The sequence below is a fragment of the Struthio camelus genome, chromosome 9 (genome assembly GCF_040807025.1).
Source record: "Struthio camelus isolate bStrCam1 chromosome 9, bStrCam1.hap1, whole genome shotgun sequence".
In the NCBI taxonomy this organism is placed as follows: Eukaryota; Metazoa; Chordata; class Aves; order Struthioniformes; family Struthionidae; genus Struthio; species Struthio camelus.
Genome location: NC_090950.1, coordinates 33,143,931 through 33,215,856, shown reverse-complemented (window position 1 = coordinate 33,215,856; position 71,926 = coordinate 33,143,931). Strand labels below are relative to the sequence as shown.

The 71,926-nt window shown below is 45.2% G+C and overlaps 1 protein-coding gene and 1 long non-coding RNA gene across 2 annotated transcripts; one reads left to right on the top strand and one right to left on the bottom strand.

The window, feature by feature from the left end:
• Window positions 1–18,993: 18,993 nt before the first annotated feature.
• On the bottom strand, window positions 18,994–44,083 carry LOC104145052 (uncharacterized). Its single transcript, XR_694230.2, has 3 exons — window positions 42,945–44,083; window positions 20,975–21,135; window positions 18,994–19,465 (listed from the first exon to the last, which is right to left on the bottom strand). It is a non-coding gene; the product is annotated as an uncharacterized lncRNA (long non-coding RNA).
• A 299-nt stretch (window positions 44,084–44,382) lies between these two features.
• On the top strand, window positions 44,383–46,418 carry RAP2B (RAP2B, member of RAS oncogene family). Its single transcript, XM_068955191.1, has one exon. It carries the CDS (start codon window positions 44,607–44,609, stop codon window positions 45,156–45,158), a length of 552 nt encoding a protein of 183 aa, XP_068811292.1. The 5' UTR covers window positions 44,383–44,606; the 3' UTR covers window positions 45,159–46,418.
• Window positions 46,419–71,926: the final 25,508 nt, after the last annotated feature.

Below are 71,926 nucleotides of genomic sequence, written 5' to 3'. Positions count from 1 at the left end.
CCTAGCGTTGCTACGGCCAGCTTCAGCTGTGCTTCTTCATCAGCGCACTGAGCAGCACCAGGCCCATCAACAGGCTACTAAAAAATAGCAGTTGCACGCTAACCAATGAATTACCACCTCCCAGTTAACAGCTATGTAACCAGTTGCTCTCAAATGTTGGCCATCGATGCGCATAAGGAAGTGAGACCGAATTTGGGGTTCTGCAACAGCACCCTGCGCCCAGCCCCCGGTGCAGGGGAAGCGTCCGTGGACGAAGCCGCCCTTCCAGCCTCTCTTCCTCACCCCCGGCATGCCAGGACGGTGCCTGGACGAGCACAAACCATTGCATTTATTTCCCCTGTTGCAACTGCTTTGCATGGAAAGCAGCCCGGGGTGGCGGGTGTGCGAGCAGGGCCCGGCCGCGCCATGGAGACTGCAGCCGGCCGGTCTTCGCCAGCTGGTTTCATCCGTGATTTTGCTCATTTAATCTCTTCTGCAACTGATACCGGCAGGGATGACTCAGCCCTAACTATAGCTATCTGCGTCCAAAATAGCGCCCAGCCGCGCTGCAGGCTGCCCGGCTCATGTCGTGTGCATCAGCCCTTTCGCCGCTCCCGAACCCGAAATAGCAGGAGGTGCCGTGCAGAGGAGCCGTCGGCGGCTGCGGGCCCCCCCGGGCGGCCGACGGACAGCTCGGCTGCTCCACGGCTTCGGGAAAACTTCCCGGCCGTCCTGGATGGGGCTTGGAGGTAAAGCACCAGGAGGGCAGAAAAATGCCCCTCCGGAGTGAATTCTCAGTTGCCTTCCGCAATTGTATGCCTGCTTTATATTTTATAGAAACAAACGCTTTCAATTCCTGCTCTTATTAATCTGTTCATACCGACCAGTGAGCTTATGAGTAGGATCAATTTACACTGCAGCTAAAAATATACTAAACACATGCACACACACACACACACACACACACACGCGCGCGTATATGTATGGATGTATAGATATATAAAAAATATGCATATATATATATATATACATATGTGCATGCGTATAAAATGCAAAGATCAGACTGTGCTTTATATTCTTTTTCTCCACTTTAAATGGCACATCAGGAACTGCTCACTGCAGTACTAAGCCTCGGAGGGAGATAAGTTTTACAGCTTCTGTCTGAACTGGTTCCTACCACAGACATTTGAAAGGGGTTGAAGAAATCCGGTGACTATATACTAACAACACGCTGCCACAAAACCCAGCGCAACGCCTGGGACTTGGCGATGGCGTCTCCGAGCAAGGCCGGCTAGCCTGAGCGCGTGCATAAGCCGGTACAGCGCAGTCTGCAGACCAGCCCTGGCTTTTCAAAGGGTTTGGTCTTCCAACTAAGCCATTATTTGCTTTAATATTGCATCCTTGCAGCAGCTATCATAAGCCTTTTAGGATTTCAAAGTTAGAAATGCCTGGTTTACTTTGCTAGTTATGAAGGGTGGGGAGGCAGAAAACATACTGCATTAACAATATGCAAATGTTTCCCAATTTTCCCAGCGCTCCATGAAGGCCTTTCCCGCCAGGAAGACTCAGGAACAGATCTAGAAACACCAGTTAGTTTGCAGTGACGTAAAGCATGCAGAAGGGAAACCAGGGGCCGGTGCTCGAACTTTCGACTTGTCCTCATCACGAGCCTGGGAAACGAGGAGCTGCCTTCCACGGCCTTTATTTTGTCTCTTAGGTTAAACTGTCTAAAATATTAAACAGTATTGTATCTTAGACTAAGATAAACTTAAAAGAGGTGAAGCTAATTACGTGTCAGTGGCGTTTACCCCAGGGAACCGCAGAAATTAGTTTGTGCATGGTGAGCCGCTCCTGCAGGTCATCAGCGACACGGGGCGCCTACCGGCGCGGAGAGGAGCTGGAGGTGCCCTTCCCTGCTCCCGTGGCTTTGGTATGCTTAATGACAGCCACTGAACACAAAGCTTAGGCTTAATTACTGCACTATGACTAATCATGCTGTCATCACTACCTTTAATAAAGTACTAGGCCTAATATTTAAAGTTACTGAAGCTCCCAGAAGAACCAGTCCAGTGGCAGCGCAAGAAGGGCAGCAGCCGTGGGCAAACGTGCAGAGGAGCGGCGGCTGGAGACGTGTTAAGGAGCTGGAGGCCGGGAATGAGCCCCGCATGGGGCTGCCCTGTCGTCAGCATCTGCGTCCTCCTCCCTCAGGCACCATGTCCACCCTGACACCTCCAGCCTGCGCTGACGAGGGACAGACCCAGGCTGATACAGGAGGGAAGATGATTTGCTGGGTAGAAGCTGGGTGGCCTTAGCCTACGTGAAGATAATTACGTGAAGATTAATTTTGCCATGACACAGTCCAGGGAATTGCTGATTTTACAGTTTTCTCTATCTTCTGGGAGAGAGAGCAGCAATCTGAGGTAGGTCCTCACCCCTCCAGCTGCTAGAGCCCTTCTTCCCCAAACGGGGGGACAAATCCTGAAAGAATCATGCTTGACCAACCTGATAGCCTTCTATGATGGGATGACTGGCTGGGTAGATGAGGGGAGAGCAGCGGACATTGTCTACCTTGACTTCCGCAAGGCTTTTGACACCATCTCCCATCACATCCTCACAGGCAAGCTCAGGAAGCGTGGGCTGGATGAGCGGACAGTGAGGTGGCTTGAGAACTGGCTGGATGACAGAGCTCAGAGGGTTGTGGTCAGTGGTGCGGAGTCAAGGTGGAGGCCTGTAGTTAGTGGTGTCCCCCAGGGGTCAGTCCCGGGTCCAGTCTTGTTCAACTTAGTCATCAGTGACCTGGAGGAAGGGACAGAGTGCACCCGCAGCAAGTTTGCTGACGATACTAAACTGGGAGGAGAGGCTGACACACCAGAAGGCTGTGCTGCCAGTCAGAGGGACCTGGACAGGCTGGAGAGACGGGCGGAGAGGAACCTCATGGAGTTCAACAAAGGCAAGTGCAGGGCCCTGCACCTAGGCAGGAATAATCCCACGCACCAGTATAGGCTGGGGGTTGACCTGCTGCAAAGCAGCTCTGCCGAGAAGGACCTGGGAGTGCTGGTGGACAACAAGTTAAACATGAGCCAGCAGTGTGCCCTTGTGGCCAAGAAGGCCAATGGTGTCCTGAGCTGCTGGGCTGCATTAGGAAGAGTGTTGCCAGCAGGTGGAGGGAGGTGATCCTGCCCCTCTACTCAGCCCTGAGGAGGCCTCACCTGGAGCACTGTGTCCAGTTCTGGGCTCCCCAGTACGAGAGAGGCATGGAGCTCCTGGAGAGAGTCCAGCAAAGGGCTACTAAGACAATGAAGGGACTGGAGCATCTCTCCTCTGAGGAAAGGCTGCGAGAGCTGGGCCTGGTCAGCCTGGAGAAGAGAAGACTGAGGGGGGATCTGACCAATGTGCACAAGTCTCTGAAGGGGGTGGGGGAGTGTCGAGAGGATGGGGCCAGACTCTTCTCACTGGTGCCCAGCGACAGGACAAGAGACAACAGGCACAAACTGAAACACAGGAAGGTCCATCTGAACATAAGGAAAAACTTGACTGTGAGGGTGACGGAGCACTGGCACAGGTTGCCCAGAGAGGTGGTGGAGTCTCCTTCGCTGGAGATATTCAAAAGCTATCTGGACACAGTCCTGGGCAATGTGCTCTAGAGGACCCTGCTGGAGCAGGGGGGTTGGACTAGATGATCTCCAGAGGTTCCCTCCACCCTCAGCTTTCTGTGATTGTGAGGACTTTCAGGCCTCAGAAGAGCACCTGAGGCCCTTTAGCAGGGCGGTGGAAAGACAGCAGGGGCCTCACCGTGGTTGCTGGGCAAGACAGAGCTTTTGGGCATGCTGGGGCTCCCAGGGGGACCAGAGCACACCTTCAGAGATCTCGGACTGAGAGTCAGCGTGTGCACCAGGCCAGCGCTCAGCAAGGAGCTCTGCTACTCTTTTCTGATAATGCTTTTATGGGTATAAATATGAATATGAGATCACACAAAATGAGTCACATTTTTAGTGTCAAATTATTCGTTCTATTATATGATAATATATTTGCCAGCTCATAGTGTAAACAGACTTACTTTATATAACACACCTCTCTGTATGTCAGGCTGCTGGTGGTTTTCAAAACCGCTGCTTTGCAGGTGGCTCGTGACACGTGGTCTCCTAGACTCTGAGCCTGCAAAGCTGTTTACATCGCTCCCATCAGTACAACGAGCCGCGGCGCAGACGCGGCTGGCACGAAGCCTCCGCAGTCGCGCTGCGCGTGAAGGCACCGCTTCCCACCCGCCGCGCCCCGCGCCTCCGCCAGCGCCGCAGGAAGGGCCCGAGCAGCGCGAGGCGGGAAGGCGCCGGCAGGAGCCGCGCTGCGCCGAGCCCCGGGGCGCCCGCCAGCCCCCGGCCCCCCGCTTCGGCGCCCGCCGGGACCCCGTCCCCCACGGCGCCGTCCTCCGGGCGCGCCTCTGCCCAGCCTCAGCCGCCTCCAGCCCCCGGCCTGCATGAGAAAACACGCGTTTCTTGGAAGAAGGTTTTTTTTAAAAGGTTCCTAAAATTTGGAGACCGCTTCTGAGAAACAGGCAGGAGTTTGGGCGCGAGCCGGCCGACGGCCCTCCAGCAGCGCCTGCCCGGCCGGGCTGCTCCGAGCGCTGCGAAGCTCTTCTGAGCTGCTGCCTGTCGTGTTCATTATGTTATACTTCATTTATAGGGAGCGCTAAGGGGCTGCGGCGTGTCTGCGCAGGGGGAGGCCAGAGCTGCAGTTGCAGAGCTGCCGTTGCAGGTCCCAGCGCGGGTGTGAAGAAAACACCGGTTAGAGGAGAGGAACAGGTTTTGCCGAGGAAGGCCGACGGGCTGCGTTGCGTTTCCTCGGCACGCCACGGGGAACGCCAAACGGCAAAGCCGGGCCCGGCGCAGGGACGGGAGGGGTCGCACCCGGGAGCCGAGTGACATGACACGGGCAGTAATCACACGAGTGCACCGATACCGGCAAGTCACAGAGGGATATTAATTAATTACTGAGCAAATTTCCTCAGCTATTTTAACACTTAGCCCCGGCCCGGTGCTCAACGGGCGTAAGGCAAACTCGTTAGTACCCGGAGGGGGGGTCCCCCCGCAGCGCAGAGCAGCCGCCCCTCAGCCTGGTGTCCTGCGCGCTGCCTCTCACGCACGTCTTTGGAAAGTGTATGCATATCCCGGCATAAGCTCGGTGCCCGGTTTCAGGGTCCTCTGAACGGCTACAGCTTCTGCAAAAGCCTGAATGTATTTCTCTGGCAAGGACTTTACTGAAGCAAAGATGATTAAGTGCAGTCCGCTGCATCTCCAACTGCTCTATTAGAAACAGGACACTAGGAAATTATCCTGTCACCTCCTCTCGGTAAAAAGGTTTTCAATGCAAACGCTTAACATGTCTACAGTGCATGAAAATATGAGCCGGTTATAATTACTATTGGCCTCACCTCATCAGCAGTATTTAATTGATGTCAGGGTCTTCGTCTGCCTGCGCAAATCAGTCGGCATCTGCAGTCCTCCAGAGACCACGTCTGGAAACCTCCCGAGGGTACCGAAATCTCTGGGTCTACTCCCTTTCTTTCCTGCAACACGCACCGTCGGAGGCGGTCGCGCTCCCGGCTGTGCCCAGGGCGCTCCCTGCCCCTGCTTGGAAAACGAAACGCGGGAAGAGCAGTTCAGGGCAGCGTCCTGCCACCTCTGCGCGGCCCCGGGCTCGGCCGCGGCCCGGGCCGCGCGTCCGCCGCACGCGCCAACGCAGGGCTTCACAAGTACGCCCCGAGGTGGATGCGCACAGGCACGGCACGCTTAGCGCCACGTCTTATCTCCCCGAGAGGCTGCATTGGCTCCCTGGGGGTGTTCAGCTGCATTGCGGGCGTACGTATTCTTATGTGTTTTTCAAATATCAGATTTTTTTTTTTTTTTACCCTAATAGCCACTGAGTATTTGAGTGCCCTGTATAATGGGTTTTAAAAGCAAATCATCACATACTTTCGAAACAGTGATGAGAGAGGGAGTTATGCCGGGCCCGAAGCACGGCAAAGCTGGCAGGGGCCAACGCGCGTCACGGCTGGAGTGAAACGGGTAACCTGACGACACGGGAATCTGACAGGACCACAGCCCGGAAACACCTCCTTTTGCTCCGCTGTGCCTTTACCGCAAAAATCAGTTAAAAACCTAAACTTTGCTTCTAGGCCTTGAGCACCAAGCGTAGTTCTGATTATCCAATACCTCCAAGTTAGAAACCCTTGAAATTCGGTGGTAAGAGTATCCAAAAATCCAAGCACAGGCCGTAACGCAGAAATTTTCCTTTGCCCCGCGGTGCATTTTGGCGATAGTTCCTGCGGCTTTGCTGGCCTGCCCTGGGCGTCTGTGCAGCACCAGGGACGAGCTACCAGCAGCAGTTGGTAGCCGAGAAAGGGGAGCCCTGCGCCGCTCCGCCGACCGCCAGCCGAGTGCAGGGCTGGGGGCTGCGGGGCGAAGCGCGGCGGTGGGAACCCCGTCCCGGCCAGCGTCTCGCGCTCCTCCCTTTGTAAGAGAAGCTGCAAGGCTACCTGCTCTGCAAGTCATTTTTTTTTCCCATACGGCTAGAATAAAGCTGTAAATGAGAAAAGTCAAACACAGTGAAGTGAGATTTCACCCTAAGGGTTTGGACAGGAAGCTCATGCAAAAGGCTTGTTCCTGGCAGGACGAGGGCTCGTAAATCTTTATATATGAGAGTACGGCAAAAAATGGCAGCTTGAAATTAAAAGGAGCTGGCATTTTTCTGGGTGTTAGCTGAGCTGAGATTCCTCCTCGCTGTCACAAGGCCGGGTGCAAGCCCGCCCCGAAGGCCCATCGCCGCACAGGAAACGTTCTTGATTTGGGGAGGAGGGGGCGGCTTTTTCCCTATCATTCCCACACAGGTGGGGTTTTCGGCCAGACATATGGAAAGTGAGCGAGATATCTTCTCTGCCTTGAGACAGCAATTACGGCTGCGTGCCAATTTTCATCACAGCGTGATTGTGCAGGATTTTCGAAGTGCTCTGCCCTTTCTGGAGGACGGTCTGGCTGCAAAATGAATTTGTATGACTTCACACGGGCAAGCAACGGGGCGAGCGTTCGGCACGGGCACTCGGAGAGCGGGGAGAGGTGACGTGCCGGCGTCACAGGGGAGCCGCTGCCACATCAGCGGAGGCCAGAGCGGGAGAGCCGCGCACATGCTGGGCCTAGCGTGATGCGGCCAGAAAGGGAAGAGGCAGAAGAGAGGAGATCCTGAGCCACGGAGGGCACTCGGGTCCTCGTCTCCGGGCGAGACCGCGGCTTCGCCGTCCCGGGAGACACAGCCAGCAGAGCAATTCTGCCTGGGAACAAAACCCCGTGGGTGGAAGCAGGTTAAGAAGGGAATCGTGATGTTTTGGCAAAACGTAAATCGGCGTTCTAGCAACACGCTCAACAGGCAGCGATCTCGATGCTGTAAGCAAACATATTGCAAAGGAACCAACAAGGTAAATGGAAAAGCCATCTAATAACCTGCAAGAGGTCAGAGGAGGCATTGCTCTCTACTCAGACGTCTCAGTAAAAAGAGGTTGCATTCAAATCATGAAGTGTTTTATTTTTGGAAAGACGATGCCTTTCTCCTCTGGAGCTTAATAGCGTCCTAATCCCGCTAAGAGAAAGATGGTGCTATAATGTGAGCTCCTAAATAATGTACTGACTGACAAGGTTGACTGGCAAGGACGCTGGAGAGCATCAGTTAGGGCTGAAGGGTTTTTATTCCCTTTTGGTACAGTAATGCACTAGCTGGATCTCAGCACAGGCAGATGCTGGTTGGCATGAACTGGGGTTTTTGGTTTAAAACAGACCTATTGCAATGCAAAGCTTTCTGAGTTATCCCCTTTTAATGTGTGGTTTTGGGGACTAACATATACATTTTGCAAATGCCACTTTTTACTTTTGTTCTTTAAGAAAACTTTGGAAATAGGATGGGCAAACGCATTGGGCAGCTTAAGAAAGTATGATCTCTCACTGTGACAAGGACGGACGGGAGAACAGCGCCGGCGGCACGCGCTGGAGGCACTCCTCTGTGTTCAGGGCTGCCGTGGCCCCGGCTCGCACCGCGGGGCTCAGCGCCGCAGCAGCCGGCCTCTGCGCCCCTGCCCTCCGCTGCCGACCGCCAGCGCGGGTTCGGGGGCCGCGGCGCTGCGCAGCCGGGCCCGGCCCCCGGGTAGACCCGCCGAGCGCCTCGGCCGCCCTCCCGCGGGCGAAGGGCAGGGGCTGGCGCGTTGGGAGGCGCCGGCTGGACGCTTGTCGGCCGTTTCCACCCGAAAAGCAGCCCGGGCTGCGCGGGCGGCGGGGACGGCGTTACCCCGAGGCCGGCGCCGGCGGACCACCCTCGGGGGCCCGCACCGGAGCCAAGGCGGGCACAAGCGCAAGCCAGTTTGCTTTTCTAAAAAGCAGCCTTTCCCCTCGCCGGGGCTACGTGCAGGGGCGCTGGCGCTGCCCGGGACGGCGCAGCCCGGCCGGCTCGCAGCACCTCGGCGTTCATTTACGCCCGTTTTTAGGCCGATCTTGTCCCTGCGCTAGCTCAATATCTCTGTCTCGTGCCAGGCGGTGGTGGCTGCCCCAGGAGCCCCCGCCACGAGGGCTGACACCCCGGGACCGCGACGGGTGCCGGCCCCGTGCAGCAGCAGCGTTTCTCCAGCGGGGCGGCCCCGGCGCTCCGGCAGCGACGCGTGCCGGGAACGCGCGCGGCCGGGCCGACGTGCACGCATGCTCTTCCGCAGCGCCGGGCCCCTCTCTGCGTCACCGTTGCAAACCAGGCTCGTCTACGCGGGCAGAAGGTGCTGCATGGATTTGGTAGCGCGAGGGAAATTCCTGACACTGAGCCATTTTCCACCAAAAAAGAGGACAGGCGACAACCTGGAAGAAATGTGAAGAAAAGAGAAACGGAGACAATTCCACAGATTTCTCGCACTCACCAGCTGTTTGAAGTGCAGCGCATTGCACTGGCTTGCACTGCCTGGATACACACGGGTATGCTAGGTTCACGCAGGAATATTTTAAACGCCTTAAAGCAGAAATTTTTAAAAAGAGTTTGGGAAATACACGAAGCCAAAGTCGCACCCGTAAGGGACTGGGCAGAAGTGGTCTGAGCACATGGCGCTGCAGCTCCTCGGGCACCAGCCTGGAAGCAAAGGCCTTGCTCTTGTTTGCTTGCTTCCCTTTTGCATCAAAGGCATTTTATTTTTTGATTTATCCTGCAGTCCCTGCCGGTGGCTCTGTGCCTCGCCTTCCTCCCCCTGCTCCCGGCCCCCTCGCCGTCCCTGCGGCCGGGGACGGCCGCCGCGGCGAGCGTCGCTGCACAGCACGGGCGGCTGCGGCCCCAGGCGCTGGCACCTCTGTGCTTTTGGGAGGCGGCGTTCGCTCCCCGCCAGGCCGGCCGGGGCTCGGCGCGGAGAGGCCGGCGGGCGGTGGCTGCTGCGGCGGCAGCGCCCGCAGCCTCAGAGCCGCCGCCGTCAACGCGCTGCAGCGCCCGCTGCGGCCGGGGGCCCCGCGCTGATCCCCGTCGTCGTAGCAGTGCGGGGGGGGGGGGACACAAAATATAGTGCCTTTCCCCTTGCTAGCTGGCAGACGTTTATTATGAAATTTTCAGGATGAAAGAATAAATGGGGTCAGTTTGCCTTTCTTGAAAAAAAGAGAGGAAGACACTTCTGAAACTTCCCTGCGGCAGAGGTGCTTCTCACGGCTGCTGCCAGCAGCACGAGGCGAAGGCATCGCCTTCCCGGGCAGCTCCCTGCGCCCTTGCGGGCAGGGGCAGTGCCTGCATCCCCGGCTGCTCAAAAGCCTGCGAAACCCTCCCGCGGACCCAGACTGTCAGCTTTGCTCCCTCTTCTCTACTCTGAGCAGGGAGCCGAGACAACAGGTACGTAAAAATATAAATACAGCTGGGGAATCATGTTGCCTCCAGCACTTTGAGGACTAAAAAGCGTGCTTATTTTGCTGCCACGCTGCACCGTCGCAGCAGGCTGCCGGGGTCGCGCCATCCTCCTCCTCCTGCTGCTGCTGCTGCTCCGGGGAAACGCGTCCCGCCCCGGCCGAAGCCTCCCCGCCGCCTGGCCCGCTCCCCGCTCCCCTCGCCCAGCCGAACCCTCGACCCACCCTTGGCTGCGCAAACGGCACCCTTCACCCCTCTGCCTGATTCTTCTCCCGCAGGCACGCGACGAGCTCCGTGCGGGCCCCGCCGCTGCAGAGCGCTGCCCCGAGCGCGACCCGCGCCCGCGGCCGAGCGGCCGGCCGCCTCCGCAGCGCAGCGCGTGGCCGAAGCCCCCGCGCCACGCCGCGCCACGCCACGCCACGCCGCGCCACGCCGCGCCGGGGACCCCGGCCGCCCCGGCACCCGGCCGGCTTCCAGCAGCGCTAGATGGCGCCCGCGCTGCCCGCGCGCTTCCCTCTCCGCCAAACCGTGAAACGCGGGGAAGCGGAGGAGAAAGCCTGGGGGAGGCGTGGGACGGGCGGAGAGGCCCACCATCTCCAGGAGGCTCTGCAGCCACCTCTCCTGTCCCGTCCCGTCCCATCCTATCTTGTCCCATCCCATCCCGTCCCGTCCCGTCCTGTCCCATCCCATCCCATCCTGTCCCATCCCGTTCTGTCCCGTCCCATCCCATCCCGTCGCGACCCGTCCCATCCCATCCCATCCCATCCTGTCCATCCCATCCCGTCCCATTCCCATCCCATCCTGCCCCATCTCATCCCATCCTGTCCTCTCCCATCCCATTCCATCCCATCACATTCCCATCCCATCCTGTTCCCATCCCATCCCATCCTGTCCTGTCCTGTCCCATCCGAGGTGCGCCAGCCACCAAGCTTCAGCCCAGCCCTAGCTCCTGCTCTGATCATCGTCCCACTTGCCCTCATTTCCCAGAACTGCAGGCTGATGGCGCCATCACCACATATCCTGACACTACGTGACGATCTGCGATTTTGGGAAGTGGAGCCTGGGCAGAGGGGCTCAGGAACGGGGCAGGTGCCCCCAGGATGCAGCAGTGGCTGGGCTTGCTCCAAGATGCAAAGCAAGGACCAATCTCTTAGTTCAAGGAAGCATCCACTCAGAGGGTCCAGTAACATAGTCCCCTTTAGCAGGAGCTTTGGGCAGCCTCTCAAGAGAGCATGTGTATGAATCAGGCAAGGGGAGATGTCGGTGTCCTCCATACCTGGGCGCCAGGCACGCTCACCCAGCCTGGACGGGCGCTGCTGGTGTTGGAGGGTGGCTGCAGGGCTCCGCACACCTCAAGGCACCTCCGCACGAGCAGCTGACACAGAACAACACAGGCCCTGGGCTGCAGGCGATGCAAGCAAATTTAGGCCTGGTATTTCAAAATCTCCTCAGAGCCTGGACACCAAAGCCAGACGCTGGAACCCTTCCCAGACCCCAGTGCACGGCAGCTCTGGTGCACCTGGCTGGTGGGGCCCATGCACCAGGACAGGCCGGGGCCCACCAGCTGGAGACCAGCTCTGCGGAGAGGGGCCTGGTGGACACCAACGTGAACGTGGGCACTACCGAGGCCACCCCTGGAGGCTGGGTCCAGCACTGGGCTCCCAGCACAGGAGGGACATGGACAGACTGGAGCGAGTCCAGCAAAGGGCCACCAAGGTGCTCAAGGGACTGCAGCATCTCTCATGCAAGCAGAGGCTGTGAGAGCTGGGACTGCTCAGCCTGGAGAAGAGCAGGCTCCAGAGGATCTTACCAGGGCATATAAACACCTGATGGGAGGGGATAAAGAGGACGGGGCCAGACTCTTTTCAGTGCTGCCCAACAAAAGGACAAGAGGCAATGGGCACAAACTCAAACACAGGAAGCTCCATCAGAACAAAAGTAAAGACTTTCTTGCTGTGAGGGTGACTGAGCAACTGGCACGGGCTGCTCAGAGAGGTTATGGAGCCTCCTTCCTCGAGATAATCAACACCAACCGGACATGGCCCTGACCAACCTGCTCTAGGTGACCCTGCTGGAGCAGAAGATTGGACAGGACAATCTCCAGAGGCCCCTGCCAGCCCTATTTGTGCTGTGAGTCTGTGAACAGCACCGAGGTGCGCGGCACAGGCCAAGGCATCCTCACACTTGGTATGTGAGGGAACGACTCAGGGAGATGTCCCCAAGGGTGATAGGTTGTGGTGCGATGGACCTGGTCCTCCTGGGGCTGGAGCCACCCTGCTGAGCCCAGGCAGCAGGACCTTTGTCACCCATCCCCATGCAAAGGTCTGCCCCACCGTACTTCCCCTTTGCACCTCACTATCGGCACCGGGTGAGGGCTGCCCTGGAAATAGTGTGTCTGTAACATGAACTGCACCACTCGTGGGGCCCTGGGGATCGGGGAGGGAGGCAGCCATGATGAGACACTCCAGCTAATTTACTGCGTTTCTGAAGCTGCACTTGAATAGCGTGCATGGGAGTTACGGGGGTTCAAGTTAATTATGGGGACAACAACATTGCTGCCTTTTGGGCAGTCTGGGATGGAGCACGTCCGTAACCGTTGTTGGCAACAGGGCACTCATTACCCAAGGGAAAGTCCTACCCTCTGCAAAATACTGCTTTGGGGGAAGGAAAATGGTACAGAAGACCTGGGAGAAATCTGAGGAACTGAGGTAGGTCCTGCTGGGACACGGCTAGCAGGGAGCGATGATTTGCGGGGATGCTGGGAAATGCTGAGGCGTACTGCTGAGGTGGCAGGTGGCTTGAGCTGCTGGGAGACGTCCTTTCCCATCACCAGCTGTAACCCCCTCAGATGGCTGCCTGAGAGCAGCAGAAGAATGATACTGAAGGGTACCTCATTTCAAGGTATTTTGTGGCATTTCTGAGGCCTGCGATGATAGTGCGTGGGGGATATTGCGTCCTCAAACTGTGTGACAAATAGAAGGTAAGACTGGAAAAATATTAAAGGTGAATCAGTCCATTACGAGAGTGACTTGCTGCCTAGCTATGGTCATTATTTTGTCCCTGAGGTTTATTTAGATTTAATAGATATTTTGAGGTAGAGGAGTTTAGGAGATAACCTGATTTAGACATTGACAGTTTAAGCAGCAAGAAAACTGTTGCATCATCTCTGTCATGGTGATTATGTGTGACGCCGTTTCACCTCATTCACAGAATTTGAAAAATCTTGGTGCAGTGATCGCTCAATACCATGAAGATTTGTTGTGAATTCAAACTGCTTTTACTCTCTGGTGATGGTAAAACATCTTCCTGTTCAAGAACAAGTTTTATTACTTCTTAGACAAAATTGAGCAACGTTGGTCTAAGCCACCTGCTTCCACATAAGGTGCAAGTTCAGAGGTGTTTTTTCTCTACAACAGTATCTGACACTCCAAAATGTTCAGTAGTTCAGTACCTGCTTTCTTTTTCCTACGATATCTCAGGTATTCTCCTTTACATCTCACAGGCTTCGTCTTCACTAGACTCGTAGACTCCAAAGCCGGGAGGAATCCCCGTAATTCTCCGCGATGCCCTCCCGCGAAGGCAGAGGTAGCACTTCCCAAACGCACCCCTGCCTAGCTGCAGCATCTCTTGCAGAAAAAATTATCTCGGTCTAAAAAAACACTAAGGGTAGGAGGTCCATTCTCGTTTTCAGGAAACCGTTCCAAAACGTGTTTCTCCCGGCTGGTAACGTTTGCCCTGTTGTGACATTACAGAGCCTCAGCGTGCAGTCCCTGCGTGTTCAGGTACGTTTGTCTGGCAGTCTAGAGACCTCGAACGATCAAATTTTTGTGCCCTCTATTGGTGTTTATCAGCTGTAATCAAATGATCGTAACTATCTTTCTGTTAAACCTAACAAATCTAGCTCTTTAGTACAGAGAGTGTTGAATACTGTTTGAAACAGGACCTTAATCTTTGATTCACCATCTTCCAGAGCTGAATGAAAAGAAGCTCCTGGTTTTGTTGCTTTTCATTTTTTTACTATGACTGAACCTTAAAACTACTTCACAGCCAGCTGAATTTGTGATAGGCACATACGTATCAAATAAATATAAATACAGTCATGGTACTGCAGTCTGAAGATATTCAGCAGGCTAAATGTAAGCTGTCAATGTTGGCCCAACACATGGCACCCTGTCAGTTATCAGAATCGGAGGAGAGTCCATGCAAGCAAGGTTGCTGAATATTACGCCTCATCGTGTGCTATGCACTGTTGCCTTGGAGATGTTTTACTTACAATTGCATGCACAAGGTTTCCTTTGTGCCTGGCTAGTCGATTAAAAGCGGTGTATTTTTCTTCACAGTTTCCCATTTACAAGGTTTTGACCACTTCAGCATATACACCTTAAGCAGCACGGGCCATCGGCGGGGGAAAACGGGCTGGTGTCCCCCGGGAGAGGCTCCCCGGAGCTTCCCTGGGTACCGGGGCGAGCCGGGCGGGATGCGGACGGGGGATCAGTCTGGCAGAAAGGCTGATGCATAAAGGCTGTGCAAAAACAAGCTGCTAGTCCCATCCTGCTTGATATTTTTCCTTTTTTGCAAATCCTCCCTTTAGGAGTTGTGTGGTATTTTTAGGTGAGAAATAGAAAAGACCTGCAGTGAAGCATGTGGTTACGATTATTGTTCTTCCAAGTGCAAATAAGCACATTATTCTTCATGTAGCACCATTTCATAGCCCAAAGAATACAATGCCATTTCCAGCAGCACGGAGTTTGTGCCGCGGAGCAAACAGGTCGCTTCTCAGGAGCCGCGTAAGGAGCAGCAGGGTGGCAGCCCCGCTCTGGGCGCAGAGGTCTCCCCGCAGCTGCGCAGGGGCTGGCGGCGGCGGCGCGGAGCGGAGCGTGCCGTCGGGGCCGCGCGCGGGGACGAAAGCCGAGCGGGCGCCTGACCCACTTGGCTCCGGGCCCGCTCCCTCCGGCCGCTGCTCCCTCTGACTCGGCAGCGCCCCGTCCCCGGAGCCGCCGCGCGGCCGTGCCCGCAGCCCGCCACTTCGGCCTCCCCCGGCAGGGCGAGGAGGAGGAGGAGGAGAAGGAGGAGGAGGAAGAGGATTTGAACCCTCCTATCTCCTTAGGCAGTTAAGAGATTTCAGCCAGGGTCTCCCCCTTCCCCGGCGGCAGCGCTGATCTCCAGGCTGTTAAATGGAAAGCTGCTCCTGCTGTGCCTTACAAGAGAAGCGTGAGCGCGTCAGCTCTTTCCAGGGGGAAAAAAGGGGGAAAAAAAGACGCTGCGGCTTGGCGGGCTCCGGCAGCGGCGTGCTGCGGCTCGATGCCGCCCCGTGCTCCGGCCGGGGGCGAGCTGCGCCCGGGCCCACTGCCCTTGGCTCTCCAGAGGCCGCGCGGCTCGTGGCTTCACCAGCGCTGGCCCTCTGCGCGATCAAGACAGTAACTCATCGCAATCCAGCGGAAAATGCAGGGATCAGTATTTCTGGGATTCTCTTTTTTCTGTGGCTGTCTGCACTCTGCCTCAAACCCTGGCCACGCGCTTGCCTCCCACGCACACAACAAACCGCTCTCCCTAACGTGCAGCGGCTCCGCGTGCCGGGTTTAAACCCAGTTAGCGCAGCCGCCTGGCGAGCCTTTACCAGCCTGCGAAGCAGCCAGGGAGCGCTTGTGAACCCTCTGCGGCGGCTGGCACTGGCCCGCCTGTCTCCTCCTTTATCTCCAGCTTTGATGTTAAGCCCAGGTTGCAGAGCGCATCCCTGATGGGCAACAGCGCGTCGGGCTTGGTGGGCGGCTGTGCCGGGTCACTACGTTCCCACGGCGAGTCCCCGGCCGAGGCCTCGGCAGAATGCATAGCATGGACCCAGGTGCAGGCAGTGTGTCCGAGTGTTTAACACGGGATATACAATTATTACAGAATTTGTATTTTGTGATTTTATACTATTTGGCCTACTGGCTCAGCAAAGCGCGCAGTGCTGTATCCTGCCCCCAGCAACAGCCTACAGCTGATTCCCTGCACTCAAACTAGCTGCAAATCCTCTTTCCTACACTTACGCAGCTCCTCCCGCTAACAGCTCGAGTTAAAAATTTAGATGGCAGTTATGACCAGTAGCTACACACGTTAAGAGAGACGTTCCAGTTTAAGAGATGTTGGAGATAGAGGTTCCCAGCTTGCCCAGTGCAAATGTCACAAAGAAAAAGAGTCATTTTTAAAGCTGGCGATTGCTCACTTACTTTAAAAGGAGTTTCAGTCCAACACTGCAAGTGAGACCAAATGGGTATCTGTTATTGGATATTTAAAAATAAAACAGCAACAGACCTATCAATAAGGTGGCATTAGGCCATAACTGTTAGAGGTTAAAATTCTCCTGGGACCTAGTTTCAACTCCTTCAAACTGCTGTAACTCAGTGGAAGTCGGTGGAATTACAACTTTCCACCAGCTGCTGGTCAAGGCCTTGAATCCTGTTTGCTTTGTCCTCACTGTTGGGGTATTATTGGACCTGGGCCAAAATGATCAATTCTTGTTAAACTCACTGCTTTTTATAGCACAGACCAAATCATGCATGAAAAACAGCTGTGGTGTCCACGTGAAGCGATACAAAGCTGAACTTCACCATGTCACCCTCCTTCCATGAGCATTTACTTGCATTGCAGGAGCCTGCTGAGTGCACCAACCTCGGCTACCTCCAGCCTCTGGCTGGGTGATCTGCTGCTTGGGTCCCTTGCGTAACTCCAGCTACTCCCAACCTTGATCTTGCCACAGCAGTTGGGAAGTTTAATGAAAGTACCTATAAATACACTGTTTATTAAGGTAAACAGATAGGGGTTCCCCTCTTTGGATGTTCTCCAGGTTGAATGTTTAACGTCTTACTTTTTGTTTGACAAACTGTTTACATATCCCTACCAGAAGACTAATCCTATTAGTTAATCTGATTCCTTTTGTCACCTTGTTTGGCTAAGCGAACTGATTTTAAAACAGACAAGACTGTAAATAACAGTAGCAAATGGTGCTCGAGACCTTCCTGGTAGGTTGTCTGGAGCCTCCGTGTTCCCGGCACTCTCGGCTCCGGGGAAGCGGACAGCGTTGGGTTACATCTGCATGTGCCAGACAGGACTCGGAGCTGCTCAGCTTCAACCCCTCCACCCAGCAGAGCCTTTTGTTTAAAATGGAGAACCTCAGGCTGCATTTGGCCATCCTATTCCTTTTACTAGATAAGCATGTTTAGGGTAATTTGCTTAACTTTGTTCTGCAGATCTCAGCAGTTGTGCATAGGGAGGGATCCTTAGTGGATTAGTGTTAACACAGAGCCTTTGTGATACACCTTCAAACCAAATACCCATACGGAGTGTGGCTTAAGAATAACAAGCCACTAAAGTGACCCATACATTTGAATAAAATGTTTATAACATTTTAAATATTAACATACCATTAATATTCTGCATGAGTGACTCTCATTTCCAATGCATTATGGAACAGTTGTGTGAAAAAACAAGCCAAAAGGACTTCCCAAGAGGTGAATGCAGCTGGGTCAATATGCAATAAGCAAGAACAGCTATTACATCCACCTCAGAAATTCTTCTTTCCAGTTCCATGTCAATCTGGATCCAGAGGAAAAAGGCTGCACATACAGGGGAAATCACTATCGATTCAGACTGCTGTCTGACAGGAGTGAATGATTATTTCATGATTATTTCAAGAAGATTTCAAGGAACTTTGCCAGGCACAAGGAATTTTACATCATCCTCAGGACGAGCTCTCAATTGCCCTTTCGAGAGACTGAGTTGATTTCTGCTAAAAATCATCGGGCCGAGCTGTGTATGGACTTGCTGGGTAATCCATTAAGCATTTGTGACTGAACAGGAGCTAATCAGCACAGAGTCTGCCCCAGTGCAAGAAAACAAAAATAAACCTAGGCTGGATTTTTAAACCATTCACTAAAGTTAATGAGAGTCTTTTTCCAGCAAAATAAAATTTAGCTCCACATGATTGAGCAATCCCAGAAATGCAAAGACAAGACAGCACAAAAACAAACACTTCTCAAGGGCAGATTGCTAATGTGCTGATTGCAGTACTAAAGCTAGAAAAATAAAATTAAGTATAGTCTGTGACCTTATCTATATCTCTGGCTTATTCCCATGTGCAAACCAAAGACTGAAACTTATTGTCACTCGGCCTTTTGTAGGCGGAGGTTAAGGCCACCCTGGTGATTCCAGCTCATACAGCTCACAGCAAGCACGCTCTTCAAGCACTTGTCCCCAAGCAAACCCCTTCTTCCTCCCCTGGATGCGTGAAGTGTGTGAGAGCATTCCTCTGCCTTTTCCCATCTCTGGAGATTGGCATTGGAGCTGGAAGGTTTCTAAATGATTTAAACGATTGCTTTTCTAATTATCTTCTCCACGGGAGATGAAGGATACCGGCTAGGGACATTGCCCCAGTTTCGCTGGGATGGCTGTTTATGGAAGGGGAGAGAGAAATAACCTTCCTTTCTCTCTTTTCCTCTTCCTGAGCACATCTACCAGACCAGCGCCGTTATCGGCAGGGTGATGGGACATTTCCATCTGAGTTTTCCGGTGGGATAAGCAGTCAGGGAAAAGCTGCCAGGTAAACAGCTTATGGGTCTGGCTTTTCTCATATACCATTAGCTATACAGCAATATAGCTTAAGCATAAAACTTGACAAAACACAAAGGCAGGGAACCAACAGAAAAGGCAGTTCAGTTAGGTTGAGAGCCTTTAAATTATGCCTTTTGCCCTCGGATTCAGCACAGCTCAGGGCCCGCAGCCCCTGCCCTGTCACCCCTCGGCTCGCCCAGGACCTGCATCATGTCACCATCTCCGTGCAATTACCAAGCATACGTATCCCTGACTCTTCATCCCAAAACATTAATCCAAAGATATTTAAATAGACATTTAATTATGAAATGTTCAGTACATTTAGACTGGCTCAGTAAGTGGCCTCTCATTTTTTTTTGCTTTGCAGACGTGTCTCCGTGAATTTAGTACCACATTAAAATACGAGCTTTCAGATTTCTCAGCATCTGTCACAATCCGCTGTCACGCAGGCGCTGCGCCGAGGACCGCAGCAGTTGCTGCTCCCGCTAAGCTCCCCCCGCCCGACTCCCACCCGCTCCATCCTCTGCCCTGACAACGGGAAATCGCAGCACAACGGGTTCGGCCGTTTCTATTAATGCCTGAAGAACTTTTTTAAGTGGTAGCGGCTATTTAGTTTTAAGAGATTTGCTTGTTTTTATGCTTGTGTGACTTAATCCACAAACAACACCTGGAGAAGTGAAAATCTGCACTCGTGCCCAAGCGAAGTCCTGGCAGGGAGCTGGCCGCCGGGCAGGCTTAAGGGAAGACCCCGTCCTGGGAGCAGCTCTGCGGTCAGGAGCACGACAGCAGCGCTCAGGCTTAGCTGGGACTCACCATATTTTTCCTGCTACTGCTCCTAGTCTTCATCAGGCTCAGGGAGATAATCTTGCTCTCCAGACTCTGCCCCATTACTAGCTTTTTTGTATGATATCTGCTCTATCCTGGAGCTGAAATCTTATGAGGAGTCTCGAGTTCATGTTTTGCCCCTTAATCAGGTCTCAGGCATTTAACAGGCCCGTGAAAACTGTGAAGAGAAACAAAATTTTAAAAGGGAAATAACTCTAGACAAAATATAAATAACAAGCCGCGAATGCAGGTCTGCATGTAGGGAGCCAGGAGAACTGTTGGCAGAGAGGAGACCCACGCCGCTGCTCAGCCCAAAGCTGCGCCGAGGTGAAAGGCCAGAGCTTTTACCCACTTAGCTAGCTAGCCCCTGGTTTAATGCACAAGTATAAAACCCATCTGCTCAGCAGCAGCACGTTCGAATAGAATCAATTAGTGCCAAATTATGTGACTCTGGAACCTCTCTGCATTTGGAGGAAATCATCTGCATTTATTACTTGCTTAAGAAAATAATACTACCTCCGGATTCCTCTCCTAATAATTTTTTTTTTCCATTTGCTCCTGTAATAACTAATCAAGGCACTGCCTGCATAATGGAGTGCGCAGTGTCGCACCCATTTATCTACCCTATCACAGCGATCTGTCATTTGCTATCTTAAACAGGAAATGAGCAATTAAAATGCAACAGAAGATTATCTTTTATTTCCCATTCTCTTCTAGAATAATAAACATATCAACATGTCTATGCTGTATGCGTCGATTATTTGAACAGTCAGATGTAAAGTAAATAGTTCTTAAATATGATGGCAATAGATGTTTCCATTATAATTTGAAAAATTCCATTAACTTCTTTAAATAACTAAGTTTATATCTTTTCCAGACAGCACAAGGTAAGCAAAAACCTTTTAAACTAATCAATAAGAAGTAAAATAAATGAATTCTCCCAGAGTGCTTCAACACGAAAGGATGCAACAGCACAAATACACAATAATTGGTCATTTAGCTAGGCTGAAGTTATACTCGGTTGTTATTACATGGTGTTCACTGTATTAATTCCAATGGGTTCAAATTTTCTGTGAAAAACACTTGCTAACTGGAAAGAATATAATCATTTGACTTTTAAAGGACAGTGGCTCAAAGGAGGTTGCCAACAATAAAAACAGTAAGTACTTGGCAGTGCCTTTTGAAGGATGGATGCTTAATTTAGAGAGAAAAATCACTGCCCAAATAATAGTTCTCTGCCACATCCAACTGCTATCCCACACTATGTATTTTTGAAGCTCACAGAGCTCTCTCATACCAAGGGCCCACTCCTATCAGCGCCTTTGAGAGGTGCTGCCCGAGACAGCCGCGCGGGTGCAGCCGGTGCCGGGAGCGCTCCCCGCGGCCGTGGCCCACCCGGGCCAGGGGCGTTTAGCGGTGCGTCCCCTTCCTGCCACAGCGCAAGGCAGGCAGCAAGAAACACCCACTTGCAAACATGCTGGAGATTCAGAGCTGTCAAATGCTCTTAATGGAAACTGGAGGTCAGCCGGAACAGAGTGAATACATTTCAATATACGGACACGCAAAGCCCAATTAATTTGGGTGTAGACTTCAGCGAAATCAATCTGAAAGAGCTGTCTTAGGGCGTTTGCACAATACCAGCACAATGGGGCATCAATCTGACCTGGATTTGCAAACACCACAATACCTGAGCTGGTGAGTGAAGCTCCTGAACGCCACAGAGCAATGGAGCACCTCAGCATCCTGAAGCATCTCGGTGAAGCCGGCTCAGGGTCTTTGGACTGCACCAGGTTGTCCAAGACAAGCATCCTCAGGACCAAAGATTCAACTTGCATCTTCAAGGCCAGCCTGATCCACAGGAAGTTTAAAAAAAAAAAAAAAAAAAAAAAAGAGAGAGAGAGAGAGAGAGAGAGACAAAGAAGTCAAAATTTGAGGAAAAGAGAGCCCATATTTGCAAATGGCTTTGGCTTTGCTGCTGAGAAGCCCAACTTCATTTTGAATTAACATAGGAAAAGGAACATACATACAAATTTTGAGTGGAAAATTAAGGGTTTACTGAAATAGCTGTCTCCAATAATGTTATCAAATACTTAGATTCATCCCTGTAACTGTTGGCACCTGCAGAAAGCAATTTAGCCCAGGATTTAGCAATCTAACCCAGGATTTAATCCTCTTGCTGTAGCTTCACCTGCTTGAACCAACCTCCTTCTCTGCATTGGCTATGTAGAGGGCTTGCTGGCAGCCAGGCTGCTAAAGTAAGCATCTTCTGTGAGCACCTAAACAGGACAAATGCAGGTGCAAATCCATGCCTGTATTGGTATGCACCACAGACTCGTGTTCACGCTGCCCATGTCCTGAGCTAGTGCCAGGCACGAGTTCAGCAGCCCTGTGACCACACTTGTCCTGCTGAGAAAGGTTTGTTTTTTCGGTACAACACCTCTAATGCAAATATTTGCCTCCTCGACTGGAAGGAGCTCACATCCGACCAGCTGAGCGAAAAGGCCGAGCGAGCTTGGGTCTGGCTCCACCAAATGAGGGAAGCTTTGCCCCGCGGCTCCCCGGCCGTGACGGTTCCTGGGAGGCAGGACGGCGTGCTGCAGCTGGGTCCTGTTTCCTTGGGGTGTTTTTCACTGCCGTCTGCTTGCGATTTGACAGCAGGTTGCTAAGTGCTACAGTGCATATCTGATGTACCTCTTCCCGCACTTACAGAACGGTGCTCCACGCCTACAGATGAGTTTCACCTGGGCACCTTCCCTTTCTGTTCAGCATGTGCGTTGGCATCTGCTATGGGCGCCGGCAACACCAGCGGAGATGCAGAGGCGAGGGTGGTCTGCAGCGGCCCGGGGCCCCTGCCCCGCGCCTGCTCGGGTCGGGCGGCCAAGCCTCGGGGAGCGTTTCTGGGCGATAACCAGACATTTGCACGGATGGGGAAGCGGAAGCACTGAGCAAAGGCAGCTGGAGCGGGGTGGCCGGCGCGCTGCGGCAGGTCCTGGCCTCCCTGTGCCCTCCGCGGAGGCCGCCTCGCGCGGCAGGGAGAGCCAGGCTCGTTTGCAACTGCTCCTTTTAGTTCAGCTTGGGAAAGAATAAAACTTAGCTATTGGGGGGGAAGATAAAGGTAAAAAACATTACCATTTAGCAGCTGATTAGATTGTATAATGTATGCTACTGGAAAGCACTGACACAAGCATTAGCAGCAGAAATATTCACAGTCCTTAACAGTTCATTAATAAGAACTACATGAAGAAATTATAATTCTGCCCAGAGCAAGTGCTTCGAGCTGCATTTATTCTAATTGCTGGGCCTTCCACAGCAACAGCTGAAAGATGTCCATTTTACCACAGCGGTGAAACAATCTGCAATGTCAGTCCCAAAATTAAATAATAACTCTTCATGGTATGTAATGAATCCAATTAGTTTTCAGCTAGATTTTGGAGGCTGGCTTGGTTGTTTGTTTAGGCGACAGCAACCCCAAACCTCTCTCATTTGAGTCCCGGACCGAGGCAATTAGTCCGCTCTTTGCTCAGCCTGAACTGCAGCCATGGTTAATGACAAGGAGGGAGGGGGGAAAAGCCTGTCAAACAGGATTATTCAGGAAAAAAATAGCTAAGTGGATTTAAAATTGCAACCTGTCATTGCCTTCTGCAAGTCATTTAGGAAGAGCTGAAAAGTAGAATAACAATTTCACTGGAAACAGACCCAGAGGAAGAGGGGGGCTCCTGGGCGAAGGCAGGCGGGCCGGGTGGGAGGCACCCAGCCTGTGCTCTGCCGGCAGGGAAAGGGCAGGGGCGCGCAGAGCCTCCCGAACCGGCGGAGAGCGGCCCGGAAACGCAGCCGGTCGCTTCATTAAAGCCGCTTTGCTGAGGGACCGGCTGGAGCCCGGGGCCGGGACGGCCAGGCGGCAGCGGTGGGAGGTGGACCTGGACGGCCTCTTCCGATGGCAGCTGCGAGGTAGACTCGGCTGCTCAGCGAAATCTTGCTCTTATCACCAAAATAAACCTCAGGCTACCCTTGGCATTAAAGTACGTTTCTACTGAAGTAAATCTATTAACAAATCTAGCCAGTGCCCAAATGTATTAGCAATTACAGTCCTTACTTCCAAAACGTGTGATAACTTGTGACTGTACATATGTGTACAGACACATATATATATTATTTCTCCCTAAACTCAATTACTCGTAGGTTTTTCCCCAAAGAAGGGATTGTATGTTTAAGCCCTTAGTTTTCCCTACCCCGAGAAAGCAGCCAGACAGCTGCTGCTGTTTCTAAAGATGACGTGAAAGTGCTGAAGAATTGCAAGGAAAGGCTCACTTCTCACATTCGCCTTCTGCAAGCTGAATGCTCTTCAAAAGTAAGAAGTGGTGGCTACACTCATGCTCCTGTAAAATACAATTTGAACATTTGTATGCTGGTCAATGGAGATGTGAAGTTTTTTCTTCTGAAATTCATGTGCTTCAGGCACCTTGGAAGCTCTCTCCTCTCTCCCCCATAGCAAGGCTTTCTTGCACTAAATGAGAAGAAAAAGATGCTATCCTTCCATATCAAGAGTAATAAAAATCTTATTAGAAAATGAGAGTGAATGACTATGCCTGTCTTTCAGAGAAAAGATGAGATGAAAAGCTCTTAACATGTGGTACATACTCTTAAGTAAGAATTAAAGAATAGCTTGGATAAGCGCTAAAAAACCACAGTTCAAACATGAAACTGGTCTCATACCTAGATTGTGGATGGACAAAGTTTGCATGACTGCAACAGATAAGCATAAGGAGGTGCTGTTGTCCACTGAGCTGAAGCTGGGTGACAACATGTCCACTTATCATGAAATTGGGCTTGTCAAAAGCTGTTCCTTGTGCTCTGAGAGAAGTATTGGCATGGCTACCCGTCGTTAGTTACCCCTTGCACGACAAGTTGAGTGTCAAATTCCAGATCATTCAACTAAAATTGTGGCAGGCATGGTAGCTAGCCCCAGGTCAACATGGCCTCTTGAGATTTACAAAAAAGATAGTTGGAGTTTATTACAAACTATTTTTAACGTGCAAGTTAAATGTTTTATATTTGTCTTTTCTGTTCTGATCCAACCATTGTCCCTGTAGTCTTTCTTGGGAGACTTCCATGTCATGCATGTCTCCAGTTTAATATTTTTCCCTGACTTATGTAGATGTTAAAAATAACACTAAAATGTTAAATTGGCTGAGTGCATTCCTGCTAACCAGTTGCTTCTGCGGTTTCAAGTGGCTGTGGTACTTTTCTTCATCCTAAATGTTTATGTAGCTTTTGTTTTACAGTAATTTCACCTCAGAAGAAGATGCATTTTGGTGGAGCTAAATGGAAAGAGAATCTTCCCTCGCTCGCCCTCTTCTCAAGACTCTGGAGTAACGCACAATGTTTGAGTCTACCACTGCGAATCCTGCTGGCATTGGAAGACAAAATCTTTCTTTCTCTTCCGTGGTCTAGAGCCCAACGTGTCGGTGCCAGCGGGCCATGATTGCAGTTTCTACGTCTTCCCATCTGACCCATTTAAGCTCTATTCTGAATGCTGGAAACTCATCAGTTGTCCTGCCCTGGTACATCCCTCTCCCTGCCTGGCATTAGGCTGATCGGGAAGGCAGGGCAGATACACAACTCTCCTGCATATCTTCTCCAGGGTCTGAAAGCTCACGTTTCAGCGGAGACGTGTCCTCCCCTTCCCCACATCCCAGGAATGCTCCGTTCTGAAGGGCGGACTTGGGAAGCTCCAGGGAAGTCTGAGCCGGGACATGAATCTCTGCAGGGTTCCCAGTGCAGGTCCAGCCAAGGCACGCAGACTACAGGCACTAGTAGGAGCAAGAAAGCTTTCTTCCCCCTTAGTGCAGTTGTTTAAGTTATTTAATGATGTGACCCAGCAATGAGAACGTGAGCAAAAACCAATGATGAAATGGATGTATTTATTAGTCTGTGTTCTTCTGCATCTTGCATTGTGATCTGCATGAAAAAACTATGATGTCTCTGCAGAACCTCCTCCAAATCAACAGGGCTTAGCCACGTATATCAGATTACAGGATATTGGTCCTGAACTAGTTTTGAACCAATGATCTAATCCCATTACCAATCCTGTGAGTCATCCAGCTCCACCAGGAGCTTTTAAAGTATTCTGTATATAATAAAAACATTCAGATGAGCCAGTGCATTTGGAGTATGCTCTCATTCTCTTGGCTGGTCCATTGACAGAAGAAAGAACTCTTCGAACTTGCAGACCTCTCTCGCTCAGACTGAAGTTGTGAGGAAGCATAAATAGCTTAAACTATTGCTCCGCCACTAGACTGGGTCCTAACTTCAAATTCTCTACAGGCAAATTGGTGCTTAGAGTTAGAGTTTCACTCAACTATTCGAAATCCCTGAAACAGCAGTGGTATCTGACTGTACTTCTTTTGTAGCTTTTCGAGGTCTAGAGGAGGTCTGTAGCAAAGAAGGAGAAACAGGAAACTGAAAGGAAAAAATATCTTCACCAGGAAATAAGGAGTACCATCAATTACTGAGTCTAGTTTTGCAACCCTCGGAGTGAAGTCTCATGGATTTTGTCCAAAACAGTGACTGAGGACAGCCCATTCTGTTACTCCATGGATTGCAGTAATTACCTCCTTGAGCTCAAACTGTCATTTTCAGAGGAACAAACATCCCAGAGCATTACAGAATTACAGCATTACAAACACAGAAAAAGGCAGTTTAAAGAACTATTTCATTATCTGAGTGAATATTAACGCTATCACATCAAATAGCAGCAGAAAGGAAGAACCCACTTAAATTTCCAGATGAATCAGTTTTGGAAGCCATTAGACAATTATGTTATCACAATCACCTGTTTTTCATTTAAAATGTTGGTAATTACTGTGCTAACGCTATACTCCGTAATGACCCTACGTGGCAATTTTACTGTCTCTTCACTTCACAGGCCTTTCGAGCACGCTCTTCCTTGGTGGTTGGAGTTCCAGTCCTATTCGGGCTGCTGTCATTTCTTTACTGTTATCGCTGACAGGAGATTCGTGGTTGCCCAAAATCACCACAGCTGTGTCAGTGCTGTTCGGAAACATCCCAGCTCATTCCAGCCAATATCTAAGCAAACACCGGGAGCGGTACAGCGCGTCAGGGACCACGCTAGCTGGCTTAACGCCTGCGGCTAAGAAGCCTTATGCCAGGATGACAATACTGCTTCCAAACCCAAGCTTGCTTAGAGCCCGTTCAAGTATCTTTGCCCAACGCTGTGCAAACTTGCTTCTTGCTAATTGCAAACCTGTATCTCCTTTTATTTTGCACGTGCAAAGAGCACAGGAGTAGGCCCCGACAACTCTGAAATTATCAGAAGTAGGAAAGAAAAACAGAATCAGAAGCTCTAAGCACTGTCTCATTTTAACCGAACGCCAGAAGAATTTACTTTCAGAAGCTTGAATTTGGTAGGCTCATTCAGGCACTGATGTATCACACCTCCTAGTGTCTTCATTATATACAAAACTGGTTAACGTTCGGTGCCGGAGGTGTACCATTTTTCATTTGACTGTTCCCTTGAAAATGCTCACTTTGACTTTTTGTTTTGTCTTGTGAGCTAAGTGGACAGTGTGCCCTCTGTTTTCTGAAATGGTTCCTTTGTCATTAATCAAATTCAAATGTATGCCTCAGCCGCTCTCTTAAATTCTAATCCATGAACTATGAAGCAGCAGCAGTTATCTGCTGAATATCTGAATTAAGCAGTTCAACTAAAAGAATCACATATATTGTTTCCAGTCAATGGACACTATGAATAGATTTTATGTAGAATTACTGGGAATGTATGAGCCATTTTGCCAAATGTTATGGAATTTCTTATCCCAGACTGTTTGTTAAGCATAATTTATGCTCAGATACTGAAAACTGAATCATACTCAGCATTTATACAGTGCTTTACATATTCAAACTTCCATAAAACATTAATTAAACAATAGATTTCCTAAAGCTGAAAAAGTACATTTACTACAGGCTGTGCACTGTGTTAAATAATCAGGGCCTCTTACTTTTAAATGCTACTTTTGTTACTAACGTGTTTTTAAAAAAACAAAGTAATTGTAGTAAGAACACAGCCTGTCTGTTTGTAGACTCATGGTCCCTCTACAATAAAGAGGTAAATTAATATTACAGTTTATTAGGTTTTTTTGAGCGTTCCAGAGCATTTGCAGTACCAAGAACATTTTTACAATCTATTCTTTCATGTTTAAGGATGCACAAAGGAGAAGCTTAGAGAGACCCTCTTCATCCACAAACCCCTTACTTGCAGCCCCTAGCTAAGACTATCTTGTTTGTGCCACCGCTACATCCTGACTAACAGGCAAATCAGCAGAACAGCAGATGCTTGTGGGCCCTGAGACTTGAACAAGTGAAACATTGCCTCAGGTGAAGGTTGGGTGTATTTCTATTAGCTGAGGATCATTTCAGTTGATTCTTTAATATAGAGGGGACTTAGAAATAACACCAAGGCTCTTTGTGGTTAAAAGGACATGCTTTGGACATTTAGCTGCAGAACAGCAAATTATCTTTCCTAAATGAAAGTTTAGGGCCCTGTTGCCTCCCGGGGAGCTCTACCAATTCATAGCAGAGCAACGTAGAACTGTCTCCAACTGCCCGTTTCCCTTCCTCCGCCGGCAGAGGCGGCTGCTCCGATCCGAGCTGTTCCCAGCCCAGCATGCAGAGAAAACAACAGCAGCGGCTCCTCGGGGTAGAAATTGCAGGTAGCAAGTTGCCCCATCAGGAATCCCCGGAGCACGTGTTTGAGCACCAGGTGCACAATTAACTGGCCAAAACACTAAGAATTGTGCCTTTTGCTGCAGGCAGCATTGTAGGTGGGTACGGTACTTGCGCATGTGCATGCACACACACACATACATATGCATTTGCAAACGCACCACTCCCTCCTGAGAAGCGCACAGTCTAAACTGGATTTAACTGAGTGAGGATGGACACCTGACCAGACAGGGAATTGTTGAGACAATGGATAGACTAAAGACAAAAAAGGATTATATAATGCTGTAAATGTGCTGTGTAAATGGTAGTAGGGCTTTAGCCATGCTATCTATCACATGCCTTGAGAAGAATACCATTACAATAAGTATTCATTTGATCTCTAACTGAAATCTTGGTAGATCTCATAACTCTTAAAGAATCATGCAAAAATTCATTCTCACATGTGAAGTTAAGGATCACCAGTACTGCAAACGGTCGTTCTTTGTCTTTGTGTCTTATTCTTTAATTTTGCTCACCAAAAATATCTGCATTGAAAATGCAGCATTTACCTTCATCAGTTTCTCTGCACAGCTCTTGTTGTCACACCAGTGCAAAAAGCATTAGGCTCCAGAGGCAAGCGTCCAGCCTCAGCGCCCGTCCCCGAGCGAGCGCGCCAGCTCTCCTCCCTCCAGCTACTGCACCGCCCGCAGCATCTGCCTGGTCATAGCAAAGACCGAGTCTGTAAAATAGCAGAAAGCTTTAATGCCAGCAGAGATGTCACTGATACAGTTTTGTTTGATGCTTAACGTTTATATCTTATTGCCTTCCCCTTAGGAAGCACTTTTTCATCTGTAAAATTTGTATGTTATTTGTCATGATTCAGTTGTGGTGAAATCATGCATTCTCATTAGTCCTTGCAGTCTGAGGATGAAAAAGGGTTGATCTTATCTTCGGTATGATTTGAGAAAAGGAATCCGGAATACAAGCTGGGAATACAAAACTATTTTATTCTTGTCTAAGCAAAGACACTGCTTCACTAGCTATGGGAAAAGGCATAAACCTCAGACCTCGCACGGTGTGCTCTGAAATGGACTCCACCTTAGGACTTCAGGAAGGGAGAGTTTTACTGTGTCCATTATTAACTTCTTCATTTGTCTGCTTGAAATAAATTAACTATTCCCAGAACTACAGACCTCACTTCTTTTATAAGGTCGTTCTCATTAAGCCCTCAATAAAAGTAAATTTGTCTGTTAGCAAGTTCTTGAGGCATAAACTCAGCTGCTCATTTGACTAAGTAACTATTGCTTGTTATTAAAGTGTTATAGTAGGAAGAATAATAAATAGAAAGCTGCCTTGCTTGCATCCCTAGACAGCCATACTGAGAACTCTTTATTTACCATAATAAAGTGAAACGTGCACACCACCATCACTAACCCAGTTTCCTTCAGTGAAGCTGAAAGACAACAGGACCATTTATCTGTTCTTGCTATGCCTGTAAGCATCCAGGTTCTCCACAGGAAAAAAGACACTTGGGATTACTGCTCCCCTCTGTGTTTCCTCCCTGCAGCAAAATTTCACAGGGCCATGGCCAACAGCTCCCTCAGCCAATGCTTGTCTTACAAAAACTTCTGCACAAGGCCAACTATTCTCAACTCCCTTAAAACACTCCCATATTAGTACAATGTAGGTACAGCCCATATCCATCTACATGCAAGAAAAAATTGGACTGAGCTTTGTCCCTATCATGATCATAATATCAAACATTTGAGTGTTACCTCATTTTTCTAGATATAATACTACCTCTCTGTTTCTCTGCACCAGTAAATTTAACTGTGTGAATTCCCAAGTGCCTCATATATTATAACTATGAATATGAAATAGTCCGTGCAGTTATATTCACTATATAACAGGAAGGTTCACAATATCCTCCCCAGTACAAGAGAGACATGGCACTACTGGAGAGTCCAGCGAAGGGCTACAAAGATAAAGGGACTGGAGCATCTCTCCTCTGAGGAAAGGCTGCGAGAGCTGGGCCTGGTCAGCCTGGAGAAGAGAAGACTGAGGGGGATCTGATCAATGTGTACAAGTCTCTGAAGGGAGGGCGTCGAGAGGATGGGGCCAGGCTCTTCTCCGTGGTGCCCAGGGACAGGACGAGAGGCAACGGGCACAAACTGAAACACAGGAAGTTCTGTCTGAACGTGAGGAAAAACTTCTTCACTGTGAGGGTGACGGAGCACTGGCACAGGTTGCCCAGAGAGGCTGTGGAGTCTCCTTCGCTGGAGATATTCAAAACCCGCCTGGACACAATCCTGGGCAATGTGCTCCAGATAACCCTGCCTGAGCAGCAGGGCTGGACTAGATGATCTCTGGAGGTCCCTTCCAACCTCAGCCATTTTGTGATTCTGTGATCTTAGATATTTCTTGTTGGAGTCTCTGCTCTTTTTAAAGTGAAGGAAAACCAAGAGTGTATTTTCTGTAGAGCATACACATTTGCAAGAATATACTATGACTTTGATTCAGCGTTCAGCTCTCCTCTTCTAACGCAGCTTGTTTCTTTGAAATCATAGGTTTTAGGTATTTGGTTTAAAAAAAAATTAGTGAAAAATGGGAAAAGTTAATTACATATAATTATAGCTTCTATAAGGTGTCTACTAATGATGGGAATAAATGACTGTGTTACATATAAAAGAAAAGAATTAGCTTTTAAGAAATTAGTCATTTGGATAGCAGTTTTTCAATCCTTCAGATAAGTGATATTTGTCACTGAAACAGTAAACCCAGTTTCAGCTTCCCTCTCTCAGAAATGGATGGTTTCTGCTCTCTATGGGCATGCAAGTTGCACAGAAAGTGTAAGGAATTTGCCCTAATTTCTGCCATTCTGCAGAAGTCCAGCAAAAAAAGCAAAGCTGGATCTCTGCATCCAGAGAGCGTTAGGCTGTGTGACCGGGAGCCTGCCAGTGGCTGGGGTGGGGGAAGCACCCCGTCCTCTCCTGATGACATGCAGCCTGCCTTGCACGCTGGTGATGCTTGCGGAGGCCTTCCCTCTGCGCAGTGCCTCCAGAGTTTCATACTAGGACAGCATGATTTTGTAATAGCATCTAGGATAGCATTTAGTTTTTCATCTTATGCTGTTTTTTACCAGTTAGCAGTAGGCAGAGTTAGTTTAAATGCAGTTTATTAACAGATCTCAATGTTTTCATGACAGAGCTTGATAACCACATGTTGCAAACCAGCACAGATCTCCATATAAATAAAGGTAAGGCTGCCCAGAGCCACAGGGCACACACTTACTGGTACATGGAGACATTCTCAACATGTTCATTATTGTGGAAGCATTTAACTGCATTACTGAGATCTTCCCTGACGCCGACAGCTCCAAGCTTTTACTTCCACCTGAGACCGGGTGCTCAGTTGGTGCTCAGTGATCCTCTATGGTATGGCAGATGGCTGCTGTGTGCTGGTGATGTTTAAGTTGTGGTGAGTTGCTGTTGTTATTGCTCATAATATGGTGTTGGTATGGTATTGTTACGCTGGTGGTCAAAAAACCTGGCAGATGTGGCAGCAGCTAGACTGAGCCAGCGGCCCCCTTCCCGAGGGAGCGCTGCAGGTACTGCTGCTCTCCGCCTCCGCTGGCTTTCGCAGCGGCACTGCAGCGTGGCCGGCTTTTGTCACTTGGGCCCAGAAACGGCCCCCAGAACGCAGGGGATCATCTCCGGCGTGACTCATGTTTCGTCCCCGCACTATTTATTTATAGGCCACTAACTGTCGCACCCAGGTACAGCCAGCTGCGCAGAGGCACCAGGTATGAATGTGGCAGGGAGAAAGCAAATATGACTCATGCTTGTTAAAAACCGGTAACTGCACTCCCTAAAAACCTTTGTCTTTCTGCTCTCAAATCTTGCTGAGTTTGTCAGCTGAGCGAGGCAGGCCAGGAATAGCCCTGTCTGCTCCTTCCCTGACCGGGCAGGCTCACCCCGGCCAGACGGGAAGAGCCGCACGAGGCACATGAGGAATAAGGAGCTCAGACACTTCTGCTTCCACTTAGCTGAGAGTGAAACTGGGGGCGGGGGGGGGGGGGGGGGGGGGAGAGACTTTTTTTTTTTACTTCTTCTTTGCCAGCCTGCCACAGCAACCGTTCCTTGGGGAGGGAAGTCTTTTCACGTGAGAGCCTTTCATAAGGAAGACTAAAAGGAGTTTTAAAATTACTGTTTTAAGCAAATACGCAGTGCAGAATGAGCTCAGGGCTCACAGAACGGGAGCGCTCCTTCCGGATCCCAGCGCTCGTGGCAGCCCGAACCCTCCTTCAGACACTTCGCAGGCTGTGCAGACCTCAGGCTGCTCTTGCTTTAGGTGCTTTAGGTGCACTACAGTGCTGGATGTTTTAGTTAATAAAATAAAGTGCTATTTTAAATTGGTTTGTCAGCGCAGCCATTGAAGTCCCACAGTTTACTGCCCTAATCTCATGATTTTGTTTATTTGCTTATACATGTTTGCAGAAGGATCTGACCTAAACTCTGAAATATGTTGTTTACTGTACAAAGACAGATACTGAGGGATTAGTTAACAATGAAATCAAAACTGACTCTTAAATACATATTTGCACTATTCAGTCACCTCAGCTTCAGGATACTTGGCTGGATACTGAACACTTTATTAAACAATTTGTGAAAGCATCTACAAGATAATAAGTTGCTAGGAAACTTCTTATCTGTATCCAGCCATAGTTATGGTCAAACTAAATCAAGTCACACACAATTTCCATTTTTGATAGAGTAAGTGACCACATTACGAGTGAGGAGCAGTAGGTATGTTGTATTTCTGACTGTAGAAAAACTTTTCCCACAGCCCTGTATAGTGTTCTAATAGGAAAACAAGGCCGATATTATATTATATCACATTATATTATATTATATTACATTACTGCATTGTATTCAGAGTAGTTATCAATAGTCTCTCACACAACTGGGAGACATAGCAAAGGATCTGTAATGCAGTTCATATTTGTGCTAATGACTTGAACATTAGAAGTCCAGCTTCACTGGTCAAGTCTGCAGGTGACATCAGGTTGGTTGCAAGCACTTTGGAAGACAGAATTAGGATTTGAAGTAATTTCCATAAACTGAATAACTGTTAAATGTTTGTGCCTTGTTATGACATTTTTAATGCTGTATTTAATGTTAATTTACCATTACAGAAAAAGAATCTTCTCATAGGGTGAAGTAGCCCACTGGCTTCACTAATACGGTGAAAATCAAGTTAAAAACTGAAGTATAATTGAAAACTGAAATTCTCTGACTATCTTAACATTTTGTTTTGCTTAGTGTTAGAATGCTATTTTGCTGATACTAAGGGACTCCCAAAGTAAGTTCAGCTCTTCTTGAGCATTCAAGAACTGTCCAAAATGAACAGCAGCATTAGTAAGATTATTTGCAACGTAACTGAGGACCAGATGTCTTGTTTGCTATTTACAAATGGGACAAACAAGTAGAATTCAGTTCTACCCTGGGGAATATGCTTTCCGTAAATAAAGTAACGTGCGTATTTGTTCCCTTTTAGTATGGATCAGCTCCAGATATCATGTTATTCTACTTCTCTTCAGGCATGATTCTCGCACAACTCACAACTCACTTGACAAAGAACCTTGGGATCTGTCTCTACGAGCCTAGTGCAGATCCCCTACCCTTTTTAAGTGATTGATTGCAAAGAGAATCAATTCACATTTGTAGTAGTTCTTAGTCTGGTCTTCCCAGTTTTTTTCTCATATGACTGGACTGGTTTGGTGGGTGTTTTATGGGGCAAATAGAGCGGTAAAGTGCCACCATTGGAGGCAGTTATACTGACACACTGGTACTGAAGCTCCTGCAGTATCTTCTTACTGGAATTATTTATGACAAAATAAAGTATACAGAAATAGAAGTACATCCACATTCAGTAAGCGATAGCATTTTCTGCTCATTGCTGTAGTTATGCGCTGTGGCATGCAGAAAGGCCTGCGGCACAATGCTCCAGAGGACCCAGAGAGGAGGGTTTCCCCTCGGGGCGAGGGCTCTGCCGCGGAGCCACCGGGAGGCCGAGGCCGAGGCTGAGGCCGAGGGGAGCAGAGTCCGTGTCCTGACGGGTGCATGGCGAGACCCAGCTTCCTAGTGACTTCTCCGAGGGCTTGTGGCCGTATCAGCATTCCTGGCTGCACTGACTGACAATATCAAACATGGCTTACAGATCAAGTAATATCAGCATCATTTAGTCTTATCTGTTCATTCTCATGAGGTCATCTGTCAATGCAACCGAGGTTGTTTACGTGCCACGTCTTGGCCTAAAGTCAAACTGGGTGGGGTTATCAGCAGGGGCCAGGTGTTGCAAGAGTTCGTTTGCTCCCATATTCAGGCTAATCTTGCCTGGCAGCAGAAGGCCTGAGAGATGAAACGGCATTTAGTGAATGCAGAGGTGACACAATCAGCAGTCAGCCACAATGATCCCTCCAACCTTGACCAGCCAGAAACAATGTAAGCGTAAGTCATAAGCAGGGGCACTTCTAAAGCATTAAGAAAACATGTCATATTGTTAAAGCACAGGACTGTGAGTCAAGAGATTTGAGGTCTATTTGGGGCTGCAAATAACCTCTTATTGTTAATTTGAGCCTGTCATGTGTCTTAGTTTTCTCTCCAAAAAAAGATCTATCTTTGTTGATATGTTTACCTGAAAATTACTTTGAAATACTCAAACATAAGGCGTTACACACATGTAAAGAACAATTATTAGCATTGAAACTTGAACTTTTTCAATTACGTAAGTCATAGTAAAAGATCTCTTCTGGTTACACACAAAGTGTACATGCTATATCAAGAACAGTGCAAGTTTCAGAGCTGAAATGATGGCACCCTTGTCTCACATATGCTTCTCAGATGACTGAGGAGTGAGATTATACAAATGGCACTGAAATGGTTTTCAGTGACCTGCCATGTGGTCATCACCAAGGCTGCCAAATCTGGCACAGCCGTTCCATAAACTGCCATTGCCCATATGGCCACATAGCTTGCAGAGATTTGCTGAGCTTGCAGTCTGCCCAGTGTATTACAAAACAAAGCTCAACTGAGCGGGCATTTCCTCTCGTCTAGTTTAATTTCTTTTCTCTTGCAGTCTTAAGGACTTGTTCAGGGGAAGGCTGAGGACCCAAGGTTTGCTCATCTTCACAAAGAGCTAGAAATGCTTAGCTTCTTGAAGGGCCATCCCTTAAATATGTCATGAGTTTGTACCAAGTGCTTAAAATTGGGTGCGTTTTTGTGAGCTTCTGCCAGTCTAGGAACATCACTGTTCTTGCTAAATTAGGTAGAAGCAGATTCAGACACATGCCTATGTGGGAACTTTCCATCTGCTACAGCTCCTATAGCATTCATTCTCTTAACCACAAATGCCAAAAACAAAAGCAGGTGAAACCTTGCTGGTTACTCTATACCTTTAAAGGTTTTAAAGCTCTGCTTGTTCACTGACTGCTGTGTGATCCTTGTTAAACCTGGACATGCAAACTGCAGCTTGTCTTTTAAAGCCATTGTCATCAGAGTAACGCGGTCTGTTTTAAAGTCCCCTTCAGTGTTAACTGATTTGACTCAGGGGCCTCAGGGATGACAGGGGCCACAGGATGGAGAACAATGAGTCAGTCAGCAACTCCTCATTGATTTGTCAGGCAAGATGTAAATTTATATAAATGTTCCTGGAGGTAGAATAAGTGGTATTCATCCATAGTTCTGTTTGGTCTGTTGCAATTAATGTTCCTAAATTGGCATTGTGCCTTTGTAGCCAATGCAAATGTTCACAGCACAGAGCTTGAAGCAGCAAAAAAGGAGACTTTGGGTTTAAATACTTTCATTGTGCCAACAGCTGCTGTGATTTAAGACCTTACTTCCTCCACTCTTCTTGCCACTGAATCTATGCTGGAGGTTACTACTCCAAAAGAAAGCTGATAAAAAAGGAAACTGTAGACATCCTTATGTGGACAATCTTCGGTGCAAACTTAGCTCTCTTAGCTTTAATTGATGAAGGCTGTTTGAGCTAACCTGGCTAACTTTGTACTGAGGCAGCCCAGGGAGCTGTCACACATTTCATGATGCAGAATAAATTGTGGGTGTAGTAATTTTCAGCTAGGGATGACAAAGTCTTTAGTTGTTCCATCTGAATCCAGAAGTGGACATATTGCCCATATTGTTTTTACAATGTAAAGAGAAATAAAGTCAAGAAATTGAAAGATTTTACCTTGATAGAGGCAGCAAGGTAATTTGAACTGTAAGAAAACAAGCACTGGCAGCTACAGAAATCTTAGTTCACACAGAATCACAGAATGGTTGAGGTTAGAAGGGACCTCTGGAGATCACCTAGTCCAACCCCCCTGCTCAAGCAGGGTCATCTAGAGCACATTGCCCAGGAGCCTGTCCAGACGGGTTGTGAATATCTCCAAGGCAGGAAACTCCATCACCTCTCTGGGCAACCTGTGCCAGTGTTCAACCACCCTCACGGTGAATAAGTTTTTCATGTTCAGATGGAACTTCCTGTGTTTCAGTTTGTGTCCATTGCCTCTCATCCTGTCGCTGGGCACCGCGGAGAAGAGTCTGGCCCCATTCTCTTTAGACCCTCCCTTCAGATATTTAAGAGCATTAATAAGATCCCCTTGAGCCTTCTCTTATCCAGGCTGAGCAGTCGCAGCTCTCTCAGCCTTTCCTCGTATGAGAGATGCTCCAGTCCCTTAAGCCTCTTAGTGGCTCTCAGCCGGACTTGCTCCAGTAGCTCCATATTCCTGTTATACCAAGGAGCCCAGAACTAAGTTGCTATTAGGATTTGTCAAAATGTACCACAAATCACTGTTCAACAGATAATTAGAGATTTTGATTTAAAAACATTCTGGGGGAAAATGCCATACTGTCCATTGAAAACTATAAAAAACCCTGAAAGGTAATTTATGTCTTTTCCCTATGTTTAAGCCAATTTTTCCTGTTAATGAATGGATTAAGTATTTTTTATTTCTCTTGCTCTGTAGTACACAGGGAAACAGGTCCACTTGCCTCACTCATCTATCAGTCCCTCCCTTATGCCATTTCCACTATAATATCTACATAATGGTCTTGTCCTTGAGGCTACGGGCTTGCTGGTTTGCTGGAGACACTTATTACTCCATAATGTTCATAATGGAGTAATGGGGATTCCAGGCAATGAAAATGGAATGGAGTAAGGTCTCTGGTTTTACTCAGGAGATTTCCTTACATAGATACATTGTCATTCTTTAAAATAAGAATGGGTTTCTATCATTATTATTTGGGGGAAAAAAAACTTGAGACCTTAATAACTACCAATACTTACAAGCAATTTTACACGAACAATCTGAGACCAAAGGCTGACTGTTACAGGGCTTCTCACATGGAAGAAAAGACCACAGCCTAGTGACCTACAAGCATCACTTTCTGCTTCTTTAGGGCTTCTGGTAATCTCCCATCTCACTTAGGAAATATGATAAGATCACAGTTGAAAGTAACATGGCTGAGAGCATTCGTTCCTCACTGCCACGTCACCAGAAAAGTCTGTCAGGAGAAACTCTTTGCTCTTGGTCAGGAAATGGAGGAATAAACTAACTGACAAATTAAAGAATGAAAACTCTCCACAGCATAATCTTTTGCTGTATCTGAATGTTACTGCCAGCAGAGCTGATACTGCAATGTAATACAACACTACGGGTCAATGAGGAAAATACATTTTTCTACAAAAGGGCTTTTGCTGCAGACAGGATGTTTATTTTTGGAATTAGTCATCAGTTTCACTTCATGCTGATTATACCTTTTTCATCAACATACAATAGCATTGTTTCCATGCAACTATGATCAAGATTACATTTATGGTTCAACAGGCTGTTTCATTACACCTACATATAAACTGACTGCTACACATAGTAACAGATAAGTGTTCTTTCTTCATCTCTTATGCTTATCTAAAAAATCCTAATTTGTACCACTTTTTATTTAAGATGCTACTGCAGTAAATAGAAGGGGGTTGATATTTATGATTAACATAGAGATAGACCTGAAATTTTGGCAGATAGATTAGGCACGTATGGTACCTCTGGCTATACACATCGTATCTATGAGGAGGATATAAACATATCATTGAACACATTCTTCACAAAAAAAAAAATAAAGCGGCATTACGACACCAATTCAAGTGAGCTCGCATGTAATGAGTTCTGGCAACATGGGCTATTTTTACAGTAGTGATAAGATCTCTGGCAGGACATTGGTTGAAAATACTGTGCTATATCAGATTCTGAGGCTTCTTCTGTCTTTTTGTCATCTTGTTTTTTTTTTGTTTTTTTTTAACACTTGCCAGCAGCTGCTATTATTTTTTGGAAATGAAACCTAGGTGCTGTGCATTTGAGAAGGTGAATCTCTTTGCTGAGGAGAGTTACAGTAAGGCTACATTTTCTGAAGGCGTGCACGCTTGACTCGCTGACGGAAACAGGCAGGAAAAGGATGACTCTGCAGAAACCCCTCGATACTCAGGAAGTAGCTGGCAGAACAGCCACTGTTCAGCTGGTTGAGTCAGGGGAGAAACCAACTCACACTACTACAAACGTATCCAATTACAGCCTTAAGCCGTACCTTTGGCCTGAGTCACTTCGCAATTTGTCTTATCAGTTTCTTTCCCCCGATTATCTGGGTGTTGAGCAGACGGAGCAGTTTCACTTATGATAAAACTAGTCTACCCATGGAGTCACCCCAATTGACTATCTCATTTAACTTCATATGCAGACATTTTGATTCTAGAATAAGAATACCTTATCCCATAGATTAAGATAAACAGAAATTAGGCAGTCTTGTTTCAGATATGTATTCACACATGGAATTATCAGGAATGAATCAAGGTACACACAAGTAAGCTATTGTATTTACATATTGTTGCAATGCCAGCTTATTTTTAATGAAGAGCTTTGAAAGTTCTTCTCTCTCTTTTAAATATGCATCTTCTGTAATATAGAACATAGGAAAACAAGTGTACATTTATAAACAGCCCCATAACCTGGACACAAAAATGTGCAGCTTCTTGCACAGCTGTTTGGGCAGAGCATGAGATGAGAATGCTTTATTACAGCAATATATTTTATTACCTCCTGCTCACTGTTTAGGGTTACTGGTATTGGAAAGAGGCAGGAAGGGCAAAGTAGAAGAAGTCATGATAGGCGGACAGAGATTTTCAACCACCCATTGGCAGGATGTAGACAGATTTTGAAAAGCAGTCAGCATCTTCCACTGTTACTTTTAAAACCAGTTTATACCCACCGTGTAAATCTGTCTTGTTGATTTTTGGTTAAATCTGCCAGTAGATTTTTAGCTCTGAGGACAGAGTATATTTCTTTGCAGTGCTGAATGCGCTCCCACAATTTAATAGTAGCAGTCCACTTTAAATAAGGAGCACTAAAGTTGCTGTGTCAGGAAAAAAAACTTCTCAGACAGTTTGCTATGGAGTATATATACTATTCTAACAAGTGCATACTTCAGAGGGATTGCAAATCCTTTAAAATATAAACACTTAACTTAAAATTAATTCAGGACCAGAAATTGCACTCAATTTCATACCTTTAAACTGAATAAACATGGAAAAATTCCTCCAGATTTCTCCAGTGAAATGCCAGAAAACACTTAAATGTAATTCAGGCTTCCAGGTGGATATGCCCTGTACTTTGGACTCTTAGAGATTATTTTATCTTCTTAGTTTCCCCAGTAATTTTTCTGCCATTACGTTAAAGTATGGTGTGAATACTAATGTCACAAGCTAATAGTATGGGACGAGCAGCTCTTCCCAAATGATTTTGAATCTTCTCAGTTTAACTTGTTTTTCATTGGATTATGAACCAGATTAGTCATTAAAAATTTAGGGAATTGTAACATATCTCTGTGGTATCCAGCAACATTTCAGATGTGAGGAAGTATAATGACTTTTGTGCAGTATTCTTGGCCTCATGGCTTCCCATAGTGTTTTCTCAGCAGCAATGCTGAGTTACGATATTTTCTGCCCCTCCAGTTCTGCTGAAAATACAGATCAATTCACTGTTTGGGGGCCCCAGGGGCCCGTAAGCAGTTAAAAAGAACTCACAGGAGAAGGATCTGTTCTCGTTGCAGATCTCATTGATCGCAGGGCCAGCTTACAGCATGGACCTACAAATTGTTGCCGTACCACTGAGCGCACGGAGGAAGGTCGGAAGTCCTTTAGTCAACATTGCCATGGAGGAAAGGGGGAAAAAGTACCTGGAACTTTGTCCTCACGTTGAAATGAAAGGTGTTACATAACTATACATTATGATGTTCTTACTAAAATCGCTTTTATCTCGCAAAGCCTGAATATCAAAATATGACATTTAGCATTAGCCTCAAGATTCAACTACTGCCATATCTACTTAGTAAATGGTAGAGAACTACGATCTCAGAGGAGGCTTTCATAGTCACAAGAGCTCCCTACATATTTAATAAAAATGATTTAAATGAATAGTGACTAACAGAAGTCAGAGAAAATCTAAACGAAAGCCCTCATTTCTTCCCACTTGAGCATGACAGAGGTTCAGGTTTCGGATACAAGTACATTCACACACACCTAACTGAGCATATTTTCAAGGCATCTGTTTTAATCGAAGCCACACATTTCCTACAGATGCTAGCTCTATTTCACCTACAGAGCTCAGGCTTTCTAGAATTCAGAAGCATGCAAATGCTACCTAAACGGGGTCTCTCTTGCAACTCAGCCCAGCCCCTCACATCATTTTTCTGTTCCATAAGCATAACACAGTTTGCCTATAAAATACTGGTCCTAAATAAGCTCGGTTGCATTTAATCAGCTCTCAGGAGGTTATATATCCCTGTGCTAACACTGACCTTGGCTGAGAGTTAATCCCAGAGCTGTTAATCAACTTGGCTGTGCCTCTTTTAAGCGGGAGTATCAGTGCAGCTGGTTGGAAGGTCCCTTTAGAAATACCACAACATCTTCGACTATTTTCATAGTGCTAAATCTTGGCGTTATCAGACATTGACAAACTTTCATGGTACTGACATTTTAGATAGTAACATATGTGTTACTGATTAAAACCACACTTAAGTTTAATCTCTACCTGTAATTAGTAAAATATATTTTTGAAAAGAAGTGCATTGTAGTTCTATAATGTTGATACTTACATGGACAATGGTAATCCTAACAGAAGGAGCCAGTGATCTGATCTTTCTAAACTATGCAGAGTAATAATCTTTTTCTTTGAGGAGCAGTTTTACTGAATGAGCAGAGGTACTCCACACAGTAGAAGCCAGTTACATAGGTAAATACTGTATAGTAAATTGCTTAGTAACCAAATTCATACTTTGAGTATTTCACAATAGTGTATCAAATGATCTTGGAATTTTAAAAATAGAGCTGATAATTTTGAAGATTAAATTAATACCACCAACTGTTTGATAATTGTATTTTGCCTAGATTCTGCTGTATTGCAGTGGCTCCATGTTGCCCATAGGGATTTCATTCCAGAATAATTTTCAGTTATTCCTGAGAGATTCTAAACCACAATGGCACTGATAAAAGTACAAGAGTCTGACATACTATGTGCTTCGTAATTCAAAAATGATGTGCTCCATCCATACTCTTATGATGCACTTAACGGAAACGTCTGAACCCTTAGCCTGGAATTTTGACCCCTCTCAATTTACAGATTCCCACAGCGGTCCATACCCACATACAGAAAATATCATCCTAAGGAAAAAGACTTGCTTTTTTTTCATTACTTCCCGTGGACTTGTTGCTACAACTTCATGGACTCCAAAGTTCTAAAAACAGTACTGCAGGCTAACTAGTTACCTAGAACTGGTTGGTAACAAGAGAGATTAAATTAATATATGTAGCAACTGCCTTGAGAAGTCAGTTTCCACATGTAAAGTCAACAGTGTAGTGACAGTTATGATAGTTACTTTCAACATGATATCCTTCCTTCTTCAGAAATAGTAGCAATAAATAGCATAAGGTAGAAAAAAACATGTAGTTCAATTTTATTCTGGCACTGAAGAAAAAATATCAATTCAACAATGACCTTTAAAATAACATTGCAATGTATTGCCTGGTCTTTATAAATCTGCTACCGAGATGTCAATGGTTAGTGCAATTTAATTAATTTACATATGGGTTTGGTACAGTGGTGACAAAGATAAGCAAATCCATATTGCACCAAAAACCTTAGAGTAGTGTAGGCAAAGTATGGCAGCAGAATAAAAAAAAATTTTTTTGCAGTGACACTGCAGGCTTTCAATCAATTTTTACAGCGGCTTTTAAAGATAATTTGGGGAACACTTGATGACTGGCGAGTGTTTCGGCTGGCCTAGATAAAGGTGCTAATGCACAGGTGATTTGCTAGCTCTACCTCTGGAGTACCTGTATCAGGGAGAATCATAGAGATCACCTTTTTGTACCTATGCATGAGCTGAGCAGTGACTGAGAACAACCTCTATCATGGGACACGTGGTCACAAGTACTTGTAGAGGTCTTTCCCACTTTTTCAAAGAATTGGAGTACTGCTCTGGGGAAAAAAAAAAAGATGGCATGTAGGTTTGTCACAGTTTAAGGGTAATGTGGTTAGCAGGCACAGTCTAGAACAGAAAGGTAGCCAAAGCGCAGCCCTCAGGATTGAAAGGAAAGTAAAACATGGGAGTAATCTCCAGATTGACCTGTACACTCTCGAACCTTGCACGTGTCACCAGCCTGCAGCTGACAACGCTTGCAGGGGAGCAAGCGGACTGTGTGCCTGGGAGAAACCAGGTGGAGGGCCAGCAAACCAGGATGCTGCTCGGGGACGCACAACGAACAGCCACCGGGCCTGACCTGCACCCAACAAGCTGCGTACAGAGAGTGCCAGCGTTCACATACACGATACTTACAAGAAAGTCGCGGTCTGCCGCTTACTTCCATTAAAAACGTACGTATCATCCTGTATCTGAAGTCACAGCAAGATGACGGGGCAGGTGTTTCCAGCAGAAACAGTCTAAAACACTACCGATGCGCCAGCGGAGGTGGTGGAACGCAATCTTTGCATTCATCTGGAGACACTGCATTTGCGACGACTTAGACCAGCAGCAGCAGCAGCTCTGACTTTAAGCTCTTGAAGACAGAAGACCACCAGCGATGCAGCACACGCTCAAGCTAGACCCAGCACAGTGAATCCCCACAGTGAATTCCAGCAAAAATAACTTAGTGAGAATTTGGTCTCTCTGAAAACTGTTCGGTAATAGCAGTTTGTTGCTCACAAAATCTATTTCAAATCTTTCTGTCCTAGTCTGCGAAGGCCTGTTTTAACAAGCACTGTGTTTAAATTAGGTTTGTAAACAAGACGGTGCAGGAGAAAGGATCTGTATGTCACAACTAATTGGATAAACACCGAGATCAGTAAAGAGCTGGCTAATACGTACAAGCGAAGATAGGAGGGTGCCGAAATAACTAATGAAGTTTTCGTGACAGGAAAGTCACGACTTGGCTGACAGAAAGTACAGGCAGCGACTTCTACAAACAGGGGCAAGTAGCCAGTCCCTGCGCCCCAACCCCGCCAGGCCAAGCGGCTGCTCACAGGCCGCAAAACGCGAGCAGTCCCACACGCGGCAACTGCCGCATCTTCAGCCAGCTCAGGCTTCAGCGGGACGGGGAAAACACAGAAACTTAGGCGTCCCCGAAGGGCCTCGGAGGCCGCCCCAGGCCCGGCGGAGGCGGGACGCGTCCCGCAGAGGCGCTCCAAGCCGCCTCTCCCCAAAAACAGCTGCCGGCGGCAAGAGGAGGCTTCTCCCCACCCGCGGGGGACGGGGGCGCTCAGGGCCTGGAGCCCCGGGAGGCCGCAGGGGCCCCGCAGCGCCTCTGAGGGGAGGGAGCCTCGACCCGCGGGGAGGGCTGAGGCCCGGCCGGGCGCAGCGAGCGAGGGGAGCGCCTTCCCCCGACCGCCGCCGAGGCGCGGCGCCGTGAGGCGGGAAGGGCGAGACGAGGCGGAGCCGCCTCCCCCCTCACGGCCGAGTGTCCGCCAAAACTTCGGTCGGGGGGCGGGGCCAGGCGCCGCCGCGACCAACCGGCTGCCGGCGTGGCCGGCCCGCGGGCCAATGAGGCGGCAGGGTTTGACGAGCGGCGCGCCGCAGCCAATGCGAGGCGGGGAGGCGCGGGGCGGGGCTGCGCGGCCGGCAGCCGCCGCCGGGGAGCCAATGGGGGCGGGCCGGGGCGGTGGCGGGCGCGGGGCGCTATGGGCCGGGGCGGCGGCAGCGCGCGGGGCTGCTGCGGGGCCGGGGCCGCAGGCGCGGGGCGCGCCGGTGTCGCCAGCGCCTTCCTCCTCCTCCTCCTCCTCGGTGGCCGCCTCCCTCCCGCCCCCCGCGCCGCCTCCTCCTCCTCCTCCTTCTCCGCCGCCGCCTCGCAGCGCTGCGGAGCCGCCGCGTAGCTCCGCCGCGCAGCGGGACTCGCGCCGGGGCCGCTCGGCAGCGGAGGCGCCGCGCCCGGGGCGGTGAATGGGCGGCGGCGGCGGGCGGCGGTGATCGCGCGTCCCCTGCGCGCCGGGGCGGGCGGGGGGCGCCATGCGGGAGTACAAAGTGGTGGTGCTGGGCTCGGGCGGCGTGGGCAAGTCCGCCCTCACCGTGCAGTTCGTCACCGGCTCCTTCATCGAGAAGTACGACCCCACCATCGAGGACTTCTACCGCAAGGAGATCGAGGTGGACTCGTCGCCCTCGGTGCTGGAGATCCTGGACACGGCGGGCACGGAGCAGTTCGCCTCCATGCGGGACCTCTACATCAAGAACGGGCAGGGCTTCATCCTGGTCTACAGCCTGGTGAACCAGCAGAGCTTCCAGGACATCAAGCCCATGCGGGACCAGATCACGCGCGTCAAGCGGTACGAGCGGGTGCCCATGATCCTGGTGGGCAACAAGGTGGACCTGGAGGGCGAGCGGGAGGTGTCGTTCGGGGAGGGCAAGGCGCTGGCCGAGGAGTGGAGCTGCCCCTTCATGGAGACCTCGGCCAAGAACAAGGCGTCGGTGGACGAGCTCTTCGCCGAGATCGTGCGGCAGATGAACTACGCGGCGCAGCCGGGCGGCGACGAGCCCTGCTGCGCCGCCTGCGCCATCCTCTGAGCGGCGCCGCCCGCCCGCCCGCCCGCCCGCCGCCGAGGCACCGCGCTGGAAACGCGGCTCTCCGCGGCGGCGTCCCGTCCCGTCCCGACCGTGCCGTGTCCCCGGCAGCGCCCGCCGCGGGCGGCCGCGCTGGCAGCGGGCCGGGGTTTGGGGGGGGGGACGGGGGGGGGGGACGACGTCGCGGCGCGGAAAGCGCGGGAGCGGCCGTCGCTGACTGGAAGCGTTCGCGCCCCCCGCCCCTCCCCCCGCCGCCGGCCGTTAGAGCGGCGCGGGCGGCGCTGAGGGGAGGCTGCGCCCCCGCCGCCGATTCCTATGCAAAGTTGGATTAAAATTGCGGGGTACCCGAGCGGGATGAGTTGCACATCTGGACTGGGACTTGAACAGCACTGATGCCAGTGCAGTGTGTGGGGTGCCAGAACGTGTCTGCTGATTATTTGTGAAATAACTTTCTATTTTGGTTTACCTGCTGTATCAGATGGGAGTTTGCCGGAGAGTGGTAGCGTGTTAACTTCTGTTCGGTTGGTTGGTTGGTGTTTTTTTTTTTTTTTTTTAAATCAGCTGTGAAAATGTTACAAATCTGCACAATTTTTTAGGTGTGCGTGTGTGTGCGTGATTTCGTTTTTATTTTAACCGGGTGGGCGGGAGCGGTGGTGTCCTTGTCCTTAGGTTATTTTAATTTTTTTTTTCCTCCTTCATTTTCGGTTGGCAATAACTGATTTTGATGACTAGCTCTCTAAAGTGCAAAGACTTCCTCAGAGTGGCGCGGGGCCCCGCGCAGCCCTGTGTCCGTAGAGTGCCTTCAAAACTCAGCTGTTCCAGCCGGTGCCAACCTGTGAAAGCGCCACAGAATCCCATTATCTGCTACTCCAAAAACTACTTAACAGTTTCCTTTCGGTAATCGTACTGAACAAGCCGGGACAAAAGGGCCTATTGTCGGTGGAATTTATTTCTTATTTCCATCTGAGCCTTTTAACTGTAATTTCCATGTCTCGCAAGTTCGGGCTTCGTTTACTTCAAATTTACAAGAATTTAGCCTTTTGGGATTTGGGGGGGGGATGGGTGTTTTATTAATATTATTATTTTTATTTTTTGTTTGGATTTTGTCGTGGGATGTACCTCCAGCCAGCAAAGAGAGAAATCTTAACGTCATGATGTAACGAGAAAATTCTAACAACTGTCGTTTTAATTCCAGACGTGCATTTAAGAGATGTCTATCCGTTTTAAGAATTTTAATACAAATACTGTTTTTTTAGAAAACAACTTTGTGCGCTTTTATGTGTTACATGAAGCTCTTAAACTTTTGCAGACGCTGTTGAACCTCATTTATCCCTTAATAGGAATAAAAAGGGTGAGAGGATGGGGCTTGAATTAGGTAAGGACAGCGCTTTAACAACCAAGAAAACCCCTAATAATTAGCAATTTCTAATACAATTTCTCATCTGTATGTAGGTCCTGGTCCTATGTAATGCAGCAACTGAGTGGAACGCTGTATTCACTAGGCAGCTTTAGGAAGATGGCGTGGCTTTACTGCAGAAGCTTTTGTAAGATTAGGGCCTTTTTTTCTTACTGGGAACAACATGGTTTACTGGAATGAAATTCTGAAGGTCAACTATTTATAAAATTTAAGTTTTTAATTTTGTTGCATTATAACTCCTTAAAACTGCATCGAGACTACCATATCTTTCGTGGCATGGAGAGGAGTTGGGGTGGGAGAAGGCATGTACCTTCTGTGGTTTGGAAGGTCTAGGGGAGTTGTGTTTACCTCCATCATCTTCCTCTCTTAACTCTTTCTTTAAACATTAACAGACAGAAAATGCAGTTTTTTCCCGTGCCAGGAAGAAATGAAATTACCTTGCTACAAGAAGTCAAACATTTAGCAATTGTCTGTAAAGGCGTTTTTGATCAAGCCACTTGAAGCTAAGTGCCATGATTCCTACCATAAATCTGACCATTTCCTCTGTTTTAAGTAGGAAAGCTTTCCACTTCAGCGTTGGAAGAATGTTGTTTGGTATTAGTTTAATACTAGTTATTGAAATCATGATGATTGAAGTTAAAATGATAATCTTGTATTATAGTTGAGAATTGGATACTTAAATTAGCAACATCCAGTATCTACTGAAAATTTGGAAAAGATTGTATGTGTAAATATTTGACATATCTCTTCTGAGCTCACATGTATCCTTCAGAACAGCGAGGAAGTGTTTTGTCAGACTGTCACGATCACAGTTAAAAACAAACTTACAGAAGGCTGGAGAAGACCCCTGTATTGAGCGGTTCCCTGAACTTCTGTTTGGGGCCTTTATACAGCAGATGAATTTATCTAGCCCCCACCCTTCCTCCTATTTTTAAGGTAAAGCTGAAAATCCCATTGTAACTTAGCTTTGAGAAATTTTTTTTTTAAATGAATTAGGAAACCTGCTCCTTGAGGACTTCCTTGTTAGAAGGCCAGGTGAATAATGTTTACTAGTATTAGGTGCTTCTTCTAACAAAAATATTACATGGAAAACTAAGAAAGTTTATTGCGGGCATATCTTGCATTGCGGTTTAAAAGAGAATGCCACAAATTATATCTCAGCTATTTCTGTGGTCCAATTTTGCCTTAAATTTAATGGAATTATATGTTTCAGTGTACTGAAAGCAATTTGTTCAACTGGGGGGGGGGGGGGGAAGCAGGTATTCTAGTTTTCCAACAGAATAGCAGATTCTTAATGTTTTGGAGTGTCTCCTGTTTTCCTATTGCCTATCTTATGATTGGAGGAATGATGTAAAAATGTATGTATGTAGCACACAAAGTGGAACATAAAGTACAGTTTTCCTTAGCCTAGCAGAACAGCTGAAGGCAGCTTAATAAGGACTGAGGATTATGCTGTTTTTTTTTTTTGTAGATATGCTCTACTTCTTGCCAAAAAGGTGTGTTTGTTAAAAAGTGAAGGATTTAAAAAACCATGGCAAAGGTCTGATCAGTTATGAATGTATTTAGATGTTCAACATTCTCTATGATTTGCTGAGGACAGTAAAAAAAGTAGAACTGAGCAGTTTGATCCTCCAAATGCCCTGAAGTTTTTTGGTGCTGGTTAAACATAGGCCTTGTCTATAAAGTAGAAAAAAATGTACTGCTTTAACTTGACTGAATAATGAAAGCTGTATTTCCTTCTACACTAGAGGAAAATGCTGTATCAATATAAAGGTACTCTTTTATTCCTTTTTCCCTGTGGGAATATGTTATACCAGTATCGATACAAAGGTGACATACAGCTCTCTTCACAGTGAGGGTTGCAAAAAAATTAATTGATTTGCAACAAAAAATCACGTTCCCAGCCAAAATACTTCCTAACAGTGCAGAAATTGTGAGAAGAAGGCCTTAGTTTAAGGCTTATCTTATAGCTGCATATTCTACTGTACATTATGATTGTATTTTTAAAATCCCAGCTTGTTCTCTTGCAAGAAAGTGTGTCTTTGAAATCCTAGTCTCTGTGGTCATAATTGTGTGGTGTTCTGGACCTCATTTTGAATACGAGCGTGGTTCTTTTCAGTTTAACACTCAGGCTTTATTGATGCTTGCAGTCCTGAAGATAACGTTAGATTCTGTGACCGTGGGATTCCTGAAGGTCTGCCTCTCTCAAAAGACTGTATGGCAGCTTTTGTGCAAAGGGCATTTTCCATGAAGGGCAGCTGGCTCTTTATGACCTCTTTATTTGGGTGCTCCTTCAGTGCAGGTGTTGCTAAATATCTAATTTCCTTTCGGCGTGGCAAAATGCAGAAACTTTCATTTTAAGGATTGTATATGAAATAGAGTGACAAGTGTGTTCTCTTGAATCCTCTCCCATTTAAGTTAATTGGCAACTCCCATGATTGTAAATGAAAAATGATTGGAGCCCTACTGCTAATAGAAGCTCTCTTACTCTCCAGATTTATTCAGCAGGCAACACAGAAACTCATTTTAATGGACCTTCACTGTTTCTTCTGGAGCTATTATTTTGAGTGCCCATTCATTTTCGGATGAGACTTGCTGTAGAATAAAGTACATCTGTGAGCGCTGTTCAAAGGCAAAATAGTTCTAAATAATGATCTTTGTAGCTTATTTATAGTCTGTTCCTACATTGCTTATAGCTTCATACAAAATGTGAAAAAGATTCTTCATCCTGTCATATTGGTATAGAATGCTGTTCTAGAAAGTATTTTTTGTAGGAACTCAACATCTGTCCAACTTACAGAATTTTTTATTTGGAGCTGAAAATCTTTGGTAAATGTGTGCACAGCAGTTAACAGAATCATTAAATAGCAGGGTTTAGTTCAAATAGCTAAAGATGCTCAAATGACTTCTGGTGATGAGGAACAGAATGGAGGTGTGTTGCTGTTTCTTTTGTTATTTGGGTTTTTTGTTTGTCTGAGTAGGTTAAGTGCTTGTTACTCTTAATCTAGAATCCCACTGTACTGAGAGAGTGTGAGAGTGTTGGGGGGGGATAGGTATGCGTTTGGGGGGGTATTTCACTGGGGTTGGAATTCAAATTCTTTCTCTTACCACCGGTGATCTCGATTTTTTGTGCCATCGGTCTATATCATGTTGAAGAAAACACAGTGAAATCTGAACTGGTCGAGTGGTTGAGTGATGATGGTCTAGAGCAGAGGTGTTTTAAGTGCAGAAAGCTTAAGAACAGCCATTAAAAGTTTTTCCCATAACTATTTTAATTTTTTGGAAGGGTGTGAATACTCTGATGCATATCAGGGGCTGCTTTAATGCTCTTGATGCTAGAGCACAGAGATTCAGCAGATGACATGGTGTGCATGAAACAAACGCACTAAGTCAAGAAATGTATTTTGTAGGAAAATACTCAACCTGCAAAAACTAATACCATATCTTGGATCCTACCTAAAGCATTACAAAATGAGAAGTCGGTTAACCAGAATTTGCAAGTTGTTCAACTAAGTCTTACAAGATTGGAAACACCTGTTCTGTAACGATGGCAATTACTTTATTTTACTTTGAAAGACTGTGCCTCTTTTGGAGGTTTGGACAAAGAGGAGACTAAGTGATTAAGGATCTGTATCTTTGTTTTGGTAATCCTAGACAGAGGAATATTTTTAGGAAAATGGTGTCTGACATGTAACCTCAACTTTAATGATATACAAATAATTTCTTCCTACAGAATTCCTTGTTTTTAAGGGAACATTATAAAAAATCCATAGTTAATAGATCTAATGTCCAGGCAATAGACAAATTCCAGGTGTGCATCTCTGCTGCTTGGTTAACTGACCGCAGTTCTGCAAGGAATTCTGCAGCAACTGGACTGATCAAAATGATACTGCTACATTTTCTACCTTTTGAGATAGTGCTATTATCCTGTTGTTTTATGATGCCAGGATGAAATGGGATGTTTTGAGGAAGTTTGTAAATGGATTTCTGGATGAAAAACTCGTCTGAAATACAAGTTGTTTTTCTTTCCTTTGAATTAGATATCGAAAAAGGTACATGTCAGCATTTGTATCAGTATTCCCTTACCCGTTTCTCACTCATGAGTATTAGTTTAATGCTTTTTTTTTACAGTGGTACTATTATTCCAATTTAAATAATTAAGACGAATACTAACAAATTCAAATTATTATGTTAATGATAGAATTACAGATAACGCAATAAGCACCAAGCTACAGCTGAATGTTTGCCTTTGACCTACTATTACAAGCAGACAAGATACTCAGGTGTGGAGCCTGATGTGCATATCTCAAAAGAACTCTAGTTTTAGCTGTTGAAAGTTATGCACCTGAAAGTATTCCTCAGGAACGTGACTGTTAATGATCTATTGTGATAGCATTTGCTCTGAAGGGTGAGAACAGATGCAAGAATCAGATGCATTTACTGTTGAATTAGCTTGAGCTATATCATTTCTTTGTGCTGCTAAGAGATGATGAAACTGGTAGTGTTCTTACCTGCCATAATATAGGCAGTCCTGAGGTAGGGAAGCCTTAAGCTTTCCTAACGAGAGAGAGCATTTAAGTTCCTTACCATCTTGCTATCTCCAAATACTTAACTGAGTGGCAGAATTAGAAATCAAAATGAGGGAGCAAGACATTTCTGACTTACAGAGCTATCACAGGAGGTGTCTCTATTAGCCCTATATCAAAATCACTCCCTGCTTGTTTCCAGCTTTGGCACTGATTAGCTACATGAATCTAGCAAACCTTTTCAGCTTTTCTGCACCTCAGTTTCTTCAACTATGCGTTTTGTTAAAATACTAATTTCAGTGAAGATATACCGATTTCTCATGAGGATGTGGCTTTTGAGTTGCAGTACCAGACAAAAGAAAGGAAGATCAATTAAGAGAGAGAGCTTGAGCATACAAGAAAGTACTGAGAAAAGCAGATCTCTTTTCCATGAATATGTGACTTTTTTCCCCTAAGACAGACAGACACCTAAATATTGGTAGCAAGTTTTTGAATGGTAAGTGTCTAGCAGAAATCTTGGTTTAACCAAGCCTTGCGTTAATCAGAACAGATATTTAAAAGCACTTTGAGTTGGAGGTAAGGTACTTGAATGATTTCAAAGAATTATCTTTGTAATTTTTCACTAGCCTTGGTTTGTTTAAATATTATAAAATATATTTATTGTTATGATGCTTATTGCTGGATAGAGGTGTTTAAATAGGATCGCCTGTTAACTTAGTACTGTAAACATTTCCATGTTTTAGGGATTGATAGACATAATAGAAAGTGAAGGTCCGTTTACTTACTGAAGGCCTTGTGGCAGAGTTGGTAAGAAATCAAAACATTCAGGCTTCTGTTTTCAAAAATGATGATGATGCAAATGATGCTTAATGCAACTATTTGAATTTACAAATGACTTTTATTGCTCAGAATAATATATAGCCCTTTAGAGCTGATAGGAGACAATTACTCCTTCTCTTCACTCCTACGTGAAGACCAGAGCCATTGAATTTTCTTCCATATAGTGAAAGGAACTACATGACTTTTTGCTATCACAGGTATTTGTCAGAAATGGGCTGACCTTATGACTTCATTGCTCACTTTGAGCTCTGGCATTCTCCTTCTAGAGCGGGTGAGGGAAGTAGGGAGCCCAGATGATGCAGTGATGATAAAATGATTGCATATCCTGGAATGGAAAGCTTGCTCATGTCTAAGCATTTAGAGGATGTATCATTCACTGAAGTTATACGTTAAACTGAGCAGACATACAATACATGTAACTCCTCTCCTTTCTCTTCAGTGTTATGTCTTTCTAGGTGTCTTGGAGAAAACGGAAATAAAAGAACTGTTTCCTGCAAGGTCAACTGAGACCTTGGGGAACACTCTTATAACTAACATATACCAGTCGCGTCCAGGACATTTGTTGGTAGAGAATTTTGTTGTAGATTATTATATGGTGGGTAAAGGGATGACTTGTCAGTGAAAAATAGTTTGGCATTTTAAAGAAGAAGCATGCAAACACTTCATATCTGCTTTTGCTTGTCTAGAAAAATAGCTTGAAAGATAAGTCTTTTGTAGATTTCCTGAAAATTGCGAGTGTACTTTCTCTGTATGCATAACATAGATGATTTTTAGGGGTGAAAAAAATGAATCTTTTGTGCCTGAAACTTATAATGTGACTTCTAGTTAAATTACTCTACCAGATCTTAGTTTTCTGCCCCCTAGCACACAATTTGTAATTGTGGGGAGGGCTATTTCTCCAGGATCTTGTGATCAGAAATGAAATATATGTTAAGTATTTTTCAGACCTGTAACAAAAGAAAATTTGGGGGATATCGTACATATGTGTCCCTGGCACTCAGTGTACTAAACAATGCATCTCCCATGCGTTTTTGAGAAAGATTCAACTGATCAAGAAGTAGCAACGTAAGGCTACTAAAATCCTGGCTGGAAGATAGAACTGGAACCTGAGATGTAGGACTGTATTTTGGATTTGTGGTGTGTGGCTGGAAACAGGCAACATGTTGCCAAGATTTCTAAACACCAAATCTGACTTGTGTGAAGTAGTAGGAAGCAGGATGCCTTGCTGGGGGCACGGGACCATTTGGGATAAGATTTATTTAAATTTTTCTTTTTCAAGTATAAAGAAACATCTGTTGTGTATATGTTGCACGCAAGCTATCTCTACTATTTGAAAATACCACCCTCTTTTCCTTCCTTATTTTGCCTACAGAAAATGTGAAGATATTAATAGTTATTTGTTTTTCTTGGTCTGGTCTGAGCACAAGTTGTACCGGTAGTTTTCTACTGGCTTAGTTTACCTGTTGTAACTTTTCAGGTACAAAACAGCAGTGTGTAAAAGTTTGAGATCTTGAATTAAAACTGTATGTTCTTTGGAAGAAAATGTGACAAATACCTGTTTACTGCACCAAGCAGTACTAGTGATAGTAACACTGTGCAAATTTATGAATGTATGTATTTTAAGTGAGTAGTTTTCTAATTGGTGAGGCTCTAAATAATTATTCTCCAAATCATGTTTTTTTTTCCAGCTACTGAGAGATTATTAGACTATGTTTTAATAAGCTGATGGTATTAATTTACATACTCCAGTTGGTGGTGGTTTTTTTTTCTCTTATGATGCTAAGCAGATTCAAAGGTGCAAAGAGTTTGTGTAATGAATGCGTAACGTGGATGATTTTGACTTTTAAAATTATAGTATGTTTTCATAGATTCCTTATACTACTGATCATCAAAATTTCTTTTGAGCTGTATGGAACTTTATAAGGATGATGGTGGTTGCAATGTGACTCAATGTAGTTGGGAGCCATATTTATTTAAGGATAAGATTAGTAATAATTTTATTCCTTGAATGAACTTCAGTAATTTTAAGTACCTCAACTTAGCATAGCAAGCTTGCTGCCAAGTTTACCTGATGATTAACAAAGTTAAGATGAAAGCATAGATGAAAGCATGATAATGAAGTAGTTGAGTAATTAAGTTTATAATGTTTGAGATCTTGGTTTCTCTCTCTCTCTCTCTCTCTCTTTTTTTTTTTTTTTTTGAATATTCTGCGGCATTCCAGATTGGCCTTCCAGGTTAGCTGTCTCTTTTTTGCTGGGTTTTCTTGTTTTAAATATTACGTTTGCTTTAGTGTGGTTTTCGCTTTTTCTTTGGTGTTGGGTCTTTTGGTTTTTTCCTTTAATTAAAGGAAAAAAGGGAGAGGAGATTCACATTTGAATTATCATATAGCACAAGCTGCCTAGATTCCAGAAGTCTATGCCATATGCTTCCCATTTTTTTGCACTAAAAGAAGCATAAGGAGAACACTGTATTTTTAAGGTATTCCTAAGACCTGAAGACCTGGATTCCCAGCAGAGACATGGCTTGAAAAAGCTAATTTACCAAAGAACTAGGTCAGCCTATTAGTGAACTAAAGCATTCACAGGTACTCAAATATTTACTTACTTACAGTATTAGTATATTTCAACTCTTTAGTGAGACAGCAAGTTACAAGTTTGTGTGCCTAAATATTTATGCATACTTATGAAGTTGTATCTAGCATCCACAATTTGTGAAGTATCCAAATTTTTCTACTTTGGGCATAGAAAATCAGGAATTTGGTGCCTACACTCATTGAATATTAGACCAGTAGCATAGAAACTTGGGTACTTATTTATGTAGCCAATTATAATCACCTAAAAAGAACGTTCTTGTTCCTTTTCAAGTATTTCTGACCTGGCACAAATTAATTTTCAGCTTTGCTAAACCAGAAAATCACTGTGGTTATTAAACATATACAATGTATAGACTTTTACTAGATCTAGGGATAGCAACCTGTCAAGCTAGTCTGAATTGTTTGTGGTCAGTGCTGTCTGTGAATAAAATTCATAGCTTGTGTCTCACCTTTGTACTTCTTATGATAAGTAAATTGAAACCAAACTTGTCTAGACTGAAACATTAAGACTTCAAGGACAGATATGCTTGGATTCTTTACAAACCGAGTGATGAATTAGAATTGCTCAATGTGCATCTGGTTGTAGCTTGTTTCAGGTGTTTTTAAGACACTAACATCCTTTAGCAGCCGTTCGGGGTTTGTCAGCACTTAGAGTAGTTAACTGAAATTAATTGATGGGTAACTGGAGATCAATTGGCAAGTATGTCTGCTCATACTAAAATGGAGACATAAACTGTATTATTCCAGGATGTAAACAAACTCTAAACACGTTAGGTATTCTAATTGCCTACAATAGAATCTTTAATATAGCTTCATGACTGAAGCTCTGTTTATGTACTGAATTACTCTGTTGTGAATCTGAACTTTATTGACTTATTCCCCGATTCTGTTAATGCGTAGATGCTTAATTTTCTGTTCTTTTGTTACACTGTTGGGAGTAGAGGCTCATTTATGAAAATGAGCAGAATTTAACCCTAGCCTGCATTTTCAGTGTTTCACATTACTAGTGTAATTTTTGACCTTTTTAAAACTAGTAATTTCATTTTTTTAAAAACTTAACTAATTATGTTGGTTTTTTTGAGGTCTGTTTTCATCTAAATTGCTTGGTTGGTTTAACAGAGAGAGCGTCTAGAACTCAAGTGCATTTTTAAAATAATACTGCTTTCTAAGCAGTAAGCCCTTTTTAAAAAGCTTTGTTTTTTTTTATTGTTTGCAAAGTCTCTAGGTAACTACGTGGCCTTTAAGGCCCCACCCTGCAAAATATTTTTATAATGTAAAATTAAGCAGATGTTAAAGTGATCTCTGGGATTTAATGGAGTTTCTGCTTCCCTGAAGGACATGCCTATATTTGTCTTTAGATTAGGTTTGCCTGTTGTTCTTTTTTTTGGACAACCACATGAAGTCCAAAAGCAATCTTCAGTAGTCACTTGTTCTATTCTGAACGCTTGGTTTTGTAATAAGTGTTTCTTCGTGATGCTGCACACAGGCAGTACATCTGTAGTACTCCGTTCACTGTCCTGGTTCAGGCTGTCTCCTGTGGGATAATCTGCTGCCTTCCTAGTCTGGGATGTAGAGGACTGCAGCTGAGGCTGAAAGGTCTTCTCCTCTTGCCTCCCTTCCAGGAACGTGCGGGACAGGAAGGGAGAGCTAGCTGGCAAGTTTCAGAGGACTTGTGGGGTGATAACAGGAGAGGACTGGCGTCTGCTGCCTTCTACCTGCCTCGGTGCTATGACAAAAGTTAGTCCTTTTCTTTTTTTCTCTCTTACTCTGTTCCTGGATACCTCCTTCAAGAAGAATTTCTTTATTGCCTCTCTTTGCTCATGGGAAGACAGCAAGAAATGAGGAGAGCCTGGTCCAGGATGCTGTGAACTGCCAGTGCAGTGAGGTAGGTACCTAGAAAATGCTGGCAGATTTGGTGCTGTCTGTTCCAAAATACGGTGGCCAGCTGGTATTTAAAGTGTACTAGTAAGAAAGCTTAATCAAATGCTTCCTCTGTTCCCTTAGCTGAATTTTCAAATGTCTAAATATAGCCCTCATTTATTCTTCAGTGAGAAATACTGCACCATCTTGAAATGATGGGTTGATACAGAATTTTTGTTTTATATAGTTGTTTCCTCCCATTCCGTTGGGAGTTTATAATTTGTTGTCTTTTAATATTGTTGATGTTTGTTCATGCTCATCATCCACACCCATTAGGTAAACTTTTATCCATGTAGCATTATCTAATATGAGCTGATGTTCAAGAAAGCACAGATGCTGCACACTGGATGACTGGAAGGCCGGGACACCTACAGAATAACACATGGCTTAGATACCAGTGGTGCATTACAGAACCTTAGGACACCAGCTCTAAATGGGATACTTGCTACCAAATCCTACTCTGACCTTCCAGTACCTTTTTTAGTTTATGTTTAACAGCATCTTTGGTGTGGAAAAAGTAACACTTTTTCCATCTGCTGCTCAAAGTATGTTGAGACAGGCTCATGTGCATGCACAAAGATTTATTTGCAGGGTCCATAACTGATGGTGTACATTGACCCTAGTGGTAAAAGTTCCTTTTGGTGCAAAAGAAAAAGTGGGGGGAGGTGGGGAGATGGATAAGAAGGAAAATTTTCCCCAGTGGCCAGGCAGGAAGAGACCCAACTTGGGGTCTTTTCAGATCAGTGTCCTCTTTGGGGTGTCCCTGCCAGTGCTTCAGTGCCTGCTCCTCTGTAGGTGCTGTGCAGAAGCTCACTAGGCTCAGCCTGCAGAGCTGCTGAGCTCGGTGGTGAGCTGGTCTTACATCCCTATAGCGCTGGCCACAATGCCTTGTGGAAGTGTAGGGCAGGCACCTGAGAGAGCAATGATGTCTGTTGTCTTGATTTTAAAGTTGTATGCCCTAGAACTGCTGCACTTATGCTGCTGTGGTGGAAATAAGCAGCCATCACAGTTGGAGCAGTCTTGGTGAATGGCTATGATACATTAGAGCAAATAACGAGGTTATGGCCTTAGCATTCTCTGCAGCTGCTCTACTGAAAGTGTGCAAGTTTCTCTGTCGGTCTCTCTCTCTCTCTCTCTCTCTCTCTCTGTCGGTCTCTCTCTCTCTCTCTCTCTCTCTGTCGGTCTCTCTCTCTCTCTCTCTCTCTCTCTGTCGGTCTCTCTCTCTCTCTCTCTCTCTGTCGGTCTCTCTCTCTCTCTCTCTCTCTGTCGGTCTCTCTCTCTCTCTCTCTCTCTCTCTCTCTGTCGGTCTCTCTCTCTGGTCTCTTTTTTTTTTTTAACAGCTGATGCCAGGAGCTACATAAGCCCTTGAACTATGTCAAAATTGGAAGGAGAACAAAGGTGCCCTGAACTTGCCTTTTTCCTCCTACCCTTTTGCCTTTTCTGCATCCAGACACAGATGAATTTTATGAACCTTGGAGCCTGCGGGTTGCTGCTGAGGCATGTATTCCACATATATGAAAATATATATGTTCTAAATTTAAAAATTTTGCATTTCTGTACTTCAGAAAGCAAGAGCTCCTTGTTACTTTGGCATAAATGCTACTTTGTACAGTAGAAACTTTAAAGAGAAAAGCATTCCCTCCTTTGGATTGTCTCACCTTCCACTCTGAAGAAAATTGAAAATATTTGTGTCTCAAATCCAAAGGTTAGAGGTAATGCATGTAATTTGAATGCACTCAAAATTGAATCAATTTGCAACTGTTACAATTTTTTTCCTTTGAAATGGGGTCAATTTCAAATCAATCCCTTTAAAAGATTAAACACTTCAAAACCATCTTTTGTATTGATCCATTAGAGTGCTTATAAAAATTAACAAAAAGGGTAGATCCAGTGCTATGTTGAAAATGGGTGTTTCACTTCTGCATTGTGGAATTGTAATAGATAACAAGCTAACTACTTATTTGTGGCTCCAGTTGTTCCAAGGGTAGTGTCTTTTTATTTTTAGTCTAATCCTTATCCTTACAGAATAAGGAAAGGATTCTTTAAAATCCGTAGGAAAGGTTCAGTCTGAAAAATAGTGGACTTGGAGAGGATTATGATAGCCTGTTTTGCATTCGTAGTTGAAATTAATTATGTGTATTTTGTGCTTCACTATCTTGTGAAAAATCTAACGTAAAAAGTTGCATTCAAAATGTAGTATAATCAGATTTTGATTTATGTGTAGTCTCTCTCGGGAATATTATATGGCGGGCATAGTGATTGCTGGTGATTTAATGTTTCTCTGATGCTGGGTTTCTAGTAAGCCTTGTCAGGCTAGGGTGAAATAAACCCTGACTGACTAATAGGATGGTGCTTCTACCTACCATTGCAGCTTTGCAAGGCCACATGGGGTGGGTGGAGAAAAACGGGCCAAACTAACTCCTGATGTAACTTGAAACTACAGTAGGAATTAATTTTGGAATTGTGTTCTCTCTTCTTCCTCTTTTCTGAGTGAAAATTACCCTTCGCTACATCCAGTAAGTATAAATCAAGTTGGTGTGAGAAACTAAGGCAGGAGATGAGTAAAGAGAAATGGCCCACGTGGGGAGGCGAAGTAGTCCTAAAGTAACCATACAGCCTACGGGTAAACACAGTGGCTTTGGTCCTATTTCAAGTATGAATTTAGGATTTAGAGTACATCATAGATTTATAACTAGCAGTTATATATCTAACTGAATAATTCATTTGTTTGCCAGAAAATATTTAAACTAGGATATCCCATCTACTTAGACTAGATAGCCTTGATAATGGGAGGTGGGGGGCATTGGCTTTGGTTAGGTGTTTTGGTCTGGTGCATGTGTAATTATCCCATGCCGAATAGAATAGCTTTGTCAGCTGGCATGAGGGGAGTCGCTCCTCCAGAGCAACCCCCTGCCAGGTGATCGGAGTGCTTTCTGGGGAGGCAATCGTAGCCTCACAGGGCTCTCGTCTCTCCAGCAAGGGTGGCACACAGTGGGCTTCGCGCAGGTGTAAGTTTAGCTTGTTTCCAGCCAAACCTGTGCATTTGAAAAATAAAAAGCTTCATTTCGGTAGTACTGAGCAAGACAACGTAGCTTAAAGATGTAGTCCAACTAACTCATCTTCACTTTTTCTTTTGACCAGGTTATATAGATATCTCTATTCCAGAAAGTAACCAGAAATGACTGTTCTTCATACATTGCCTAGATGACCATGCTGAAGCTGTGGACTCAAGGAAAGACTTGGATACTCAGCACCATAGTTTAGTGGGTATAGGCCTATGTGGTTTATCATGCAGCACACCAGAACCTGTGGAAAAATGCACTACTTTTTCAGAGTCAAATCTAAAGTAATGGAACTTGTTTTCCTTCAAATTTTGGGCCAGTTACCTTCCTCGTTAAGATTTCCTCTGCAAGGATGCAGTGAAAGGACTATACCAGTAGCTGGAGGTGGGGTGAGGAGGAACAGTTAAGCCTGCTTAAAGAGCCTATGTCTTAACCTGTTTTACCTGTGAACCTACCTCCATTCTGCTTCTCCTCGTCCAGAGGAAGATTAAAAAGCAGCTTGATTGCCTGGGGAACCCTAGATATCTGCTTGAAAGAAAGAGTGTTCCTAAAGTGTATGGCTCTTTAGTCTTGTAGTGGAAAGAGTGACAGATGTAACGACCAAAACCAGAAATCACGCAAAACAGAGGTAGAAATAATCTGCTGCCTTTTTCTTTTTCCCTTCCCTCTTTAGGTGGTGCATATAGTTAAACTTTTAAACAATCTCTCTTTGTGCAGGGAGGTTCTCTGTTACTTACGGCCTTTAAATTAAAGGAGGATAACTTTCTTGAAGACAAATGGAAGCTCAAACTGAAATGTCTGTGCTGCACCTCCTCTGTGCTGTGTTGTAAAGTGGTAACACATCTTTCTGTTTCATTTAGACGTTTCTGTTAAGAGGCTGTGCTCGTTTCTTTTCTCTTTAGTAGATGATTATTTTTACTTCCTTGATAGTTGTGGAAGGAAAACATTGGGAACTTGAAAGTCTCAGCACACTTTGTTCGTGTTATGATCTGCCTTACCGCTTTCCTTTTACATGCATATACTTCTGCTTTTTCCCATTCCACCTTAATAATGAGAGAAGTGACTAAACTTATATTTGAGGATACTTAAAAAGGAAGAAACGTTATTCTGTCCAAATTTGAAGTGGGTGAATGCTCTGTTTACCTGCAGCTTACCTCAGTTATCCCACTGTGCTCCCCCAAAAATCAGTTGCTGCAGAACCGATTACTCTGCACTCTAAGACACCATCAACAGCTGAGGGTGTCTTCTTGTTTGGCATAATGGAAATGCATTGACCGTTGCAGCACTAAATGACTAGACCAAGAGTTTTACACAAAGATTATAAATAATTTAAATTTCCAATCGTAGGTTATTCCAATCACTGCTAATTTTGCTGGGTGTAGAACAGGAGCCACATGATGGAAGCTCTGTCTTGATTTAAAAAAATAATCTAGGTGATTAATTGAAATTCACTTATTTTGAGTATGGCGTGTTACATATATTCTTTGAGCTCCGTGAAAAATTAGTAGACCTTCAAGTCTCTAATCAGAGTTGATTTATTGCTTAAAATTGTTGCTAACAGTTTCAGCATTTTTAAAGTAAAATGGCTTTTTCCAATTAAAAGCAGTCATTACACTGCACTGATTTCCCTCTCTATCTGTAAAATCTTCCATATTTATTGAATTTTCTGGAACATAATGCTAAAAAATGAAAGAACTATAGTTTAGAGGTGACTGGTTTCACTATTCATTGAATAGATGCATCTCCTGGGCATCTTGGCTAAAACACGGATGCATCTACTCATCTGTGCCAAAAATAATTTTTTTGGTAGTATATCCATAGGTGAGCACAGCAAGATTTTTAATGGTAGCTGAAAGGCAGTGTTTTCTAAGAGTTTTAGCTTTCCGTACTTAGCTTAATGGTATGGTATGGATGTTCTTATCAAATCAAGGGAGTTTAACATAGAAGAGGAGATTTGGTTAAGGTGTGTCTGGGACACAAATGTATCTGGAACAATTTGTATCCAACTCACAGGTAAAGAAACCCAAATTTGTGCTGTTAGTTTAGAAGGTCTTTTTGTTTTCTTCTTTTGAGGGGGCTGCAACCATGATGTTCCTATGAATGTAGTAAGCCGGGTCTCTAGTTCTTTTAGAGGCTTTTTTATGGGATCTGAGATAGTGGAGATGATGCTACAGCTCCACATTTAGGTTTGATTTCTTTGTAGAAGCAGATATCCCAGAAGGGTACATCTTTGGGCTGTGTGTTCATGGCATCTTCTGGCTTTGTATTTTCAGCAGGGACCACATCTTAACTGAAGGTGTACACATCTTAATACAGCAGTGCCATCTATAAAACTGTTATAAAATTGCTATGCCAAGAGGTGTGGGTAGTTAGCAGTTCTTTGTGCAAGCCTTAATGGAAAGTAGATCCAAGCTCCCAGGCAAACCTAGCCAGCGTGTGGTGTGGAAAGTTCCTAGAGGAGCCCGAAGTGCTCCTCTTCTTGGCACCTGGGGATCACATCACACTGCACAAAATACAAAACTACTGCGGTCCTCATGGGAGGAAGTGGGGGTTGTGCGGCCTGAGATGACTAAACAGTTTTTAGAGAAACTTCAGAAAGCAAGGTCAAACTTAGAGTGACTTGTCTAAACTACAGCTACTTGTTCTTTGCTATGAACACCTGCATTTTCACACATGCGAAATGAGTAAGTGGATAAAGGAAGGGTGTTTATGTAGAACAGCTGCAGTCAGAAGTTTTGCAGCTGCTTAATTCAAGCTTGAAAGCTAGGGTAATTTATTTGTAAAAGAAAATCATTGTGTATATTATATCTTTTTCTCAGCCATACTAATTTCCTAATATGTTTTAGGACTTTCCATTTATGTTTCTCCGTAACAGGGTAAAACAAGAATGGCTGGTATTTCAAAGGCTGTTTGTGGAAAAACTGAGAGTAAATACGTAGTTTTTTTAAACTTAGGTCACTGTCTACTGTGAGTTGTATGTGCACTGACACATTGTAAGTTTGATTCTTAGAAAAGTGCTAAATGTGTTAACTCTTCCTATTGGCAAATCACCTTCCAAATAAACTGTGGCTATTGGCAAATAACAGTCTTGGGTGTAGAAGGAAATATCCAAGAAGAATGTACTTGATGCTTTTGCAGGTGAAAAGTGCTAGCTAATATTTTATTCCATGTGATTAACAAGGTTTGTCTTGTTGCCAGTGCTGATTTTTATTAGCCACATTTTGGAAATATTTCAAATTAAATTGAATTAGCTAGTGCTTCTGCTTAATGCATGCAGCATTCACGTATCCCTTGGCTATAAGATTTTTCCAGGATGATAAGGATTCTGAAAGGGGCTAACATTTTTATAAATGTGCTGTTGTTCACAAGGACAGGGAGCATGAAGTCAAAAGGCTTCTACTTAAATTGTCATAGATTATGTAATCAGCTAGTTATAGAGCACATTAACTTCATTCCTTGTTACCATTCATCATTTACCCTACTCTTATGAGCAGAGCTGATACTTGCTGTTGGGTATCAATTATTACATGCTTACATGTTTCAGTAATATAAACAAGGCATATTTATTTTAAGGAAAAATCTCCCTTAGCTTTTATTTCTTAAAATAGGTCTTCATAATTGCTGTCTACATGGGTGTTCTTTGAGTGTGTACATATATGAAGTAGGTTTTCTGCAAGGGTGATTATTTTTTGTGGGGAACGTAATGAAAATGCTAATTCATTCTTTCCATGTCTGCTCTTGACAGACTTGGCCTTCTGGCTCTACTGGTACAAACTAACTAACTTGGTGTATGTTACTCACTGTGGATCTCACGTAGTTCCCTGCTAGGGGGGAAAAAAATCGGTGAATCAATTAATGGGGAAAGTAGAGGAGGGAAGTTGAGAAATGAGAATAGAAGGTGTTATATCAAAAATGGTGTGGTATGCAACTTGAGATTTTTTTTTTTTAATATTTAATTTCCACAGAATGGGGTGGAAAATATGTATGTGCTCAGTAAGCTTTTGGAATTTAACCTTGAAATTTCTGATACAGTATTTCTGTATTTCATGACATGTAAGCAGAAACAGTATGGGGGTGCTCCAATGGTGTACCAGTGTATATACAGTCAAAATACATACATAGTATATTTTTGACTAATATATATTAGTACTTTTTTATATATATATATATATATATATATATATGCATATAAATGGAGCCGCCATTTACTATATTGTATATGCTTGTGTTTTATGAAGTGTTTTCTGTGGTCAAAAACAAAATGTTCCATGGAGAACTTCAATTTTAATTGCCAGCTTGTGTAGCACCCCCTTGGTGGACTGCTGGGAAACTGGGACTTCTGATGTGTACAACTTGCTGTGCGGAAATGCCCCAGGGCCTCCGAGTTCATTGGCCCTGGGACAGTCCATCAGTATGTCTGCCAGTGCAGTAGGGCTCTCTCATGGGGAGTTTTGACTTCTGAGCTGGAATTAAACCAAGTTCTTAAATAGAAAAATATTGTGTGGAATCTCTCCATCCACTTGTAAAATCAGTTTTCTGAGTTTCCAGATAGATTGATATTTCCTATTTACCATTTATTCTTGGCATTTACTTTGTTCACGTGTGTAAGACCATAATTTACTTTCATCAAACATACTTATTCTGTGATTAAGGCCAGTAGAAAAATCCAAGCAAATGAAGAGCCAAAAGATAAGCATAAACCAACCCTTTCTGCTCCACCCTAACTTTTCTCTTTAGTTGTAGATAATTTGTGTAACTGAATGAAACATTGGCAGAATCGCAGACCCAGTTAAAGAATGCATGAGCTTCAGTACAGGCAGTTTACTGTGTCTCCAGGGCATCTGTTAGTGGCTTCAGAGCTCATAACAACCTGTTTCTGTCCTATGCCTCCTTTTCTTAATAATAACAATAGTAGTAGTAATCTAACCTTGTCAGAATTCGTCGCAGCAACACTTTTATAGCCTTTAAGCTCTCCACACCGAAATTTCATCACATGAGATCCATGTTTGCCCCTTTCATTCTACTCTGTGAGGTCTTCCTAAGGAGTGTGAAAAATCCTCCAAATCTGCATCCTTACAAAACAATAAGGGTCCATCTCCTTACGGGGAATCTTTTTTCAGGTATAATAATAGATGGCGAGTATTTTCAAGGCACCTTTTTCTGAAAAGGGTAAAAATAAAAGTCTAAGCTCCTATCACACTTTTCCAGTTTCTAGCTTCCCCCAAAATCTCAGTTAGAATCTGGCAGTTTCTCCCAGGGTGTAACTCCAAGCTATCCCTGATTAGTTGATACCCTCTCATAGGCACATTTAGGGGAGTAACCCCATCTAGTAGCCACACAATCACCCACTTCATTATCTCTTTACAGGATTTTCAAGTGTTACTCTGTATAAATAAATATTTTGAATATTTTAAATATATTGTATGTATTTTGTGTATATGAACAGTTTTAAAAGCCATTATGTAGTGTAACTATTCAGTGACAAATAATCTTATTTTGTGTAGGGCTTTTTATCTACTTTTGAGAAACAGTTATTGCCCAATTATACTGTTGCCAGATTTCTATGACAATACCTGCTCCTTCTTGGTAGCCAAGTGCTAGGCTTTCTGACATAAAATACAATGCTATCCTATCCTAATTCAGGGAACAGTTTTATATCGGCATAGTATTTGCAGTTTCTGAAACTGATGGTTTCTTTCACACATGGCTGGGCAGACAATTTAATGTGCTGATCACCATAGAAACCTGCAGATACATCACTTGGTCAAACTGTTTCCATATCGTATCAGTGAGCTGGCATTGGAAAATGCAAATAAGGAACTGAGAGAGGATGGGTGAAAACAGTATAATTTGTCTTTGTTTTTACCCATGCTAATATTATTTTTAAGCTGTCCTTTTTCCTTTTTTACCTCAAATGCAAGCTCTTTCCTCGGTGGTTATCTCAAGTTGTACCAGCTTTTCTGCGAGACTGCTGTTGCTATTGCAGCGTGCCCAGAGTTGGACTTTTGTTGAACTTCTTCAAGCTGTACTTAAAAGTGGGGGGGGGGGGGGGGGGGGGGGAGGCATGTGCACCTCTCGCACATCCCTGCAGACTTCCTGTGCAATGGGCCTTCCCCAGCGGCTTGGATGCTGCTCTAGCTCTCCTCTTGCCCTCTTAGGATCACTGTGCTGTTAAATGGCACGGTTACATGACTATAATAAAACACAGTGCTTCTTTTTAAAAAAAAAAAAAAAAAAAAGCGAGGTTCCTCTCACTGGGCTCCTATCTTTGTAGGATGAGGGTGGGCTGGCTCTTCTGAGGACTCTCTTTTATTCCATGGCATTACTATATTGCAGTAGGAAGAGAGCTAGTGGCACAAATCAGGGAGAAGGAGGGATTTCTAGCCAGACCCAAGTGTGTGGGCATGGAGAGAACTGACCCTTTTTGTACAGAGAGCTGATACCAAGGCATCCTAGTTGAACTCCACGGTGAGGTTAAGCTTCCCCAGGGCTTTAGTGTATGGTTCTTGGGAATATTCTGTTAAAGGTGAGAGGAACCTGATCAAGCTCCACTGACACTCTAAATGCTTTATAAAATCAGATAAGTTATATTAGAGAAAGAATCTGAATTTGGCCTTTGGGTCTCCTAATTTCAACTACAAACAGTTTCAGTTGAGAAAGGACTTTAACCCTTCCCCTGAGCTACCTGGCTGAAGCCAGTGCGTAGGCTGCAGGGAGCCATAAGGTAGCTTACAGGAACAAATGCACTGGTCCTGCAGTTAGGTTAATATATTTAAAACCTTTACAGTTTACCTCATTCATAAACTGGCTGCATAGGATTGCAGGTAATTTCATTACTGAACAGTATTCTTTTTAGCGCTAAGCTGTATTATTTATAGTTAATACAATGAATGATTCTTAGGAATACTGAAAAGGGTTTTGCTTTTCTTAAAGAAAAGACAAGGGAATGGCTGACTTGCACGTACATAGGGCAGATAGATGGTCAAAGTATTTGTGATTACAGCTGGCCTGCAAATTAATACTGCCATTTTAAATTGCAGTTAACCTTGGATGTTCTATGCTTTCCACAGCAGCAGGAGTTGTGATTTGCTTAAATTTGAAGATGTGAGCATGACTTCAAGACAGGAGGAAGCTGATGGGTGAAAAATGCTTCTTCTGCAGGAAGACCAAGAAAAACTAGGAAAGGAAAAGGAGGTTTGGTCTGGAATACAGAAATGCCAAAAGATGAGACAGTTCTCATTATTAAGGAGTCTGTCTAACAGTTATTTAAAAAAAAAAAAAAGAGAGAGAGAGAAAGAAAGATAATTTTTAAAAAGCCTTGTCCACTTTTAAACTAGGATAGAATGTGGGTCTGCTGGGCTAAACCTCTTCCCTGGGCTTAAACTGAAGAATGGCCAAAAATACCATTTTACGTCAGCTCAAGATCCTCTCTGCCTTGATGGAGTAAGGTCAGTTTTAGCTCTACAAAGCTTTCAGATAGCTTTTAAGCATCCTGCTATTCAAAATGCTGGCCTCTGAGCAGTTCTGTGGAGGCTGTGGACCTGCTAACTGTGAGCACTCCCCAGAACTAGCAGCAGGTGTTTGAAGCCTGTGTTTTATTTAGTTTTACCTTGTGGGCACTGTTTGTCAAATCTCCTCGTTTTGAGGCTTTTCTCCTAATCAGAAAGGTGAGAAACTGCTTGGAGCCAACAACACCCTGCTCAAAAATGGGTGAAGCAAGAAAATAATAGTTGACCAGAAAATAGCGACTGCTTGTGCAGGTGACAAGCACTTAGTGGAGGCAGTGTGCCAGGTAAAAGAGGATGTGTGGAGGTGGGAGAATCCAGTTATAACAGATTATGGGTATTTCAGAGGGTTTGATGGTTTGCTTTTCTTTCAGTAACGTTGTCATTCACATTCAAGCTAACTGTTGGAATATATCCCCTTTACCATTATTTGAAATCCTGTATTAACCAGCTTAGTCTCTTTTATGTTTACCACAGTGTGCTAGGAAAGGAGGATTCCTAATTTAGCTGCTAGGATTCATATTTCATTCAAAACCACAAACCTTTGCAGCTGACAAGAAAGGTTTGCATGTGGGAATAAATATTGGAGCATATTTTGCAACTATTGGGTGTAATGGACTCAGTTTTACTAAGACTACAGGATAACTGGTAAAAAAAAAAAAAAAAAAAAAAGTTCTTTTAACTTATCTTTTGAATACAGAGGTATAAGAAAGGGACAAAACCCTGTTCCACGATCTGAGTTTAGTATACTGAGCAGTTTGCATTGGGAGGGGGAAGGTGCTAGGGAAATGATGAAGCATTTTGTTTCATATTTTCAAAACCAAGCTTCATCTAGGAAGTGCTAAAAATATTTTACTTTGAGACGTGTTTTTTCAACATAAAATTTGACCTAAATTAAATCTGAAGGTGCTAGAACAAAAATCAAAATATTTCTTTCTGATCCATCTAGTGCACTATTTTTATTTACTGAGCAACCTTAGATAGGAACTGATTGTTCTTCCCTGTAGTCTGACTTTTTTGATGTTATTCCTTGATTTAGCTACCAATGTAGAAGCAGAAAGTTCCTTCTGACAAATCATTGTGATCATTTTAAGATATCTGAGTCTTTTGACATATATTTAGTAATAGTGAAGTTTCTAATGATCTTTACGATCTGCATAATGTGCTGTTGTGTTTTCCTCCATGTTCACTAAACGACAATCCAGATTTTTAGTTTGATATCACCTGTCAGGTGCTGTCATTCAAAACTGGCCACGTGAGTACTTGGATCTTATTTCCACAATAAGATTTTTTTTTCCCACAATCGTAGCCAACAATAGTTTTCCTTTTTGGGCATATGATTTTTAGGAATGTCTATGCATGGTATGTGAATGTTGGTGACATTATAAACACTTTTCCTTCTATCAAAGCAAAATAAAATCAAAATTAAAATCCTGCTTACGGCATCTTATCAAATCCATGTTTTTCTTTTTTGGAGATGAATTGTTAAAAATTAGCTTATAATATTGCATGTTTTTAATGAACCATGATTTGACTTTTAGACGAAACTCAGGAGTTGATATAGTTAGAAGGGGACTACTCTGGGGGCATTTAAGTCACATAGTGATTTGTTTTTCCTGATACAGGAATACGATTTATTATTCCTCCTGGTGACAGTCCTCCTTTGATATAAAACCAGAAGAAGTTTGATTTGGGAAGACACATAGTCGATCGATGAATAAGGCTTGCATAATATGAATATTATAGATTTATAGGTTTTTGTTCAGATTGCACCCATACAATATATACTGTATTTTTAGTGACCTAGCAGTCATCTAGGAGCTGTACACAAAAAATCCAAAATTGCTGCTTCGTATGCATAAGAAAAAACTAGATGGATACACATGCTCTCTATTTAGAGTGCTATAAAGCAGAAATTTATGTGCAACTCCTATCACATGCTGCTAGGTGATCAAGAATATGATAACAAATCACTCAGTTAAGACCAAGATAGCATTTTTTTTTGTCTCACTTGCTTTTACATTTGGATATTTATCAAAGAGCCAAATTTCTAAACATTTTCTTTGTTGCTTGTTTCATGATGTTCCTTTTTTTTTTTTTTTTTAAATGATGCTTAACTCCTTTTGCACAGAGCACCCTCAAACTGAAGATGGAGGGTCAGATTCTAAGCTGAACTGAACTGATACATGATGTAAGTAAATGTTTGTTGAGTCACAGCTAAGGGTCTGACTCTTAAGGGTCAGATTGGTGTAATACCACTGAAGTTGGCCTAAGGTTTTGTTTGTTACATTTACTCTACAGAACTGTACATATATCACATTATTCATAAAGTTTATATATAGGAAAGATGAGACAAAGATGGCAGTTTCTGGGAATGCTTTATTTATTTATTTGTTTGTAGGGATGCATTAGTAAAATAACTTATTCCAAAATGGAACAATCCCCTCAGCTGGTTTTACATGTCTACCATGTCTTCTTTGTTCTCTCCAGGAGAACTGGAAAAGTACATCACCAAACATGACATTAAGAAATAAATAAGGCCTTCTTTGGAGCCTCGATACCTCCTTGTCCATTGACATGCATGCAAGTGAAAAAAGATGCACATGTAGCTCCATTTTCTGTCCTTGACAATACATTCCCTGTTACAAATAATTTGTCAGCAGCAGAGAAAAATTCCTTTTCAGAAAAGGAGAGTCAGACCATTTTCTGTATTTCTGCAAACTTGCAGCAGCTTTAAAATGGGGCCTAATTTTAGTGCTGAGTCCTCCCACTCACTGACATCTCTGGACAAAGCATCTGCTTCAACGTTTTCTCTTTTTCTGATGTGTATGTCACAGGCATTACCCCTTTCAATCTACTTCAGAAGCTTTTATCCATGATATTTTTTCCTCCTACCTTTTTTTTTTTTTTTTAATCGAGATAGATAACTGCCTGTAATTTTCTGCCCATGAGCTTTGGGAGAATTTGACACTTTCAGACTGCATCAGCTCTAGTTTCTTGAAGACTGTCAAACATTTCCTGGGATATTTGGCTGTGGATGCACCTCAGTCTAGCTCTGGGGTACCCACTTCCAGCAGTGGAAAGTCCCAGTAAAACTTAACAATGAGAACTATCCTGTAGTGGGCTTGCTATGAGCGAGTCATCTCGGCTTGCCTGTGCCTACCAGCTATCTAGAGCTCACGTTTGGGCTGACAGAGGGACCAGGGCTGAGGGCAGCTCTTCTAAAAAGGAGCCCACAACTGAAATAGCAGCAGCATGCTTTCACGTGCATCAGCCACACGTGGGGTGACCTGTGGGATACTGTGACTGAGGTTTAGAGTAGACAGGGAGCTTCAGGATGGAAAGAAGAGACCTATGAGGCTGGCACTGCAGATACAAATATGACAGAACTGGTGTGAGGCTAAAAAGCCAAGGAAAACTCTACGATGTGGAATTGAGGTAAAATGTTTTTATACCTTCTTTTATATATATATATTTTATATATATATATATGTATATGTATGTATATGTATAAAAAAAAGATGTCAGTGGACTTTGGTTGTCAAAGGAACTAAAAACAATTCCAGTGATCCTCTGAGCAGTCCATCTAGCAATGGAAGATGAATTGCATGTTTTGGGTAGGAATTGAGAAATTATCTCTATCTTCTAGTTTTCTGTTAGTGGAAGGCCTTGTGCTCCTTAACACAGTAGTTTCCATCAGTTTCCCACAATTTCGTCCTATGGGCTATAGAAATAATTTCCCATTACAGTTGTTTGTGAAGTATCGCAGAATGTTCTCTGTTCAGTTCCTCTGCGGTGGTTGACGCAGAGACACCGACACCACAGATACTTTGTGAACAGTAGCAGAGCAGAAAAAAGACAAAGTTAGTTTCTTGTTAGCTGGGTCACTGAATGCACTGCTAGATGTCTTAGTCATAGATTAGTCCAAAAAGAAGTTACAGTATATGCTCCCTCTGACACAAATCTTAAATGACTGATGCCAGTTGAGCACTTCCTAAGTTACCATCAAAATCAGAAAATGCAGCAGTTTTGGCTGTTGTCCCCTGCCGAGGAGGGCACGTTGAGGCTCCTGGGCCAGGGGAGGCAGAGGAGCCGGCTGGTTCTCGTCTGCCCCAGCCGCTGCCTTACCAGGGGTTTGCCCAGGCACCACTGGATGTCCCGGGCAGGGCAAGCCTGCAGCACAGCCTTATGTCGGGCAATTCACTGATGCATCAGGTGGCATGGTTTGTACTCTTTCATCTGCTAGTTGAGCTGGACCAGGGTAAGTGGAGGGAAGAAAAGCCTGGCTTAAATTACCTCCTTTTCTTTGGCTGTTGCAAATATGCAAGTGGCATTGCTATTGTTCTGGCTGATCGTATCTTTGTAAGCGTCTGTCAGCTGTTGTTTGGAGTTTGGAGTACTTAATGTGACAACTCTGAGAGATTTGCTTTTTGGATTATGTAGCAAACCAGTCCGGAAAAAGCTGTTATAGGAAAAAGATGTGAATTTTCAGCCTGCCTGTAAACACTAATAGCAATGGAGATAGCCAAGGAAAATATACCCTTGTAGCTTGTTTACTTTTTCCTGTAAGGCTCCTGCTGAGTTAAAGAATTTCAATCAGTCTTTATAGACCTGAATCAGTCTCATCAGGGATTTGAATAAAAATAGGTGCTAAATGATACCATTGTAAAGCAGAGACATTTTAAAGAGTTGTAATGAAAACCTTGTCAATTTGCAGTGCATGCAGAACCGCTTGTTTCCTTTTCTGCTAACAGCCCCACTGGGTTAAAGAGCATCAAGCTGTATTTAATGATTTGCTTCAGTCTCATGGCCTAGAATTGTGTACTCTGCCATATAATGCAACCAGAGGGTTTTTTTCATTACTGGCAGAAGGAACAGACACTTTCTAGCCACTTTCTGTAAAAGCTG

What these genes read in the sequence shown, in the direction of transcription:
- RAP2B (XM_068955191.1), top strand. Translation starts at nt 44,607, where the DNA reads ATGCGGGAGTACAAAGTGGTGGTGCTGGGCTCGGGCGGCGTGGGCAAG.